This window comes from Cibotium barometz, chromosome 8 (genome assembly GCF_041138505.1).
Source record: "Cibotium barometz isolate CiBa-2024 chromosome 8, ASM4113850v1, whole genome shotgun sequence".
Lineage (NCBI taxonomy): Eukaryota > Viridiplantae > Streptophyta > Polypodiopsida > Cyatheales > Cibotiaceae > Cibotium > Cibotium barometz.
The window spans coordinates 53,008,757-53,080,845 of NC_141053.1; the positions used below are offsets into that span (position 1 = coordinate 53,008,757).

At 42.8% G+C, this 72,089-nt stretch overlaps 1 protein-coding gene across 1 annotated transcript; it reads left to right on the forward strand.

Annotated features, from left to right (window-relative positions):
- Nucleotides 1-11,290: 11,290 nt before the first annotated feature.
- Nucleotides 11,291-46,257, forward strand: LOC147636396 (SNARE-associated protein-like protein). The gene is made up of 4 exons (XM_086801831.1): nt 11,291-11,700; nt 44,785-44,940; nt 45,033-45,481; nt 45,581-46,257. The coding sequence occupies exons 1-3, from the start codon at nt 11,397-11,399 to the stop codon at nt 45,410-45,412; spliced, it is 840 nt and encodes a 279-aa protein (XP_086657957.1). The 5' UTR covers nt 11,291-11,396; the 3' UTR covers nt 45,413-45,481; nt 45,581-46,257.
- The last annotated feature ends 25,832 nt before the right edge of the window (nt 46,258-72,089 follow it).

Genomic DNA, 72,089 nt, shown 5'->3' on the forward strand with positions numbered 1-72,089 from the left:
ATTAAGATAATTAGGAACTCTCAACTTTTGCACAAATTCTTGATTTTTTGTGATTTAATGCTTGGTTGATGGCAATGTGCCATCAAGAAGAGCTTCAATCTCTGCAATAAGGGGTCTAGGAAAAACAATCTGGCCTAAAAAGGGGTTAGAAAGCAAAATTGTGCAGGGAAAAAAATAATTGAGATTGCTCACTCGAAAATCCAATCGTTGGACTGTGAAGTCAAATCACTAGGTCCAGAAGACTAATCGAGTGATTGGACTTTACTGGGTCTAAAAGTCCAATCAAGTGTATGAGCAACTACTATAGAAGTCCAATCGTCACTGAGATTGCTAAATCCTACAATTATACGTATAGGCCATCGTCAATATGACCAATAATGTACAACCAAATTGGACAGTCTAGTCATCTCAAGTCTGATCTTTGTCGTCTAATGAAGTTCAATCATTACTAGTTTGATCGTTAGGAAGTATAATCGTCAAGAGTTCAATATATATATATATATATACATACATACATACATACATACATACATACATATATATATATATATATGTATGTATGTATGTATGTATGTATGTATGTATATATATACACATACATACACATATATATATATATATATATATATATATATATATATATGTATGTATGTATGTATGTATGTATGTATGTATATATATACACATACATATATAAATATAAATATAAATATAAATATAGATATAGATATAGATATATATATGTATGTATGTATGTATGTACATACATACATACATACATACATACATATATATATACACATACATATATAAATATAAATATAAATATAAATATAGATATAGATATAGATATATGTATGTATGTATGTATGTATGTATGTATGTATATAGATATAGATATAGATATATGTATGTATATATGTACATACATACATACATACATACATATGTATGTATGTATGTATGTATGTATGTATATATAAGAAAATCATGAAAATTCCAGAAAAAGAAGCTTTGCAAGTGACTCTGGCATTGGACCAAGTGATGGGCTGAATCATTATAACTTTATATTTGAACTTAACTTTTGAACACGAAACATTATCATACGTGCCAATGCTCATGCATTTACGTTCAGGCCAAATCATTGCAACTTCATATTTGAACCTAACTTTTGAACACGAAACATTATCATACGTACCAATGCTAGGGACTCAAAAGTGGAATGTGACCAAGAATCAACTTAACCACCCTAGTAGCTCCTGATTCTAGTTCAAAAGTAGACTAGGAATCCTTCACCATAGATATCAGATAAGGATTGTGGAGCATTAGCCCAATTTGACATCCAAACTCGAATATGATCAAACAAGACTATGTAGGGGTGTCAAAAGGCCCCAAGCCAAAAGACTAATGGGTGAGAGAACAGCCATGAGTGAACAAGTTAGGGGCTAGGCCAGAAACATGGGGACTAGTGAAGCATACATCTTACAATGTTACAGCCTCCAGTAACATGGAAACTAGTGAAGCGTACATCTTACAATGATATAGCTTCCACATAGCTAACCAAGCACCAATCTTCATTGACATGAACAAGATACTCATGGAGAGATGGCCAATTCTGCAATCGCAAGTATGCAGGATTGAGCCATCTCTTGGACAACACATAAATGGTATTGTCAACTTAGTGGGGAAACTAGGAATTCTATTTGAACTCCAATGGAACGATGTATATCCCAACAAGGGATAGCGAGAAGATTAGACCATTAGCCATTTCAAATGAAATGGAAAGGCCTAAAAGATTTCATAGAGCTAAGCCGATAAGGAGCATCCTAATGTCATTGTGATTTAAAAAAAAAATAGGAGGCTTAGAGTCAATGATGAAGGAATGGTGATGTACGAGAATGCCTCATGCAATCTCTACACAATCATTGATATTCCTAGGGACTCTCAAGGATTATTTCGATTCCCTGTGCACCCCTACTGAGCAAGTGTTACATCGTGCCACTAATCAAACATGTTGATGAGAGGAAGGTAACACCTATACCCCAAGACTTGCCGAGGAGGCAAGGAATATAGAAAGCTCTACATAGAGGGGTGTTACACCACCCCCTAACCCACCAGAGCCCTGTAGGCTTTACTATACATACCTCTCCTTTTATAAACGATATAGGACCACACAGGTAGATGTGAGCATTCTGATGAAGTTCAATAAAGCTTTGAAGTGCCAAAACCCCTAGCAAGCAAAGGAGAATTTCACAGGGCTTACAAGCTAAAGAACCCCAAAGAGATGTATCTAGAGATTTCACCTCTACTTACCCGAATCATATATCAAGTTATGTAGACCATAAGGAGGCCGACGAGCTCAACTCCAAGGGAAGAACTGAAGCCCCAACCAACCCCCATAAGTGAACAAGGGTCTAGTGAAAAGAGAGATTACGAGGGCACACAAGAGATAGAAAGGCCAAAGAAAAGAGAGATTACGAGGGCACACAAGAGACAGAAAGGCCAAAGAAAAGAAGAAGAAAACCATTTATCACTATCAATGAGCAAGGCCAGATGGAGGGCTTTGAAATAAATACAAACACAGAGGGGGCAAAGATCGATATAATCAGGAGGAGGATACCAAGGAATATGCAATTCCATTTCTACCCACATATGTTATGCAAGAGGCCATGAAGCATGAAGGCATCAAAGGGGAAAACAAGGAAGACGTCAAAGGGGCAGACAAGATCCTAACACAATGGTCTAGCCAGTTCAAGTGACTTTCCAAATATGCCAGGTGGGTCTTAACAAAGGAGGCAGTCCCATCCACTTCAGAGCTAAAGGTGGCAGATGCCTATGCAGAGTTGATAATCTATTGCAAGCTCATAATTCTAAAACAAATAGTATGAAGCATAACTTCATGAAGCCCAAACAACCATAATAAAGTTGGAAATAGCAAATCAATACATCCAAGGCTCAACAGCATTGATGGAAGCCAAGTATGAGGAGCTTACGCATTCTTATACATAATAACAACAAGCCTTGCTTTCTGCTGAGACAAAAAAGGTAGACACCTTGCAAAGCCACTTGGAGAAAGGCCAATGCCTATCTGAAACAAAAGGAGGACACTAGCATAAAGCTTAACATAGAGTTGAACAAGGCCCAGGGTACAGAGGCAAGCCTATGCATTCAATTAGAAACCATGCAAAAAGCTCTCGAAAGCACACATGTTAGCATGTAGGCTCATCTAGAAGCCAAGGATTACAGAATCAAAAGGCTTAAGGTAGAGGTGGCAGCATTAAAGAAAAAGGAAGTCGCAAGCCCCTCAATTCTCTCCTCTCTATCCTCAGAACAACATGCAAACAAAGAAGCCATTTTTAGCCAGGTAGCTATTGAGCTCCTTGAGCTACTACACCAAAGACACCAAAATCGGTTTAGCATTCACTAAGCCTTATGGCCATATGTCAGAATATATTATTGGAAGTGCCTCTGCCTCTACCTCTGCCTCTGCTTGGTTTGGAAATCATCAACAAACAAGTACCTGTGTTGATGGACACATGCATTATAATGCTAATCTTTCAAGGGTCCATATCCCTACAAGAGCCCATGGATATCTACACCACAGACCAACACCCCATTGTAACTAATTTCATAGCTTGGTTTTGCTTATTTGACAATGCTACACTAAAGAAGCTAGAGCAAGGGCAAAAGATAATGCTGGAAGTAGAGGTGTACATGTATAGAGTGCCCTTCCAAGCTGAGCAATGCTCTAGGGACATTGAAGAAAAGGGCAAGAGGCTTATAGTTATAGGATATCAAAAGCTCAGTATGCTCAAGTACCCAACATACCCTCCTGAGATATTTTTGGTGTTGCATAAATAGATGGAGAAGCAAAGAGAAGAAAATGCATATTTTTTGATACATAACATGTGGCATACTCCGACCTCCTAGATTTGGATGAACATAACAACCTAGATAACTTTGCTGATTGAGATAAAAAATGGGCCACAAAGGAAGGACAAAGAATCAAACAAGGGTGATAAGAAGCAAAGCCCATAGGAACCAAGCAAGAACAACAAAGAAGATGACCCTAAGAAGGATGCAAGCAGTGGGCCAACATCACAACATCAAGGTGTCACCATGATAACAAAGAAGAAACCTAACTTGGGTTGCCCCACAGCAAAGAAAAGCCCAAAACAAAGGACTCCAACAAGGACAAGGGTAAAGAAAAGATAGAAGAAGAAGATGCTAACTTTCTAGAGTAGCCCACAAATACTTCTCTGTTGCTAAACCCACAAGAAAGGAAACCCAAAATTTAGACTGCGAACCCCAAGGAGGACCCATGGTTGGCATTGATACATTGGAACATTTCTCCCACTGAATGGGATCAATCAGAAGATGAACAACCATCAGAGAAGGATGAATATGATACGCCACGAGAACATGTCAGCTTACTATACAATGGGAAAACATCACTAGGTACAATAAGCTAATTCATGCCACCACACAGGCCACGCCACAATAGATATACAAGATAAGATGTATATGCCAATATTGAAGGCTTACCTGGAAGCTCGATTAAAAAAGTGGCAAGATGCCAATTCAGAGAGGTTAGATTCATAGGGTACCATTGAACATTAGCCCAAATGCTAATTTGTTAACCCCTGGTACAATTGAACATTAGCCCACATGGCGACTTCCCTAGCTAACCCATCGGCTTGTAAGTTCTATGTGGTTCCCACACGTAATATTAAAGAAGCAATCATCCTTGGAGGAAGAATGCTACAAGTACAATCAACTCATGATAACACAACTACCCTAAAGCTCCCCCAGGGCAAGGTAACAACAACGATCCTCTGGGATGGGGAGTGCCTCGACTCGGATCCTCTTTCCCCACCAACTGCTTCCATAAAGGGTATTCTCACACCCCCCACAATACCTAGTAAGTCTTCCCCCGCCCACTGAACTACCACTAGAACTCAACCCACCAAGAATATGGATTGGACTGTCAACCAAGAATGGTCTCCAATGGTGGCAAGCCCACATCTATCCTATGGTCCATACCAATCTCGTATTTTTTTGGAGGCGTGGAAAGCTCTTGGAAAACCCACACTAACAAAAGAAGACACTTACATTCAAATATCACATGAAATGTGTTTAATGAGTGTTGGGTATTTCATCCCTAAAATTTCTATTGGAAATAACCAATTGGAGTGTAGATTTCATGTTATAGATGCAAGTGCACTCCAAGGCCAAATTATCATTGGAAAAGAGTGGATTGATGCCATTCACTGCCAAATCGATTAGCGCGAAAAAATGGCCACCATGGAAATAAATGGCCAAAAAGCCACAATCCTCTTGTGTCCCCAGGAGGAAATCATACACACACCCTCGCCCTTGACTGCCCTTCCCCTCAAGCCCCATCCTCATCACCGACAGTCTCCCCTATGCCCACACCCCAAGTCGGTCGAAAGACCACTGTTGACACCATCCAACAATGCCCATCAAGCTTCCTCGTCGACAATCCCCCTAAACTCTACATCCTCGACCACCCACACAGCAGGCACCCCAACCTCCTACCTTTATCTCATGACAATCAATGGTGGGTGCCCAAGAATATGCTTGTCGCTTAGGGCTTCTACGATGGCTACACAAAACTATGGATCCCCAAACGACCATCTCTGCCACCCAAGCGCAAGAAGCCAACTAAGCCAACAAAAACCAACCCTCGGACAAAGCTTCAATGTTGGCTCATCCCCCCGACCGCCTGTTACAGCACACGGGTACTATGAAGGCAACACTCGCCTCTGGCTACCCAAGTATGCCACCTGTGCTCATTCCACACATAGCAACTCCCTAGGAAGTTGCAACAAAAGGCCCCACAAACACGGGTTAGGCAACCCCAAGCACAATGAAGCCAACAACGTTGGGTGCCTACTCATGTGCTCAAAGCTCAAGGCTTCCATGACGGCAACACACACATGTGGCTCCCAAAGCTACAATCAAAAGCCTTTACTCCACATCAACAACCAAATCATAGCTCAAAGCCTCGTCAACAAAAAGCCAAAAGCCTCACCAACCATATACCTTTATCACTCAGCAATGTTGGGTGCCCAAATATCTCTTAGAAGCCAAAGGCTTCCATGATGGCAATTCCATCATATGGCTCGCAAGGCATACACTCAGTAGTTCACCCAAACCACACGTGCCATGCCAATCTCTCTCCAATCGACGAAGATAGTTTGGCAACCAACGGGCATGCAAGTCCCCTCCTCCTCGATAAAATCCTACGGACTTGCCCTCACCCCATGGGCACTCAAAAGCTCAATTTGCCCCCCCTTTTCCCCAACGGAGCCTCCTTCATGAAGCACCATCCCGCCCCTTGACTTCGTCTCATCAAACCAAGGGGCAATGCTACAAATGGCTGAGCTTCTCCAACCACTCAAAGATAAACTCAAAGGTAAGCTCACAAATCTAGCCACATGGACCACTCAGTACAAAACCCTCTTTAGGGGTGCTGACCAATAAACACATGTTTAAAAAAAAGAGAGAGTCTCTAGGTGATTAGGACCACGGGCCCACCTTTCGCCCTTGCCCATGTACAACACCTGCAAATCTTATTGGGCTCTATCCTATGCGCACACACTGCACAAAGCTTGTCATCGGCAACCATCTAGGTACATCTTTGGATGGGGGGACCATGGTGGGCACAAGCCTGGTCAATGGTATAACCCATCGCCTGGATCTTCTTAATCGACCCCCGCTTCACCCCAATAAACTTGCTTCATGCCTAATCCATCCTACCCAAAACTTCTTCTTTGACTCAACACCTATGGACCCTCACCATAAACTACCACCTCTATCCACACAGGATCCACATATTGGTTAACACATTCCTACGACAACTACGTCCGCACACTTATGTAATGGGCACCTGTGCTATATTGTAAATCCCATCATTTGATGAGGGAAACGTCCTAAAGATGCTCCCAAGTATTGAGCTTCGATGGAAAGAAGAAAACAATGCACCAAAAGAAAAAGAGAGAACACCACAACCTAATGACTCAACATCCACCGGAGCCAAGATACCCATCACGGTGTCTTGACAAAGATGCTAGAGCTTCATGAACAATGCCATCGACATATAGCATCTCGGAGCACAAGCAGTCTCTATGCGTGTTACCTCCTTGTCCCTCCGGAATTCCCCCCTCACCACTTGCTTTCTAACCCCATTGTTTTACTAGCTCCTCTTTAATCATACCACCTACCACTGGGATACTGGTCATTAAGCATTCCATGCTAGTCTACTCATTCAAGTACTCTAACTACTCTAATGAGGATGTCCCACCACAAAGGCGATAAAAAAAACACAAAAAACAAAATAAAGAGTACTAATGGGCTCATCTAACAAAGCAAATTGATAAGAGCCCATCAGCCTAGCTGGATACTTCATCGCCAGTACTCCACTAACTTCTTTTCATCATACTAACTCCCCCATCCCCTCTCATTTCCAGAGAGACAGGAGAACCAACCAAGTACGACTCTTCCCCCGCGAGCCTCGACAACCCCTTACCGATCACGAGGACACCATCGACTTTAGGAAGGGGAGTATGTTAACTACATATTGGTTAACACATTCCTACGACAACTATGTGCGCACACTTATATAATGGGCGCCTGTGCTATATTGTAAATTCCATCATTTGATGAGAGGGAAACACCCTAAAGATGCTTCCAAGTATTGACCTTTGATGGATAGACAAGAGGATCTTGGTTAGTTGGCCAAACCATTGAGAAAAGCCTTGTAACTATGTTTTGGGCACCTCGGGTCACTTACTCCCGGGTGGCCTAGTGGGAAAAGGCTTGGAACTATAAAAGCCAATTTCTCCTATTTGTAACTCATTCTCCCATTTGTGCAATAGAAGTGGAGTGTTCTCCCTCTCCCTCTCCCTTGCAACTCTAATCTAGCATGTGTGGTGTGCTTAGGGTTAGGGTTTGGGAGTGATTAGTGTTAATCACTTGTTCCCTCTTACTTTCTCTCCCTCTCTTTCTTGAGTGATTAGGCTAACCAACGCGATCCTCTTCTCCAGAGATCCCACACGATCTTCTCGAGAGAGAGCTTGCATCACCTATAGGATTAGAGCAACCGTCTTGGTGTGACAATGAGTGCAGGAGGATGGTGGTGGATGAGCGGCTACGGTGGAGCTCTTGAGCCTGCTCGAGATTGGCGAATAAGCAACTTTTCACGTCACGTTAGGGTAGGGTTTACTTAACACACATCTACAGAGACACGGATAGGCATGCTTCAACAACCCAAAGAATCCATCGATAGTATATGCCAATACCAAGGATCTAGTGCTGCAAGAGCACACAAATAAGCTTGCATACAATGACATCTATTTTCACATACAAATGACTTACAAATTCTTTATGACGCTTTTGATTTTCTTAGAAAACTTTGAAGATATAAAAATAAATAAGGCCTAGTAGCTAATAGCTTGTCTTTGACTTCGCCACCAAAGGACCAACTCGTTACCAGATCTATGGATACTATGAGTGAGTCAGATATCTATCTGCCCATCACATGTGCACATTTGAGGAGTGCTTTTTAATGGAGTTTTTCCAAGCAGGCATGTCCAAGGTTTTCCAACCCTTCTCGATTAACCAACTCCTTCAATTTGAAGCACTCCACAATTTCTCTACCCTATGGTATATGTAGATAGATGCTTTTGAGGAATGAAGCCAATCTAGGTAGGGGGGTTATTACTACTTTTTCCATACCCTATGGTATTCAGGTAGATGCTTTCGAAGATTGAAGCTAGTTTAGGCAGGGGGTTATTACTCCTTTTTCCATTACACATTTTCCATACACATGATGTGGTCCCCACCTTAGGTATCTCACTCTACATATGGCCAAGGGCCCAACCTTGTAATGAAAGCTAGCTATATAAGGCTTGTAAATAGAAGAGAACTAGTAATGGGCACCCCATAAGTGTGGGCGGTTGGGCAAACCCCATTGTATGTAAGTGACTTATGGAGGTTTGTAAAGACATTTTGAGTAATACAATCTACTTTTGAGCTCAATCTTGGAGAGCTCCTCTACTTCCATTGTCTTATGATTTCATGTCTCTTGTTGTTTCCATTCTCTTGCATGTCGATGGCTATGAATCTTGCTTGATTACTCATGCTTGGGTGAGTGTGTGTGTGTGAGTGCATGTTGAGACTTGAAGCTTGCATGGTTCAATTCTTGTGATTTGGGAAGAGAGAGAGAGAGAGAGAGAGAGTAGGTGGAGAGAAAGCTTTCTAACTTCCCTCTCTGGACAATTGGATTGCAAAGAGTCCAAGCAATAGGATTGATAGACCTTAAGGGTTTGACACCTCCTAAGGCTTCCATTTCCCATTATCAATGCACTTTCATCCTTTAGACATGTTTATACTTCTGACTGACGATGCTTGTGATGATGCTTGTTGAGACAAACTACAACTTCCCCTAAACAAATATAATTGAAGTCACCCTCGCTAGATGATTCAGCCTGTGGCACATCTTCAAAAGATGAGGCACTCAATATGTAATTAATATCTCCTTTCCATTGGCATTCTTGAATTCAAATCCAACTTTGTGTTGAACTACATATACAAAGTAGCCAATAATTACATCCACAATTATCATAATATAATGGATCAAGGATTGGAGCTATTTCTTGGTCAAGGCCATCAACCTTGGCCCAAACTTTTTTAAGATCTACATATCATGCTTCATTTATGATCCCCTCTTTCTCATCAAAGATTTGATGTTCAAGATTTGGGATCTTGCTTTTGCACATTGGGTAGACACTTGTCTCTGTGGATTTCCTTGAATGTGACATCGTATTTCAATCTAGATGAATGAGGGTTTGAGAAACTGGGTGAGAAGAGCACTATGATTAGCCAAATTGAAGAGCACTATGATTAGCCAAATTGACTTTAGTCATCTGCTCATTCCTTTGGAGATAAATATTGTAGGTTCGTAGTCATGGCAACAACTACCTCATAAATGGTCTCCCCAGGGATAACATTGTACCTCAGTCCATTATAACAATTGTATGTTCAAAACATGTTTACATGTGCATTTGGCTAACCTTTACAAATGGCCTTTCTAGAGAACCCTTATCCATCTTTACTAAGACTCCTATGAGTTTAAGCCCAGGATTTCCCCACTTTTCCCAACGAGAGAACCATTAACCATCTTTACTAAGACTCGTGTGATTTTAAGCCCAGGATTTCCCCACTTTTCCCAACTAGATTTTGTTGTGATGTTACTTACTCTAGCTCCACCATCAAGGATGCCTAAGATTTTATATCCTTTATAGGAATTTCGAATGGTAGCATTCATGTCTTCTCCTTCATTATACTGGTATTCACCTAGATTGTTTATTGGAACATTAAGGATGCTCTCCTTCAACTGAGAATTTGAGTCGTCCCCTTTATCATTATCTGATTCATCATATTTAGCTATGAAACAACCTCCTAGCCAATTTTGTATATCATTCCACATGGTCGATTTGCCTTTTGACCCAAGGGAATGGTGACTAGAGTAGACAAGATAGTGTGCACATTCCTAGTTTGCTAATCTTTTTCTTGGGCGAGGTTGTCTTTAGGACATATAGTTGATCTCACCATAAAAGGTTCAAGTTTTGAAAACCTTTCAGTCTTTTCGCTCTCACTTCCAAGGTATTGTGGGAGACTTCCTAATGACCCTATTAAGGCATTAAGGTAAAACCTATTCTCCAAAGATTTTAGAAGGAACATTGCCATGTATGAAGTTGGCAAACTTAGGGACATTCATGATGCCAATGTCTTGGAGGTACCTTGGCTACATACAAAGCTACTTGTCTTGCCCTTGCTAATGCCTTAACCTTGAGTTAAGTGTATTTTTGCACCGATTTAGCACTAAGTTAGCAATTTCTCTAGCTTGATGGGCCCCAAGACTCAAAGTGGTGGAGGGTGGACTTCAAAGCATGGCCTAGTGCCTAAATCTAGATTTTATCTTTTGAAATCCATAATATTTCACACAAAAATTTGTGTTACATCCTACTAGCCCCCACAGTCCTGCTCATTTCAAATAGCAAGGATAGCCGCTGCTTGTTTAGCATACAAGGGCCAGCAAGGTCAGGTAGAAAAAAAGAGAGAAACCGCACATTCTTGCATAAATTAATTAATCCACACTAAAAAATGTTTTGGGGACGTATTGCAGAAGTCTTGAGAACTTAAAAGCAACTTAAAATCACTAGGAGGACACATCACACAACCCTCGAACCTCAACTGCAAAGAGGACTAAACCCATGGGCGGGTTTCGAGCGTGTGAACACCGATGGACATGATGAACCGTTGGGCGGCCTGAAAACAATAGCATCCAGAGCCCAAATTGTGGATTGGCGATGGCGGAGTCCTCTGCTGCGGAGACTGCAGACGAGAGACTGTCCTCATTTTCTTCTTTTGATGATCATGCAGCCGGAACAGCAGTTCAAACAGAAGCAGAACCCGCAAGCGCTTCTCCAGAGGCGTCGTGTGCCCCCACCGATGCAAACTTGGATGAAATCAAACGCAACCCTTCTGCGGAGGTTCTTGCCAAAGGCATATCTTCGATTATGGGTCCAGTAATGAATAACTTCGACGCAGGAGCTGAAGGTGCCCTCAAAAGCCAGAGCGTATTGGCCAGCAGCATCGATCGTCTCACGCGAAGTAATTACTTCTTACTTTATTTTTGCATTTTCTGCAAGCACCCACTGGTACTTCCATGGCAAGCCATTGCATTATATCTGCCATACATAGTAACACGTGTCGTACAGTCATTTCAGGAAATCTGTCCCACTGTCTTACATACATCTTACCATGTCTTTATAGCCATGGGATTCTATGTGTTGCACGTGCGTTGGTTACAGGCATGCTAAACACTGTAATATACATATCTGATTCGCGGGATCTGACATAGATAGTTGACCTTAAGTAATAGTGCTACTTTTTATGGTGAGCTTTGCCTTCATTCCCAGTTTTTTTTAACATTGAATAACTGCATGCATCAGGCCATTATGTTGACAATTTTTTTCCAAAGCAGCCATGTAAATTTGAGCCTCTTCAAGTCAGTGCGTTGTGAAGATCACATCATCTGGATCAAAAGGAGGATGACTGCAGTCTTTACACAGGGTCCTTGTACATCCTCTTGGCATGCGTAGTCTAGTACCGCAAAGCCCAAAAAGCGCGGGATAATTCTCCCATTCTTATTTCAAACTATTGCAAGTTGATCTGTAATGGTGGTGTAAACCTAGAACGCTCACAAAATGCAGGATCATTTTTAAAAACACAGCTTAAGCACAATAGAAGACAATAGATGGTTACTAAGTGGCTCTTAGAACTGCTAAGGGTGTGGCTATAAGGCAAGGGGGTAAACACACAGTGATGGTCGATGAATTGTGTTGATATGGATCTTCTAGTGCGTCTATATAGGTATGGAGATGTGGGCTAGATTGTGTAGGTCCACCGAGGTGTTACTTCAGCGTGCTGGTACTCTGCTGAGGAGGAGGTGATGGAACATATATCATCTCCAGATGGTCTACATGTACCTTAGCATGCTTGTACTGGTCATTTCTCTGAGGCCCTGCATTGCAGACATCATTAAGTATTATTCTACCATTTTATGAGTCTTTATTAGGCTTTTTATAGTATATTTATGCTTCAGGAGACTGCTGTTGGCCTGCTACAGCTGGCCGACTAGCTCATATGGAACATATATAAGGGATCACACCCTTCTCATCATTTCCCATCTCATTCTTGCATATTTGATGGAGGTCATTGGCTGTTGCAACATTCTCTTATGCTTGTAAACACCTACGGGCTTCCCTCGTGCTCATTTTCAGCAATAATCAGTTGTCTACAGCCTTCTACAGCTTGTGCTTTTGCCTACAGACTGTGTTTTCTCTTTCTTTCATAGTCTTCTATTAGTTATAGATGATCCCATTGCTTGGGACTCTATGCATGTGGGATGTAGGCGGCTAGGCCATGACCTTCCTATAGGAATCAGGGGTGTCAGCCCATTCCAACCCTAATGTGTAAAAATTTTTATGTCAATCTTTACGATGCTGTGAATGTTGTTGTCATTCCATTTTACTTAATTGTATAAATCGTGATTTGATTCCGAGATCCATGCTCTTGAATTTTGAGAGCGATATGAGAACCTTCAAATATTCAAACAGTAAGACTTTCCTCTCCTGTGGGCATTGTAGGGCAAGACGAGGCCCAAGATGAGCGCAAATGGCCCTGAGAGGTGGGGTAAATAGTAATTCTTTATGAGCCAAGTCCACACCACGGATAGTGGCACGGACTATGATCATTCCAAAGTAGCTCTCGGAAGTGGTTTGGTAAAGAGATCAACCACATTGTCCTTGGTAGAACAGTAGGCCAGCCGAAGAAGGCCGAGCTCGATTTAGTCGCGTACAAAATGATAATGCACCTCAATATGCTTGGATTGTCTCCGTATCACAGGATTCTGTGCTAGAGCAATAGTACTCTGAGAATCTAAGAAGATGGTAACTGGGGGAGTGTCGGCATAGCACAAATGCTCCAGAATCTTGATGAATCCAAAGTGCCTCAGTGGAGGAGAGAAGTAGGATTTGTACTCAGCCTTGGTGGAAGAAGCAGCAATAGTCCTCTGCTTTTGCGACTTCCAAGAGACCAATCATGTACCAAGCATGAAGCAACATCCAAATGTAGGTCTTCGAGTATCAATGTAGCCTGCCCAATCAGAATCTGTGAAACCAACCAAATTTGCACCACTGGAATAAGTGATGACATAATTTGAAGTACCTCGAAGATAACGAAGACTCTCAAAGCTGCCTGCCAACGAGACCTTCGAGCAGCTGATGAGAGAACTAATTGAAAACACTCATGGCATAGAAGATATTGGGACGGGTGTTGGCAAGGTAAAGCAATGAGCCAACAATCTGTCGGTACTCTATGGAATCTACTAAAGGTGTATCATCCTCCTTGGATAACTTGGCATTGGGATCCATGGGACAAGAGAGAGGTGTACAGTCTGACAACCCATCAAGTGAGAGCAGCTTCTTCACATACTTCTGCTGAGAAATGAAGATACAATCATCTTTCTTCCAAATTTCCAGCCCAAGAAAATAATGAAGAAGGCTAAGATCACTCATCTCAAATGTCTCTGAAAGCTTGGACTGAACTTGTGTGACCAACTTAGTATCTGAGTAAGAAAGGATGAGGTCATCAACATTCAAAAATGACACAAATATCTCCATCAGAAAGAAGCACGTAGAGATTGCTGTCTGCATATGTCCTCTCAAAGCCAGGAGATAACAAGAAGGCATCTATCTTATGATACCAAGCACGAGGTGCTTGTTTGAGACCATAAAGAGACTTCTTCAAAAGATACACATTGGTGTCTTGTCCCTGAATCACAAAACCAGGAGGCTGCTCAACATAAACTTCCTCCTCTAAATCTCCATTCAGAAAAGCGGATTTGAGTTCCATGTGGAACACGGGTCATTTGAAGTGTGCAACTAGAGCCAAAACAATCCTGACGGTGGTATACCCGGATGTAGGAGCAAATGTCTCATCAAAGTCTTCACCTGCCTTCTGAGCATATCCTCGAGCAACAAGGCGGCCTTTGTACTTGTCCAAAGTACCATTTGCATGAAACTTGACTTTGAAAATCCATTTCACACCAACCACACGATGATGTAAAGGCCGTGGCATTGAAGACCAAGTGTGATTCCTCTCAATAGAGGCTGAGTCCGGATGGCGGTCGTTGATGTTGCGAGAGTTTGACTGGTGGCACCTATGGACGGAGAAACTGAAGAGAGGGTGTGTTGAAATTGTAGATGCATGGCCTTCCTTTCCTGCTTGTGCTCGAGTATCATTCGCTCTTAATTGAGCTCTCGTTAGTGCTCCCATGCTGCCAGGTCAGCCTGACGATGGTCTTCTTCAAGCTTGCATTGAGCTTTCCATAGCCCCATTTGCCTGCTTTTTCTTGTTGCTTTCTTGCTCTTGCCTTAGCTTTTTCTTCTCGTCGTCTGGCCTTATCCTCTCGTCTTTGTTGTTTCATCTGAAAGAAGAGGGAGATGAAATCGGGGGCAGTTGGTGGAGTGGATTTTGTTGCGGTAGTCTCCAAGAGTTGGAGACGCTCCATGAGAAGTTGGTTTTGTGCTCGGAGTAGGGCTATGATATCTACTGCTGGTGGAAGAGGATGGTCTCCTTCGAGGGAGACGTCTATGTAACATGCGTTGCGGAAGCGTGTTCATGATTAACGCTAATCCTATGTTTAGGAAAGACACAAAAGAGAAGGAGAGAGAGACCTAATCTACTGTATATTGCCAAAACATGCTATATATACAATGATCTTGCTGATTCACAACTTCATGATGCATACCAAAGGTCCCTGTAACCCTCTACTTGCAATTGGACAAGAGAAGCTCAAGTTGATCCACCACTGTGTCCTTGCTGTCTTGCAGACTCTAACAAATGGATCCTCTTGATCTTTGAATGATGATTCTAATGAATGCCTAATGATCCTATTTATAGGAAAAAGGAACGAATTGTAATCAAGTCGGTTTTGCCTATTTTTCCCACAAAACATCGTCCAAAAAGTCATATTTTGCGTCCAAACTATGTCCAAAAGGTGTCCCAACCATTGGGCTATGTCTTGGGCACTTCCGGGAGCCTGTAGGGATGCACGAATGCACATGACATCCCCTCTTGCTAAGCTTGGAGCACTGGGGTAATCCATACACCTTTGCTCCGATTCCGTTCCGGTCCAATTGAAGATTGCACTTCATATCTATCGGCTCAATCTCCAAGCTCTCTGACTTTGGTCTTCAAGTTCTCTGGCTTGGTCTTTGGATCTTCTAAAAACTCCTTTGAAACTGTCGAGATGACCTCATCCTCCTCCACATAGGATTCAGAAAGATCTACCTGCCCTAGAATCTGCTCTTTGGGTTCAAGTTCGGGTTCGGATTCGGGTTTTTTTTCTGGTTCTAGTTCCTTTGTCAATGGTGGATGCTCTTCCAATACGAGAGAATCCTCTACTGTCTTGGAAATTCTTATGGGACTAGTCTCGGCGTCCTCTGTTGTATTGGATTCGCTGAGATCCTCAGGCACTGGCGCTTGTAACTCATCAATTAGTTTGTCCTCGGGCAATGACATCTCAAACAATGGCTGGTGAATCTTCCCATTTGCTTTGCAGCCATAGGCTGCCTTCTTGAAAAGGTAGAATACCTATTCTATGGTCCTAGTCTGTAACATGCGAAAGCTCTGGGGGTCTTCTTTCAGCCCTAAACACCACACTGAGAACATGCTGATGCAAAACGCAGACATGAAGAGAGTAGAGAGAGAGAGAGAGAGAGAGAGATGCTGGAAATTCAGTATATTAATATGGTACAAAAAGGTACTCAGTCCACAGTCCTAGGCTGCCGTGAAGAAAAGGTGATAAACACCCAAAAGTCTAGTCCCTACTTGGACCCTAATGATCCACCCCATAAAGGAATGAATGAATCAAACTATGAGCACACTTTGCTATTTATAGGGTTCTTGGACACTTGGTATACTGGCCCACTGCTGGTCGGCCAGTCTCTTCAGTGCTGCCCGACTAGATCTCTTCCCTTGTTATGATGCGTCTGCAGCCACCCTGTCCTCTGGTTCAGCCGACCACCTCTGTAAGCAGCCGACAGCCTTCGTCTCTTCTAACGCACTGACAGGACATCCTCTTCATGCCCTCCAGGCCTTGCTCCAAGTCCACATTGTCCACTTTTGTATCTTGTGCTCCAAATCCCTAGCTCTAATGGTCTTTTTCTGGTTACCTCTGCTGGAGAGTCTCTGAGAATGTCCATGGCATCTTCATGTAGATGACATCCCCCTCTGCTAAACTTGATGACGGGATTCCAACCTGTTCTTGGATGATTGTCATCATCCCAATGCTTTTCCCAAAGTCCCCTTGTCATCCATCCATCCCTGGCAACCTTTTTCTCTGAAAGCCCAGCCTGTTCTCCAAACCACTTTGTCTCATACGAAGATCTATGCATCTGTTCCATCTAGTCCACAATCCATTCCTGCCCTGACTCTGAACACTGTCTTGGTCTTCATTCCTGAGAAATGAGTCTGGCACTCTCACATCACCCTTGGAGGATAAACCTCCCTTGGGACCGTTGCCCAAGAACCTATCTGGCTCACAGGACTGCCATCCCCTTTGGCACTGTGGAACACCACCAACAAACCTCCTGGGAGCTCTTCCCGATTCTGTGCTCCTGGCCTTGGGCTTCACATCCGTGTACTTTCCTGTACCTTGGACCTGTACATCGTCATATGGGATTGAATCAGTGTTTAGCTTTGCTGAGCCTGATGCTGTCACCAATTGGCCGACCATTTGGTCCATCTCCAGTTTTTGCGTCTCGTTCACTTGAGGCCAGGCCGGTGTCTCGTGTGAAGAGGCAGTATTTTGCTGACATGGACGGGAGCCAGACTGGTGCCACCCGTGTGTTAGCAGGATGGTGTCGTATGGACGGGAGCCAGACTGGTGCCACCCGTGTATGACCTGGACTGTGCTCGACCCATGGGATTGTCACGCCATGGAAGAGCCAGTATTCGTGCCGTGTTTTGCCTATGGGACTGTCACACCATAGGGAGACTCGTGCCTGGAACTGTGTCTTACCTATGGGATTGTCACTCCATAGGAAGACCAGGTTTTTATGTTTTACGTCGTGCCAGTTTTGTGCCGACAGATATTTTGTACTTGCTCCATGAACGGGAGATATGTCCATGTTACTATTTGCACATGCACACATGATTTGCATGTTTGAAACTGTTTTCGCATGACATGTATTTTTGTGTTTGCCTGCTTGACGTGTTACTTACTGAGCGGGGACGCCTGCCAGTGAGTCGTGCAGTCTGCTCTGTATTCTAACGAGTTTTGGTGCATGTGAACAGGTGGTAAGTATATCGCACATGTTGTTTTAATATTTTATTTCTAACCTTTTGTTTTATAAGGTTAAGTGTTCACATTCATTTAAAAGTGGGCACCCACTTAGGGGCCAAGGTGGGGAGCCCCACTTAAGTGTGTGGGAGTGGGCATGGTCACCTACCACATCCCCATAGAACTGGCCGCCCACATGCAAGCGTGGGGGGGCCAGCCAAATCAAAATGTTAACTCCACTTTATTTTATTAAAAGAAAGGCCTTCTCCTCCAACGTAGATGATATAACCCGCTTCCACTTTCTTACGTAAGACAACCGGCGACCATCTCTTCAGGCGGCGCATGTACACGATTCTTGGCGGCTGTACGTTCTGCTCCTACAGGCGGCAGCATACTTGAAGGCTGCGCTGCCTTTCTCCTCTGCACTCAGTCGTGGGCCACCTCCAACAGGCTGTGCGCCTCATTTGCAGCAAGCTACGCCTAACCTTCAGCAGGCAGCCCACTACAGGCAGCTGCGCAGGTTGTAGCCAGGGGGCAGTACACAGCAGCCAGGCGCTTCCTAGTGGCTGTTTCTCTCATCCTCTCAGGCAGCTGAACCTTCATCAGGTGGTTGCGCCTACCCACAGCAGGCTACTACACATGTTTCTCTTTCCGCTGTTGTATTCTTCCCGTGGATGATTCAAACTATCCAAAGACCACTTCTCCAACGTTTCCTCCTCCACAAGAAGGCTGCACATCCTCTCAACCGGCTACAAGAGGATCTCACATCTCCTGGGTGGTTACATCTTCTACACAAATACCACGGGTATTGGTTCTCTATCTTCCATCCACAAGTAAGTGAATTTCAGATTTAAGTAAAAGTATTTTGTGTTAAATCTGATAAGGGATTCCCGACTCCCTATACGGCCAACACCCGTTCGGTGCCGGGTTGTCCAAGCTCTATTGGAGAACCTCGGTCCAAAGGTGCTGAGATCGGGAGAGCCAGGCGTTAGTTCGAGAGCGCCTGTTTGTGTGGGGTCTCGGAACGCTAGTGAGGCGCTCTCCGCGGAGTCCAGTGAAAGCACAGGACTGTAGAGATTGGACCACGCTAGTGGTCATTCTGCTTCGAGCATCTACATCGAATTTCAACTTCGAACCTATTTTGTTTGGTACTGTTTTCATATGTACATGGACATCATCTAGTTCTTGGAACCCATGGAGCATTGTATTTGTTAAATACTCCCAATAAATACATCATATATTGAGGGGGGGGGGTCAGCCCGTTCCGGCCCCAGTGCTGGTGTCCATCTTTCCATTTCATTTCATTTCATTTCAATTTCAAGTTGTATTAAGTTGTCCATTTCAAATTTGTGGTTTTAAAGTTGTGCTATTAAGCGTGTGGGTGTCCAACGGAGTCTTTCCCACTTGACGGGATCGGTTTCATTGGTATCAGAGCACGGTTGTTTCCCTCTTTCTAGTGGGGAAACGAACCTGTGTACTGGACATCCCGCTTTTAGCAAACTTAAAACACAATGGACAGCCAAGGTAACCCTTTGGAAGTGCCAACTTCGAGGGGTCCATCTAGTGCCTCTCGTGGGTCTGATGCCCTGCGAGGTAGACACAAGCCCCTTGAAAGGGTTAATGATAGTGAATCAAAGGGTCAACTGTCTCCAGGAAAGACAGTTATGCTTGAACAAGAGCCTGATGCTATGAGGGCTGAAATGGAACATATGAGAAAACTTTTGCAGGCTCAAGAGCAAGAGTTAAAGTTTTTGCATGAAGATCCCCATCTGCAAAGTGCTATTGAAGCCAGGAAGGCTGATGCAATGGTAGATGTAACTTTTGAATCAATGGCACGGGAAGTGGGCAAGAAACCAAGGGAGTTGGCACTTGCCTACCTCCTCCGCAAAGGTGATATCAAAGAGGGGGATGACGGAGAGCTGAAATTCAGAAATCCACCTCGTTTGAAGCATGGAGATCCCGCATCTCAAAGGTTGAAATCTTTTATGTAAAAGGAAGAGGTGACAGTCACCTCTCGACATGCATCTTCTCCATAAGGCACTAAGCCTGACAGATATATGTATGCCAGTGCACATGGAGGGCATGAAAGTCACATGCATGCAAGATATGTATCTCATGGTGACAGGTCTGCTTCTAGAAAAATTTTGCCTTCTGAGTTGTCTCATGGAGAGACATTGCCATATGCAGGTAAGTCACATGCATCTGAGTTTCGAGTTCGTGGAGCACATGCCACCGTGCCCCATGAAACTTCTATGACGGCCCATGAAGCCCATGCAGATAGGGCTGCCCCGTTGGATAAGAGGAAAAGAAAAAGAGAAGACCATGAGTGGCACAGTTCGACATTGCTTTTAGCGATGAGGACTTCACAGAAAAGTCAAAGGTGCGCCATGCTAGCATGTTTTTGAAAGGGACTGCTGCTCATTGGTGGATCACTGAAAAGATCACCAAGGATCCCATCTCCACTTGGAAGGAATTCAAAGACAGATTCTATGCTCAGTTTTTGCCACCAAATGCGGAGCAAACTCTCACTCAAAAGTGGGACAGGTTGGAGCAAAGAGATAATAAAAGCGTGCAACAGTATGTTAACAAGTTCTGGAAAGTGTTGCTGGAAGTGACTCCCTTTATGCAAATCACTGAGGATGAAAGAAAGAGGAAGTTTCGTTCTGGACTGCAACTAGCATATCGTTCGGGCATAGAATTGCACCCGAAACATACTTTGCAACAACTCACAGCTTCTGCTCTTGCTACGGAGCAATTGGTGCTCAAGATTAAACAGGATCAAGGAGGTTCAAAGGGGAAGGACAAGGCTGTTCCAAATCTGCAAAAGGGTGGACAGCCACCTAAAAAGAACTTCTGAGACACCTACAGAGGTGGTAAAGCTGAAAATAACACATCTAAAGATCAGGGCCCAAGGAAGAACAAATTCGGCTTGACTCCGGAGCAAAGAAAGCAATATGCCAAGGATGGAAAATGCTTTTCTTGTGGTAGCAAAGACCACATGTTCCGACAATGCTCAGATCGCAAACCAAAGCACGAGGACAAGCAAACCAAGGCTAATGTACATGCAGTTCCTGATGTGCAAGGCAATACAAGTCATGATGCAAAAGAGCGAATGGTTTGCAAGGCTTGGGGGCAAATCAAGGATCAGCCCGCCTTATTCATGTTTGATGACTGTGCAACTGACAACTTCATCTCTATGCAAACAGCAGCTGCATTGGGTATTGAGGTTGAGAACATGGGACCTCAAATTGAAACCGAAGCTGCATTTATTGGTAAAGAGATGCAGGTTACCCCATTGATAGGGAAGTTGCGTATCCATATCCAGGGCTACCTTGATAATGAGCATTTCCTAGTTGCTCCACTGAATGGATGTGATGTATTGTTGGGCAAGCCGTGGCACCATAGGCTTGAGCCCCGCAAAGACTACAAGTCCAATATGATTTCTTTTATGCATAAAGGCTGCATGCATTTTATTGATGCTGGCAAAGAAGGGGATTCCATCCCACTTGTATCACACATCCAAATTAATAAAGCAATGAAAAAGAGTCTTTCAGCGTACTTGGTTTTTGTGCGTGATAGTCTTGTGCCAAATCATCAAAATGTGGATGCTATGTCTAATGATAGGCTGAATTTTCTTAATGCATTCAACGACTGTTTTGCTGACTTGTTGCCAGGTGAATTATCTCCCCAAAGGCCCGAAGATCATCGCATAGATCTTGTGCCAGGTAGTTCTCCTCCTAACAAACCCGCATACCGAGTGAGTGCTGCACAAGAAGAAATCATGAAGCAGGTAAATGAGCTTTTAGAGAAAGGTTTGGTTCAGCCCAGTTCCTCACCTTACTGCTCTCCTGTGCTTCTTGTTCAAAAGAAGGACGGATCATTCCGTATGTGTGTGGACTATAGAGCTTTGAACAAGCTTACCATCAAGATCAGATTCCCAATTCCACGTATTGATGATATCTTGGATAAGCTTGATGGCTCAGCTTGCTTTAGCAGACTTGATTTGAAGAGTGGTTATCACCAGATACGCGTGGTGCCACAAGATGTCCATAAGACTGCATTCAGGACAGCCTTCGGATTATATGAATTTTTGGTAATGCCTTTTGGTCTTACCAATGCTCCTGCTACTTTTAATCCTATGATGGATAGGATATTCCGACCCCATCGCAAGTTCACAGGAGTCTTCTTTGATGATATCTTGGTTTTCTCCAAGAATGAGCAGGAACACAGAACTCATTTGGTCACAGTGTTCGAAGAGTTGCGAAAGCATAAACTTTTCGTAAATGCCAAGAAAAGTGAGTTTTTCCTTTCAGAGATTCATTATCTGGGTCATATTGTATCCAAAGATGGAGTTACAATGGAACCATTCGCAATTGGCCCGAATTGCAAAACGTACATCAAGTACGAAGTTTTCTGGGATTATGTTCATATTACAGGCGTTTCATAAGGCATTTTGCCATGATTGCCACTCCTCTACATGATCTCACAAAGAAGAAAACTGCTTTCAAATGGACTTCAAAGGAACAGGATGCTTTCTTGTAGCTCAAGCATGCGATCATATGTGGTCCAGTATTGATTATTCCTGACTTGCACAAGTCATTCGTGGTTGAATGTGATGCTTGTGGTGATTGCATAGGAGTTGTCCTAAATCAAGAAGGGCATGCAGTTGCATAGGAGAGCCGTCGTTTGCATGATGCTGAGCTTCATATGGATATCTATGAGAAAGAGCTCTTGGCTGTAATTCACGCCTTAAAGATATGGAAACATTATCTTCTTGGGGCTGAATTTGTAGTCAAGACAGATCATCAAAGCTTGAGATACTTTCTATCTCAAACAAAGCTTTCAGAGAAGCAAATGAGAATGGCAAACTGTCTTTCCATGTTTCATTTTCAGATTGTGCATACTCCAGGAAAGAAAAATGTGGTGGCCGATGTATTATCCCGGAGGCCTTATGTAGCTGCAGTCTCAGTAGTCTCTCATGGCGACCTATCTGCTATGCGTGATTTGTATCATTTGGATGCTGATTTTTGCCATATATGGACTGATTTGATGGCTGGTCATTCACATGCCTCTTATGTTATCAACGAGGGTTATCTTATGAAGGATAATTGCCTATGTGTGGTGAAGGATTTGTGTCCAAAGGTTATGGACGAATGTCACGCTCCACCTTATGCTGGTCATAGAGGTATCATGCCTACTACTCGCATGATTCGGAGATATTTCTTTTGGCCAAGCATGCGTAAAGACATTGAGGCTTATGTACGTGTCTGTATTACTTGCCAAAAGGTGAAATTTGATAGGCAAAAACCTCCAGGTTTGCTTCAGCCCTTGCCTATTCCCTCGCAACCTTGGGAAAGCATTACTATAGATTTTATTATGGATTTGCCTAGATCCCAGCATGGGAATGATGCTATTTAGACTATTGTGGACAGGTTTAGCAAGCAAGCTCACTTCTTGCCTGTCAAGAAAACCATCAAAGCTGATCATATGGTAAAGCTTTTTCTTGCTAATATTTTCAAGCATCATGGTATGCCTAAATCCATTGTTGGGGATAGAGATCCCAGGACTACAAGCCTATTTTGGAGGGCTTTATTTGATAATATGGGTACTAAGCTTGAGTTTTCATCAGCTTATCATCCCCAAATGGATGGCCAAAGTGAAGCTGCAAATTCAGCCGTCTTGGATTTACTGAAATGTTATGTGGCAGATCAAAAGAGTGCATGGGAGAAGTATCTTCCACTTGTTGAGTTTGCCTACAACAATACGATCCATGCTTCCACGGGAAAGGCTCCGTTTGAGATTATCTATGGCAGAGTGGTATTACCACCCATCCTTCGTACTAAGGATGAGATATTTGCAGCTGATGAATATGTTCGTGACTTGGATGTTGCCTTTGGTGAGGTGCGGACAGCCATTGCAAGATCTCAGGATAAGCATAAACTGGCTGCTGACAAGCACAGAAGGGACATGGAAGTCAAAGAAGGTGATTGGGTATTGCTGAAATTTGAAAAGGCTAGGCTTCGGAAGAGGGCAGGATGAGAAGGATCGTATCCTAAGCTTTCTCCTCGCTATTATGGACCCTTCAAGGTGATTCACAAGATCAATGAAGTGTCCTACAGGCTTGCTTTACCTAGTCATTGGAAGATTCACAATGCTTTTCATGTGAGTCTATTTCGGAAATATGTGGGGCCAGATCCTGATGAGCCTGTCACAGAAGATCCACCAGAAATTGAAGAGCTTGAGGAGATCCTCCAGCCAGAACAGATTGTTTTTCACAAGGAGAGAAAGCTACTTGCAGGAAAGCTTTCCAGGAGATACCTTGTCAAGTTTAAGAATTATTTGCCTATTGATGCCAAGTGGGTAAATGAGGATTATTTTGTTGATTATCCACAGTTGTTGCAGGCATATCTTGAGGCTTTTCAGTTGAGGTCAACTCTTTAGAAGCCCGGGGGGATGTCACCAATTGGCCGACCATTTGGTCCATCTCCAGTTTTTGCGTCTCGTTCACTTGAGGCCAGGCCGATGTCTCGTGTGAAGAGGCCAGTATTTTGCTGACATGGACGGGAGCTAGATTGGTGCCACCCGTGTATGACCTGGACTGTGCTCGACCCATGGGATTGTCACGCCATGGAAGAGCCAGTATTCGTGCCGTGTTTTGCCTATGGGACTGTCACACCATAGGGAGACTCGTGCCTGGAACTGTGTCTTACCTATGGGATTGTCACTCCATAGGAAGATCAGGTTTTTATGTTTTACGTCGTGCCAGTTTTGTGCTGACAGATATTTTGTACTTGCTCCATGAACGGGAGATATGTCCATGTTACTATTTGCACATGCACACATGATTTGCATGTTTGAAACTGTTTTCGCATGACATGTATTTTTGTGTTTGCCTGCTTGACGTGTTACTTACTGAGCGGGGACGCCTGCCAGTGAGTCGTGAAGTTTGCTCTGTATTCTGACGAGTTTTGGTGCATGTGAACAGGTGGTAAGTATATCGCACATGTTGTTTTAATATTTTATTTCTAACCTTTTGTTTTATAAGGTTAAGTGTTCACATTCATTTAAAAGTGGGCACCCCCTTTGGGCACCCACTTAGGGGCCAAGGTGGGGAGCCCCACTTAAGTGAGTGTGGGAGTGGGCATGGTCACCTACCACATCCCCATAGAACTGGCCGCCCACATGCATGTCAGAATATGCAGCGGAAATGATAACCAAACTTGGGTAGACAAGAGCAAGTAGACTGCAGAAAATAAACAGCACAAGAAACACAGAGAGATAGGTGTGTAAACTCTTCTCTATACACAAGATCCCGAGAAAACTGAATGAGGAAGTGGTGGGGGCAAGGGGCCTATATATACATCCCTGGGAGGGCAGTCGGCCAGCAGATAAAGTGCCCACGACTGCTGAAAAAGGTGCCACGACTGCATAAATGCAGTCGGCCAGCAGATGAATGCCCACGATTGAGGAAATCCAGTTAGCCAGCAGCCCAGTAGCCCACGACTGATAAACATGCAGTCGGCCAGCACTGGAGTGCTCCTGGCATCCTCTGGCAACCCTCCCACCACTAGAAAAAATGGAAAAAAATAGGAAAAAATACGGGGAGTGTGGAAAAATGATAAAACACCTTATACAGGGCGGGCACACCCACAACAGAGGCCCTGGTGTATGAATATAGACAGGAGATGACTTCTAACACCCCCTCTCAGCTCCTGGCTGTGAAACCAACCCAAGGGAGCTGGAGTGCCGCCTGAGCGTAGCCTGAGGTAGAGACTTCGTGAAGAGGTCCGCCGCATTGTCCTCCGTCGAACAATAAAGTAGCAAGATGTCACCAGCCAAGATCTTCTCACGTACAAAGTGATACTGTATCTCTATATGCTTGGTCCGGGCATGGAAAACCGGGTTCCGAGCAATAGCTATACAACTCTGGTTATCGCACTGGATGACTGTGGGCTCCCTCTGTGGATACCCAATCTCGCCTAGCAGCCTCCGCAGCCATACAACCTCACAAGCAGCACCACAAGCAGCCCGATACTCTGCCTCTGTCGAAGAAAGGGCAATAGTTGGCTGCCTCTTGCTGCTCCAAGAAACTGCTCCTGAGCCGAGGGTAAAACTGTATCCTGAAGTAGATCTTCTGGATCTCCTCCCCAATCTGAGTCACTCCAACCTTGGAGCTTGACTCCATTCCCTCCTGTGTAAAAGAGTCCCAGATCCTTCGTACTCTGCAGATACCGCAAGATCCGCAATCCTGCGTCCCAATGAGTCTTCAATGGCGTCTGCATAAAAGAGCTCAACAGCCCTACGGAGAAGCTCAAGTCCAATCTGGTGTTCAGCATGCAGATCAATGAACGAACCAACTTCCGGTACTGCGAGGCATCAACTGGCTCACAAGGATCTGTAACGGTTAACTTTGTGTTCGGGTCCATCGGCGAAGTAATAGGCTTGCAGTTCTCCATCCCAAAGGCCTCAAGCAACTCATGAACATACCGCTGCTAGAGACGAAAAACCCCTTCTGGGTCTGCCAGATCTCCAATCCCAAGAAGAGACCAAAAGAAGCTTTTCTTCACAGACATGTAGGTTTTAATGAAACCTAGATGTCCTGCAGTAAGGCTGTCATGGGCTTCATTCAGAATTTTACCCTTAGTTCCCTCATCATTGGGAATGCAAGAAGGAATCAATCTTCTGATTCCAAGCCCTGGGAGCCTGCTTAAGACCATACAAGGCCTTACATAACCTGTAAACCATCCCTTCCGATCCTGGAACAATAAAGCCTGGAGGCTGCTCAACGTACACCTCCTCCTGCAGGTCACCATTAAGGAACGCAGATTTTACATCCATCTGATACATGGGCCACCTCTGAGAAGAAGCAAGGGCAAGAACGGTCCGAATCGTGGTCATCCGCGCTGTCGGTGCGAAGGTATCCTCGTAGTCGATGCCTGGCCGCTGAGCATAACCTTTAGCCACAAGCCTGGCTTTGTGTTTGTCCACCGACCCATCAGACACGTATTTGGTCTTAAAGACCCATTTGACACCAATGACTGACCGCTTCGACGGCCTCGGTACCAACTCCCAAGTGTTGTTCTTCTCGATGGCATTAAGTTCCACCTGCATGGCTTTCCTCCAAGTATCCTGTGAAAGGGCTTCCTTTACGGAAGTGGGCTCTTTGTCCCGCATGATACGAGACATCAAAGCATAGTTCACCTGAAGAAACTCCGCCGTGTTGCTTTTATCTCGGACTCGATGTGATCTTCGAGGGCCGTCCTCTGTGGTCCACTCGGAGGGTAGCTCCGTGACACCCGACTCCCGAAGGGTGTCTAACAACCACCTAGGTACTCGAACAGATCGTGGAGCCTCCTGTGGTCGCGGGGGCTCAACTCCAGCTGCGGGCTCAACCTCCTGTGATGACTGAGGTGGATCAACTGGAATAAAAGACTGGGAATCATCATCAGACTCCTCTGGATCTCCAAGAAGTGGCGGCTCCTCGACAGTGGATGCTGGAACATGCTCGTCAAAGACCACATCGCGGCTGACAACAATCTCATTCCTCTCTGGATCATACAACCTGTATCCCTTGGAAAGAGAGTTATACCCCACAAATACCAGCTTGCGGGACTTGGAGTCAAGCTTCCCCCTCTGCGTCTTCGGAATATGTACATACGCGTCACTCCCAAAAAACACGGAAGTGCGAGACATCGGGTTTCCTGCCAAAATATGCCTCAAATGGAGTCATATGGGGTACAGAAGTCGTCAGAGAGCGGTTAATGGTATGGACAGCCGTTGCCACAGCCTCACCCCAAAGTGGACGAGGAAGATCACGATGCTCTAGCATGGTCCTCGCCATCTCCACCACAGTCCTGTTCTTTCGTTCAACAACTCCATTCTCCGAAGGCGAACCGGTATTGGCCAATTCCCTTTTGATGCCATGATCTACACAAAACCTGAAAAATACAATCGAGGAGAATTCACCTCCTTTATCAGCCCTGAGAGTCTTCACCTGATAGCCAGACTCTTTCTCCACCATCACGTGCCAATCCTTGAACCGAGCAAAAGCTTGGTCCTTCTGGGAAAGAAAGTAGACCCACGTGAATCTGGTACAATCATCAACAAGTAGCATAAAGTAGAGAGATCCTCCCAAAGATGGTATCTGCTGAGGTCCACACAAGTCAGTGTGAATCAACTCCAATGGTTTCGAAGCCCGCCTGGAAGCCTGCTTCGGAAAGGATTCCCTGTGCTGCTTACCACGTATGCAAGAACTGCAGCGTCCTTGCCTACTACCAACATCTGGCAAGCCAACCACCATCTGGTCCCGGAAGGCGCGCCGCAAAGCATCCACATTTAAGTGGCCAAAACGAAAGTGCCACAAATCTCCGACCTGAGAGCCTGTCAAAGAGGAGAGTGCAAAGAGCTTGTAGATGCCATTCTCCACACCGCCTTCCCAAACAACTTTGCCTGTCTCACGGTCCCTTAGAGCAACTGAATGCTCCTCAAATTCCACCCGAAAGCCAGTCTTGCAAACCTCATGCACTGACAGAAGATGAAAACCCAGAGCAAGGACATAAAGAACACGGGAAGCATGCTTGCCCCCCTTGCCGTCGGGAATAATCTCCATCCGGCCCTCACTATGTATCGGAATAGTGGAGTTATCGCCAATAAAGATACGACCTGACTGCCGTTTCAGATCCAGAAAGAAGTCACGGGATGGAGTCATGTGCCTGGAAGCACCACTGTCGAGAATCCATTCCCGGGTATCCTGCGCGGTGAAGCCAATTGCCTCCTCGCTCGAAGATGATGAAGCATCGGAGTCCACCATCTCTAAGTGCACAAATGCCGGAGTCTTCGCAGCTGAGGCTGAGGAATCAGCACTTTTCCCTGTCCGCTTAGGGCACTTCCTCCAGTAGTGGCCTTTCTCACCACAATCATTACAAGATCTTTTGGCCTTCAGCTTCTCTCGTTCTGGATCAGGCTTCTTCTCAGAAGACTTCTCCGGTGAAGCCTTCCCTTTGCCCTTGTTGGTATTCCGGCCTTTCGACCGTTGGCCAGTTAAGGCCTCCGAACCTCCGCCGTGAGGAGGGTTCGTGAAACGTTCCTCCTGGTCCAAGACCATTGGCACAAGCTCCTCCCAAGTAATGGTGCTGAGCCTGCCACTCGTGATCAACGAGGAATAGAAAGCAGAATACTGACCAAGCAAGTGGGAAAGCAAAGTGATGGCCATATCTTCAGATGATATCTCTTTCCCAGCTTGTAGGACTTCCTGCTGAAGGGCATGCAGCTTGTTAATGTGTTCCCGCATCGTCGAAGACTTTGCAGGGTTCATAACCCGCATCTACACTTTCAAGGAGATCCGTTTCATGGGTGACACCCTGTTATACAAAGAAGCCAAGTACTCCCATATGCCTCTCGCCAGCGTCATGTGCTTCACATGATTGATCACTTGTGGTGTGCAATTGAGGAAAATAAACGACCGGACCCTGGCGTTGACACGATCCCACGTGTGTGCCTGTGCCTCTCGGTCCTTCCTCGTCGATAATAACTCCCCTTTCTCAGCTTCCGGCCGTGGCACCCCGATGATAATAAAATCAGCAAGGTCATATGACTCCAGAACCGACTCCATCATGACCTTCCAGATGCTGTAATTGGACCCGTCCAACTGACGATCCACTGGGAACGTGGGGAGAGTCGGAATCTTCACGTGCTTCTCAGCCATCTCCAGTAAATCTGCCATCGCGGAGAGTAACCTGAAAGGGTGGGTGGGTGGGAAAAAAAAATCTGAAAACCTGCAAGTGGCTGTCCAGCACCTTCGCCCGCCTTCCTCTTGCACCTTCTCTTCCCGTTCAGCCCAAAACAGTCCACCAATCAGCAGCCTAACGCTCCCCCTCTTGCTCAGAAAAACGCCCAAGATCTGTCTAGAGCCTAGGGCTCTGATACCATGTCAGAATATGCAGCGGAAATGATAACCAAACTTGGGTAGACAAGAGCAAGTAGACTGCAGAAAATAAACAGCACAAGAAACACAGAGAGATAGGTGTGTAAACTCTTCTCTATACACAAGATCCCGAGAAAACTGAATGAGGAAGTGGTGGGGGCAAGGGGCCTATATATACATCCCTGGGAGGGCAGTCGGCCAGCAGATAAAGTGCCCACGACTGCTGAAAAAGGTCCCACGACTGCATAAATGTAGTCGGCCAGCAGATGAATGCCCACGACTGAGGAAATCCAGTCGGCCAGCAGCACAGTAGCCCACGACTGATAAACATGCAGTCGGCCAGCACTGGAGTGCTCCTGGCATCCTCTGGCAACCCTCCCACCACTAGAAAAAATGGGAAAAAAATAGGGAAAAATACGGGGAGTGTGGAAAAATGATAAAACACCTGATACAGGGCGGGCACACCCACAACAGAGGCCGTGGTGTATGAATATAGACAGGAGATGACTTCTAACAATGCAAGCGTGGGGGGGCCAGCCAAATCAAAATGTTAACTCCACTTTATTTTATTAAAAAGAAAGGCCTTCTCCCCCAACGTAGATGATATAACCCGCTTCCACTTTCTTACGTAAGACAACCGGCGACCATCTCTTCAGGCGGCGCATGTACACGATTCTTGGCGGTTGTACGTTCTGCTCCTACAGGCGGCAGCATACTTGAAGGCTGCGTTGCCTTTCTCCTCTGCACTCAGTCGTGGGCCACCTCCAACAGGCTGTGCGCCTCATTTGCAGCAAGCTACGCCTAACCTTCAGCAGGCAGCCCACTACAGGCAGCTGCGCAGGTTGTAGCCAGGGGGCAGTACACAACAGCCAGGCGCTTCCTAGTGGCTGTTTCTCTCATCCTCTCAGGTGGCTGAACCTTCATCAGGTGGTTGCGCCTACCCACAGCAGGCGACCACACATGCTTCTCTTTCCGCTGTTGTATTCTTCCCGTGGATGATTCAAACTATCCAAAGACCACTTCTCCAACGTTTCCTCCTCCACAAGAAGGCTGCACATCCTCTCAACCGGCTACAAGAGGATCTCACATCTCCTGGGTGGTTACATCTTCTACACAAATACCACGGGTATTGGTTCTCTATCTGCCATCCACAAGTAAGTGAATTTCAGATTTAAGTAAAAGTATTTTGTGTTAAATCTGATAAGGGATTCCCGACTCCCTATACGGCCAACACCCGTTCGGTGCCGGGTTGTCCAGGCTCTATTGGAGAACCTCGGTCCAAAGGTGCTGAGATCGGGAGAGCCAGGCGTTAGTACGAGAGCGCCTGTTTGTGTGTGGTCTCGGAACACCAGTGAGGCGCTCTCCGCGGAGTCCAGTGAAAGCACAGGACCATAGAGATTGGACCACGCTAGTGGTCATTCTGCTTCGAGCATTTACATCGAATTTCAACTTCGAACCTATTTTGTTTGGTACTGTTTTTATATGTACATGGACATCATCCGGTTCTTGGAACCCATGGAGCATTGTATTTGTTAAATACTTCCAATAAATATATCATATATTGAGGGGGGGTCGGCCCGTTCCGGCCCCAGTGCTGGTGTCCATCTTTCCATTTCATTTCATTTCAATTTCAAGTTGTATTAAGTTGTCCATTTCAAATTTGTGGTTTTAAAGTTGTGCTATTAAGCGTGTGGGTGTCCAACGGAGTCTTTCCCACTTGACGGGATCGGTTTCAGATGCTCTGATACCAATGTAACATGCAGAAGCTCTGGGGATCTTCTTTCAGCCCTAAACACCACACTGAGAACATGCTGATGCAAAACGCAGACACGAAGAGAGAGTAGAGAGAGAGAGAGATGCTGGAAATTCAGTATATTAATATGGTACAAAAAGGTACTCAGTCCACAGCCCTAGGCTGCCTTGAAGAAAAGGTGATAAACACCCAAAAGTCTAGTCCCTACTTGGACCCTAATGATCCACCCCATAAAGGAATGAATGAATCAAACTATGAGCACACTTTGCTATTTATAGGGTTCTTGGACACTTGGTATACTGGCCAACTGCTGGTCGGCCAGTCAAATATGCATTAAATGCTCTTCAGTGCTGCCCGACTGGATCTCTTCCCTTGTTATGATGCGCCTGCAGTCGCCCTATCCTCTGGTTCAGCCGACCACCTCTGTGAGCACCTGACAGCCTTTGTCTCTTCTAACGCACTGACAGGACACCCTCTTCATGCCCTCCAGGCCACTTTGTCCACTTCTGTATCTTGTGCTCCAAATCCCTAGCTCTAATGGTCTTTTTCTGGTTACCTCTGCGAGTGTCTCTGAGAATGTCCATGGCATCTTCATGCACATGACAGTCTATGACCCAACTCAAAAGGAGTTGAATGAGTAAAACGATGAGCAACATTGCCCTTTTATAGGCCTTGGGAGACAATGACATGGTCGACCAGCAGCAGTCAGTTAGCTCTTGGACAAGAAACCCAAGTCGGGTTGCAGCCGACTGCTGCCCAGCCAGCCGACAGGAGATTCTTGCAGCTGACAGGAGATTCCTCCTCCATCACCAATCCAGCACTTGTTAAATCTAGCAAATAATGCTCCAAATTTCTGGTTCTGATCCTTCTTTATTCGGTTGCACTCTAGGGTTAGTCCTCGGATTAGCATGTACACATGTATGCACATGACATCCCCCTCTGCTAAACTTGATGACGAGATTCCAAACTGCTTCTTGGATGACCGTCATCATCCCATTCTATTCCCGGAGTCCCCTTGTCATCCTTTCTACTCTGGAAACCTTTTCACACTGAATGCCCGGCTTGGTCTTCAAATCCACTCTAACTCTGAAGAAGATCTATGCATCTGTTCCTTCCAGTCTCCAATCCATTCTTGCCCTGTCTCTGAACACCGTCTTGGTCTTCATTCTTGAGAAATGAGTCTGGCACTCTCACTCCACCCCTTGGAGGATCCTCCTCTCTTGGAACTGTTGCCTGAAAGCCTTTCCTGACTCACAGGACTGCCATCCCCTTTGGGCTTTGTAACCAACCTCTTGGGTGTTCTTCTTAGTCTTGTGTTCCTTGCCTTGGGCCTCTTACCTGTGCACTTTCCTGTACCTTGGACCCGTACACCTTCATACGGGATTGAATGAGTGTTTAGCCTTGCTGAGCGTGATGCTCTGATACCAATGTTACATGCATTGCGGAAGCGTGTTCATGATTAACGCTAATCCTATGTTTAGTAAAGACACATAAGAGAAGGAGAGAGAGATCTAATCTACTGTATATTGTCAAAACATGCTATATATACAATGATCTTGCTGATTCACAGCTTAATGATGCATACCAAAGATCCCTGTAATCCTCTACTTGCAATCGGACAAGAGAGGGTCATGTTGATCCACCACTATGTCCTTGCTGCCTTACAGACTCTAACAAATGGATCCTCTTGATCTTTGAATGATGATTCTAATGAATGCCTAATGATCCTATTTATAGGAAAAAGGACTGAATTCGTAATCAAGTCGGTTTTGCCTATTTTTCCCACAACACATTGTCCAAAAAGTCATATTTTGCGTCCAAACTACGTCCAAAAGGTGTCCCAATGTCACATGCACTTTGACAGTATTAGTTCCATTCAGGATGATATTTGTCGTACGCCGTGACCCCATTGTAATCCTCAGTCCATGATAAGTCAGGCACGAGCTACGTAGGTCATTCTCAGCCATAGCAAGTGAGTGAGTCAGTCTAAGTCTCTTAACCCACTTAAAGAGACGCATTCATGCATATACAGTCAGTAGAAACCTTAGGGTTTGCATCAGAAAGCATCCTGCATATTGCACATCATTCATACATAGCATCTAGACCATTGCAGGAACACCAGATATCATCCAGTATTTATCAGGATATTTACTAGGATTTTTTGGTTATTTTTCCCAGCATTTTCAGCATTTTATACACATTTATGCATTATTCATTGGACATGAGCAGTCAGCCAGCTCAGTAGCCAGCCGACTGGCTTATTCAGCCCATATAAATAGAGCCCTTGCATAATCATTCTCTCATTCATTCATATTCAGCAAAGGGCATTCAGGCGCATCATATTCAGCCTTGCATCCACTTCAATTCCATGCGTTTTGGAGAAGTGTGTCATCCTACAGTAAGAGGAGCATTAACGCTTATGCATTCAGCCCTCCATCAGCAAACGCATGAGTTCTCAGCATTCAGCCATCAGTAAACCTTGCGTTTTCTGCATCCATTCAGTTTTCAGCATTCATCATGTCATCGTTTTGCTCCAGCCACTTGGTGAAGGTAAAACGCAACATTCATATTCATTTACAGCATTCATACTTGGTCTAGAACAGTCCCAAACAGCCCCTCTCTCCGTTCTAGCTTTGCATCCCTCCCTCATACCATTGGGAAGAGTGCATAGGCTCGAGATTGGACATCTTTGGTGCTTCTACAGCAGTGTACAGTTCAGCCCAACACTTGGTCTTCAGAGGTCTTGCGTTTTGCTTATCGTCAGTCACACCGTCAGTCTCTTTAAAGATAATAAAGCAAATACTATCTCGGTAATGGGATAGGGGGCCCTTCAATGGGTACTTCGGGACCCCATACGGTGTACAGTTCTCATCTCTCTCTCTCATATCTCTTTAAAGTTTGAAGTCTTAAAGTGGATTACTAAACTCGCGAAACTCAGGATACAAAAGACAGTGTGAGCATTTGTGTGACAGGATCCTCCAATACGAATACTTCTGCTGCATGTTACACCCAACCATTGGGCTATGTCTTGGGCACTTTCGGGAGCCTGTAGAGCTGCAAAATTTGCTCTAAATATGCCCTTGAATCTGCCCATATATTTACTAATGAGAATATACATGTCTATGTGTCAAATCCCCACGGATCTCCCCTTGTGATGATCTTGGTTCGAAACTCGAATCCTGCAAACAAACGAACAAACAAACAAGCAAGGGGGTGCAGGCCTGACTCACCTCCCAACCATGACAGCCGTGGGCGAGCCCACAGTCTTGGCTGTCCCCACCGAGCCACGAGCTGAGCTAACTAGGTTGATGTACCGACCAATCTCCTCCCCGCGACGTCCCATACCGCCACGAAGCTGCCCTCGCGAGCCTCGAGACTATTGCCGGCCTCGGCTGCGTAAAGCAGGTGCACGTCTGCACTAGATCTAGGCTCCAAGACCATAGAGCTCTCACAAACTCGCGAGACTCTCTATAATACAATAACTAACCTTGGCCACCCTTTTATAGGCTCTTGGCTGGTCATCGGGCGTCCACACTTGGGCGCCCGTCCGTCCATACTTGGGTGCCCGCCTGTTAGTATTTCCCTAACTCAGCTCGTCAATCAGCCTGCCTAGTTCCAAGCTTTCCCAAGCCTCGAAACTAGTCTTGCATGCGTATAGCACACGGTAGATACACACTGTGCACATATAGGCTCTTGGCCGGTCATCGGGCGTCCACACTTGGGCGCCCGCCCGTCCATACTTGGGTGCCCGCCTGTTAGTATTTCCCTAACTCAGCTCGTCAATCAGCCTGCCTAGTTCCAAGCTTTCCCAAGCCTCGAAACTAGTCTTGCATGCGTATAGCACACGGTAGATACACACTGTGCACATGACACTATGAGCATTGGGATGAAGAGATGCACATGACATCTTCTTGCTGATGTGTGCTCTTCTCTGTAGACATTGTTCTGAAGTAGGTGGTTGTACCAGAGAAAAGTATGACCATCCAAGGATTCTCTCACGCTAGGATGCGGTGTGTGTGGACAAGTTGAATCTGATACCGATGTAACATGCAATGGAATTATGTGTAGATGTAGAATCCTGCCACACAAAGTCTCGCACCGCATTCTGTATCCTGAGTTTTGTGAGTCTTTAGCAATCCACTTTCTCACTTCACACTTTAAGAGATGAGAGAGAGAGAGAGAGAGAGAGAGAGAGAGAGAGAGAGAGATTTCTACACCTTATGTGTAACGCGCGGAAGCTGCTCTGATACCAATGTAACGCGCGGAAGCTCTGGGTAGTCTTCTTTCAGCCCTAAACACTCTTGTAGACCTTCTGATGCAAAAACGCACCATGATGCAAAAACGCAGGTAGAGAGAGAGTAGAGAGAGAGAGTGAGAAGTGCTGGAATTTCAGTATATACTATGTACAAAAAAGGTACAAATCTGTACAGCCATGGGCTGCCTTCATTAAAAGGTTCCTAACCCTAAATTCTGTCCCTATGGGACCTCTAAGTGACCCACACCCCTAGTGGGTGGAATGAGTAATGCTATGAGCAAGGGGGCCCTTTTATAGGCCTTGGAATAAATGATGAACTGGCCGACTGCTGGTCGGCCAGTTACATGTCCATTAATACCCCTTAAATCCAGCCGACTGGATGTGCCTTTGGTCTTTGATGCGCCTGCTGCTGCCACGTCAGCCGACATGCTTTCTGGTACAGCCAGCAGCTCCTATACTCAGCCGATTGTACCCTGGTTCTTCTCCACATCCAAACTGGCCACTTGTGCTCCAATCCCTGGCTCGGTCTGGTTCTGCTCTTTATCTGGTTGCCTCTTCTGGATCTAGCCCTGAGCATGTCCATGGCATCTGTGATGCACATGACATCCCCCTCTGCTAAACTTGATGACGGGAATCCAACGTGCTCTTGGATGACTGTCATCATCCCAATCCTGTTCCGAAGTCCCTCTGTCATCATCCATCCCTGGCAAACCTTTTTCTCTGAAACTCCGTTCTGTTCTCCAAACCACTCTGTCTCTGATGAAGATCTATGCATCTGGTCTTCCTCTAGTCCACAATCCATTCCTGCCCTGACTCTGAACACCGTCTTGGTCTTCGTTCCTGGAACTGAGTCTGGCACTCTCACATCACCCTTGGAGGATCAACCTCCCTTGGGACCGTTCCCTTAGAACCCATTTGGCTCACGGAACTGCCATCCCCATCTGGCACTGTGGAACACCACCAACAAACCTCCTGGGAGTTCTTCCCGATCTGTGTTCTTGCCTTGGGCTTCTAATCCGTGTACTTTCCTGTACCTTGGACCTGTACACCATCATCTGGGACTGAATCAGTGTTTAGCTTTGCTGAGCCTGATGCTCTGATACCAATGTAACGCGCGGAAGCTCTGGGTAGTCTTCTTTCAGCCCTAAACACTCTTGTAGACCTTCTGATGCAAAAACGCACCATGATGCAAAAACGCAGGTAGAGAGAGAGTAGAGAGAGAGAGTGAGAAGTGCTGGAATTTCAGTATATACTATGTACAAAAAAGGTACAAATCTGTACAGCCATGGGCTGCCTTCATTAAAAGGTTCCTAACCCTAAATTCTGTCCCTATGGGACCTCTAAGTGACCCACACCCCTAGTGGGTGGAATGAGTAATGCTATGAGCAAGGGGGCCCTTTTATAGGCCTTGGAATAAATGATGAACTGGCCGACTGCTGGTCGGCCAGTTACATGTCCATTAATACCCCTTAAATCCAGCCGACTGGATGTGCCTTTGGTCTTTGATGCGCCTGCTGCTGCCACGTCAGCCGACATGCTTTCTGGTACAGCCAGCAGCTCCTATACTCAGCCGACTGTACCCTGGTTCTTCTCCACATCCAAACTGGCCACTTGTGCTCCAATCCCTGGCTCGGTCTGGTTCTGCTCTTTATCTGGTTGCCTCTTCTGGATCTAGCCCTGAGCATGTCCATGGCATCTGTGATGCACATGACATTATGTTGGGGTAAAGGCATAATGCCCACCCTTATAGTGTGTACAAGCCCATAAGTTATAGTACATAGTACACTTAGTACTTTTAATATACTAAGTGCACTATGTGTACTAGTGCAATATACATGTGTGATAGGGGAGTCACACACTCATGCCTCATGAGTTGACTTATCCCCACAACTCTCTCTCTCTCTCTCTCTCCCTTGTTGTTTCTCTGTGTATGTCTCTCACATGAACATAACTTAACCCTAATTCTCCCATCAACTGGTATCGGAGCCCTTAGTGATCCCTCCCTTCCTCTTCTCCTTGATGGTAGCAAGGAGTCAGGCGCAGCAAGGCAGCGCAACAGGCAGCAAGCAGGCACGTAGTTCTTCTCTTCACAACTTTGTGGGCGTGAACGAAGGCAGCATAAGCGGGCGTAGATGATGAAGCGGGTGCTGGTAGTACCTTGGTCGAGGGCGTCCATCGAATACTAGGCCAGCTCTACACGGCGCAGGCAAACACGAGCGAAGCGCACAGCAGCCAGGCGAAACTGAAGCGCCAGGCGTTGAGCGAAGGCTGCTGGGCATATGGAGTCAGCCGGCCACCTAGTCGTGTAGGCGCTAGGCGGAGGTCGAGCGTGAGCAGTCGAGCCTTAGCCACAAGGCATAAGGCTACTAGGCGAAGTGAGCGTTGAATCACACGCAGGCGAAGGCGCATCGTAGCGAACCCGGCGTCAACAAACGAAAACACCCATTTTCTTTTGATTCAATCGAGCGTTTCATCGAGCAATCTCCAGCCTTCATTTTGTTGCTCTGCTGAGAGCGCAATTCAGCGACAACCCACGCAGCCAGCCCACGTTGCTGCCCAGGCTGCCCAACCAACATACGTGGCTGCCCAAACTGCACAGCCAGCACACGTGGCTGCCCACAGCCAGGTGGGGCTGCCCAGCTGCTCCAGAAGTTGCCCAGCACCGAAGTCGCCGCCGAAGTCGCCGCCACCACCGCCTCCGTCTCAGCCTGCAAGTCAAGAAACTCAGAAAAATCAGAAATTTCAGAGGTATTTGCCTTCAATATTTTGGGAATTTCTTATCAATTCAAGCAATTGAGCAGGTACAGGTGCCCAATTGCTCAATTTTGAGCAAAATTGGCAAAATTGGGTGACATTGGTCACAATCAGGATCAATTTGCAGGAAATTGGTCACAATCAGGATCAATTTGCAAGAAATTGGATGTCGAAATTTGGGGCTTTTGATGTAATTGTGCAATTAAGCACTCATACATTCTCCTTGATGTGAAAAATCGCACATTTGGGCAAAATTGCAGCAAATTGCAGTGCAAATCAAGGGGCTTTTGTGCCGATTGAGTTGATTTGCATGCAGGCAATCGCATTTGATGCTGTGGATAATGGTTGATGCCTTACAAGCACTCAATGTGCCTGTAAATCAAGGGGCTTTCATGTATTTGATGTATATGTGGCCAGGGGGAAGCATCGTGAACACTCTGGATGCCTTCATGTGCGTCAATGTACCATGTATGATCAGAAATTGATCTCAAATCAAGGGGCTTTTCAAGTTTGTATGCTTGTTGAGCTTGGCAAAGCAGCAGGCAAGACATTTATGCCTTGAATCCTCAAAAATCAGCTTGCAGTCAAGGGGCTTTTGCCCAATTTCTGTTCGGGACTGTTGTATGCAGTGTACAGGACTGTAAAAGTCTGATTTTCACTCATTTGGACAGCCAGCAGAGCATTTATTGCTGTTGTACCTGCTGGTACAGATTTGGCACAGCATTGTGCATGTTTTGGCATGGCTGTACACTGTTTTGAGTGACCAAAAGGTTCAATTTTAGCTGCTGTACTTGCCGGTACAGGTTTGGTACATTACAGGTGAGCACTTAGTACTGTTGTACAGTACTTTTGAAGGGCAAAAGAGCACATTTAAGGTGCTGTCCAAAATCTGCAGCAACCAGATTTTGGTGTTTTCATCACATAAAGTGGGAGAAAAGTTGCATTTGTGCTCCCGCAGTGGGAGATAAACTTTGGGAGAAAAACTATGAGCACTTTGTGTGCTTTTGGTGCAGTGTTTGCACATTTTGCAGGGAGTCAGGCATTGACAGGTTGCATTTTGCTATGGCAACCACAGGTGAGAGCTCTTCATTGCTTCACATCAAGAAGCTTGAAGGCTCGCATAACTATGATATTTGGCAAACCCAGTGCTACAATGTGTTGCTCCAGAAAAAGCAGCACAAGCCTATCAAAGAAAGGGGTGTAATGCCCGCTTCTCTTACTGCTGAAGAGTGGGAAGATATGGATGAGCTGGCAAGATCTACTATCATGTTGTCTGTGTCAGACTCATTACTTTTCAGCATTCGTGAAGAGAAGACAGCTTGGGGAATGTGGCAGAGATTGCAGGGCTTGTATGCCCAACAAAGTGCCTCAAGCAAAGTGTATTGGTTGAAGAAACTCATAGGTCTTCAGATGAAGGAAGGGGCGTCTATGACAGCCCATCTAAATGAGTTTAATGGTATTGTCAGCCAGGTCATTAATCAAAAGTTGGCGATGGACGATGAGTTCAAAGCCACTTTTCTGTTATGCACTTTGCCAGAGAGTTGGGACACATTTAGGACAGCCACTAGCAATTTGAATGCTATGCTGTCATATGCAGATGTTGAGGGTGCTCTTCTTCAAGAAGAGATGAACAGGAAGAACAACTCTGTTGGAAAGTCCAATGCAATGAATGCACGTGGGAGATCCCAGCAAAGAGGGAAAAGCCAAGAAAGGGGAAGGAGCAAGTCTCGCTCCAAAAAGGATTTGGAATGCCATTATTGTGGCAAGAAGGGACACATTAAAAAGCAATGCTACAAATGGAAAAATGATCAAAAAGAAAAGGGAAAAGGCAAAGACAAAGACAAGGATGAAGCCAAAGATGTAAAGCCGAAGGGCAAAAGTGGAGTCAAGATTGAAGAAATCAATGTGTCACATGCAGGTGGCAGTGAGGATGAGGTCCTCTTTACGTCTTCACTTGATGCCCATTCACTTCTTACAGGTGGTCATGGTATGCACTCATGGATCATTGATTCAGGTGCCTCCTTTCATGTCACAGGTTGCAGAGACTTGTTTGTCAGGTATACTGCTGGCAATGAAGGAGTGGTTTATTTGGGTGATAACCATGCATGCAAAATTCTTGGCAGAGGTGATGTGAGGCTTGTATTTTCAGATGGCTCACAACTTATGCTCCATGATGTCAGGCATGTGCCTGAGATCAAAAAGAATCTGCTTTCTACTGGACAGCTTGATGATGCTGATTATGTTACCACATTTGGTAGTGGAAAGTGGAAAATTAGTAAGGGCTCACTGGTTGTTGCCAGAGGCTCTAAGGTGGACACTCTTTACTTTATGCATGCAGGTGTTTGTCACCATGCTAATGTAAATGCAACCGAGCTGCCGGAAATTTCTATGTGGCATAGCCGGTTGGGACACATGAGTGTCAAGGGAATGGAGCAATTGTCTCGTTTGGGTTACTTGCCTTCTCTAAAGTTTTCAAGTTTTCAGTTTTGTGAGCATTGTATATATGGTAGGCAACTACAGTGCCCCCACAAGAAAGCTCTTGGACAGAAAGATGCTCAGTTAGAGCTTGTGCATACAGATGTATGTGAGATGCCTCAGCTTTCTTTGGGAGGGGCAAAATATTTTGTGTCTTTTATTGATGATGCCACACGCAAGGTGTGGGTTTATCCTCTTCGTTTGAAGAGTGATACATTCTCAGTGTTTCAGAAGTTTGTTGCTCATGTTGAGAATCAAACTGGCAACTTTGCGTTCCGACAATGGTGGAGAGTATATGTCCAAACAGTTTCAGGACTTTTGTGATGCTAAAGGCATCAAGAGGGAGCTCTCTACTCCTTATGATCCTCCACAAAACGGGACAGCAGAGAGGATGAATAGGACCATACAGGAGAAGGTCCGTTCTATGTTGTCACATGCTGCATTACCTCATGGTTTTTGGGCTGAAGCTGTTATGACAGCCGTTCACCTTATAAACAGGTCACCTAACACGAGGCTTGGTGGGAAAGTGCCAGAAGAAGTATGGACAGGGAAGCCTCCGTCATACAAGCACTTCAGAGTGTTTGGTTGCGTTGCGTACGTGCACATACGCAGGGAAATGCGCACCAAACTTGATCCTAAGTCTCATAAATGCATATTCCTAGGATATGGTGATAGAGGTGGAATGGTATCATAAATTTGATACATTCATGAAATCTCAGAAATTCAGGAGAAGTGACATAGATCACTGCTTGTACACCAAGAAAGCTTTGGATGGCAGTCTATTGATTCTCATCTTGTATGTTGATGATATGTTGATTGCCGGGAAATCTCGTAAAGAGATGGATGCCTTGAAGCAGAGGCTGCATCAAACCTTTGATATGAAGGATTTGGGTGATGCAAATCACATCTTGGGTATGCGGATACTTCGGGACAGAAATCAGCATGTGTTGTATTTGTCTCAGAAGGAATACATTGGCAAAGTCTTGCAGAGGTTCAATATGGACGGGGGGAAGAAGACTAGTACTCCTTTGCCTCCATATGTGAAACTCAGTGCTATGGACAGCCCACAGTCGGATAGAGACAGGGCTGATATGGCCAAGATTCCGTATGCTTCAGCTTGTGGCAGTCTCATGTATGCCATGGTTGCTACTAGGCCAGACATTGCATTTGCAGTGGGAGTGGTTTCTAGATACATGGCCAACCCTGGCAAGAAGCATTGGGAAGCAGTGAAAGGTGTCATGAGATACCTGAAGGGCACACAGGATTTGTGCATTTGCTTTGGCAAACAGGATGCATTAGTGCATGGTTACACGGATTCGGATTATGCCGGTCATCCAGATAACCAGAAGTCTAGTACCGGTTATGTGTTTACATTCACAGGAGGTGCTGTGTCATGGATATCCAGGATGTAGAAGTGCACAGCCTTATCTACTACAGAGGCCGAGTATATTGCAGCCACAGAGGCTTGCAAGGAGGCATTATGGCTATCTCGGTTAGTGGTTGATTTGGGCTATACAGGGGATATTCCATTGTTGCATTGTGACAGTCAGAGTGCCATCCAGTTGGCAAAGAACCCTGTCTTTCATGCAAAGACGAAGCATGTGGATGTGAAGTATCACTTCATCAGAGAGGTGATAGAGAACAAGCAAATTCAGCTTGTTAAGATTCACACGGATGACAACCCGGCTGATCTGTTGACAAAGAGTTTGCCTCCGGAGCGGTTTGCTCATTGCAGACACTTGATGGGCATTGGATGAGGCCAGTTTCAGCCTTGATATGGCCTTGTATATTATCATGTACATGCTGATTTTTCTTTTCCTTTACTTAAGGGCACTTTGCCTTTAAGTGGGAGGTTGTTGGGGTAAAGGCATAATGCCCACCCTTATAGTGTGTACAAGTCCATAAGTTATAGTGCATAGTACACTTAGTACTTTTAATGTACTAAGTGCACTATGTGTACTAGTGCAATATACATGTGTGATAGGGGAGTCACACACTCATGCCTCATGAGTTGACTTATCCCCACAACTCTCTCTCTCTCTCTCTCTCCCTTGTTGTTTCTCTGTGTGTGTCTCTCACATGAACATAACTTAACCCTAATTCTCCCATCACCTTATTGGGTCCCAAATTACCCACTAAACGGCCCCCTCCTATTGCTAGGAGTATTTGCTTTATTACTCTGAAGAGAACGACTGACTTTGGACTCTAGATAAGTCAAACGCAAAACCTTCGGAAGACCAAGAGTCGAGCTGACTCTACACTACTGTAGAAGCGCCAATGATGTCCAATCTCGAAGCCAATGCACTCTTCCAAGGGGCTGTAGGAAGGTCGCAAATTGTGGCTAAGAAAGGGGCTGAATTGGGACTGTTCTAGGCTATGAATATGCTAGGGGAATGACTAAATATGCTACGTTTACCTTCACCCAGAAGGATGGAGAAAATGATGAAGTATATGAATGCTGAAATCTGCTGTAGGGCTGAGAAACGCTTATGGACTGAAACGCTACTTCCTTACGCTGATGATGATGTGTTTCGCTGAAGGCTGGATGCTTGTATGCTGCAAAACGATGATGCTTGATGTATTGAATACTGAATTGATGATGAATGAACGATGGAAACAAATGTTTGCTATTTATATGGAGTTAGGTAGCTGGTCGGCCAGCTATAGAGCTGGCCGACTATAGCTACACGACTTGTTCATGATAATAATGAGGATAATGCTGAATAAAATGCTAATAAGCTGGCCGACTTGGCATTAAATGTTGTCGATTGGATGATAAATATGGATAAGTGATGAAATAATATTCTAAGGCTTAAGCAATGGTTCACATGCACATGAGATGAATGCTATGCAAATGCAGACCATGAATTGATGCAAATCCTAAGGCTTCTATTGACTGTGCATACATGAATGATTCTCTTCAAGTGGGTTAAGGGACTTGACTTGACTGACTGATTGACACTCAGGTTGAGGAATGACCTATGTAGCTCATGCCTGACATATCCTGGACTCGGGCTTACAATGGGACCACGGCATACGACAATATCATATCCTAAAGGGTCTTACTGCTGTACAATGATGCACTTATGATGAGCCCTCTTGTCACCATGCACTACACTGCAGAGTGCATGTGATAATTTCAGCCTGTTGGCTGGTTTTTCATATAACTAATAGAAGGATCTATTTTTTGGGAAAAAAAGAATCGCTCCTATACCATAATTACTATCTTCTATTTCAACTGCAAACTTCTTGATTGGGTTTATACAGAGTTGTATTTATTACAGGCTTTAATTCTCCTTTGTGGGTCTTTTCAATGGAAGGTTTTACCTTTCCCTTGAGGCTGGTCCATAATAGGGACATCTATCTTTGCACAATCCTTATTGAACCTTTGATAGAATCATGACAAATCTCCATTCAAATGATCAGGTCAAGCTCGTCTACTAAGGTTGAGGTTGGAAAAGAAGAAAGAAGAAACTTGAATTAATGTCTACAAAAGACCAAAGGTTCTATGAGATCAAACATGTACATACTACAAAGAATTCGTATCCTTTATGACAAAAAGAAAAACAAACTAGCGACCGAGATAAAACCATCATAAGAGAAAGCATGTTATAAGGGACAGAGAGAGAGAGAGAGAGAGAGAGAGAGAGAGAGAGAGAGAGAGGTAATATGCCAAATTTTTGTAGAGCTCGACAAGCTATTGGAGGATGTCCCCCTTCCATTTGCTACACAGCATGCAACTAAGCTTTCTGGAATTCGTAAGCGGGTTCTTTCTCTCAACAAAAGTCTTCATATAATTCAGAAGCGCATCGACATCATAGAGAGATTGCTGGCTGGCTACGGTAATGTTCCCTTGTTTCTGCAGGATAAAGACTATAGTGTGAAGTTCTTGGTGTGATGTGCTTGATTTAATGCTTTATTTTGCTTTTGCCAGCATCACAAGCAGATGCAAAAGGTAAACAGGTGAAGGCTTCACCTTTTGACATGGAGGGACACCATTCGACCTCTCATGGTTCGTCTCTCATGGAGGTTCCACTTCTGGAAGCCCTATCTTTTTCTAGTGCAGACGATCATGGTGATGATCATGGTCTTGTCCGATTATTTTCGGAAAATCAGCATACTGAGAATATAAACGTTCCTGAAAGTACACAATCTGGAGACCTGCATTATGATCATGTGCAAGATGAGTCAGTTTTGGGGAACCAGCACGTTGAGACTGCAAATCAAGATGTCATTCATGTTCCAAAACCTGGTGGGTCGCAAAATGCCACTAGAGATTCACAATCAAGTGGCTTGCAAATAGAAGGGAATTGAGTGGAGTGAGCACGAAAGGCCTCACAAGTTCACCTTCTTGATAATTGAAAGACTTGAGCTTTAAAAATGGTGAGCAGTTCAGCCAGGTCTAGGCACTTGATGAGGATCCCTTCTCATATTTAAGTCGGGTACACGTTGATGCTCATCTTGTCTTACTCGTTGATGCAGGATGATTGTGACTGCACTCATATCTATCCTTACCAGCGTCCATTACTCGTTTATGATTGAGTTCTTCACTCTCAAACTTTTCAACATCAGATCTGTGGAGCATGATCCACCCTATATCATGATTCATTCCTTACTCGAGAGAGATTAATGACAGACACTTCAAATATTGTGGTTTTTCAGACCTTTGAAAAGGGATTCTATGGTGCAGGATCAAGTCTGACGGATCTGGGTGGTGAACCATTTTCTTTTGGCTACACAGCAGGTCTTCCGTTAAATGGCAGGGCTAATCACATGTGGTCAAGACTTGAGGATTCGGATACAACGACAAGAAGAGTTGCTTTTCATTTTCTTTCACAGCAGGGTTCTTTCAAGCCCTTTATACCCTGGAAATTCACAGTATGATCATGCAAGTAAGGTAATAAAGCAAACGAAAGGTGAACTTGTGTGGGGCTCGCCTCCAATAAAATTTCTTCTCACTTTTACAGGCAGTGGTGCCTTTTTCTTTGTTTTGCAAAGAAGATAATTGTACATCCCCTATTTTTGGCTCATCATACAACTGTAGATGTAGCCTCTAGTTGGGTATTTACACAGCAAGCATTTTCTTTATTGATTTGTGAGGCGGAAAGGAGAACATAATGTTAAAACGAAGCGATAAAAATGATTTAACTTTTTAACAACCCCCGCTGCCCCCCCCCGCCCCCCCCCCAAAGTCCCGTCCTCATGTTTGTTCTGAATTTTAGGGTTTCTGCCTACTTCCACATATGTATTGGGACTAATCTCTGCATTTTAGGGTTTTCATTTGCATCTTAGGGTTTTGTTTTGTGTTTGGGTTTTTGCTTGCGTTTTAGGGTTTTTGATTTTGTTGTAGGTTTTTTGCTTGTATTTTAGATTTGTTCTATACATTTTAAGGTTTTGGTCTGCATATTTGTGGAGGTCTCTTTCTCTCTTTATAGAAGAGATTTTGAGCCACGAAAACTTTTAAAAACATAGGTTTTGACAATGATGGAAATAACTGTCATTGGACAAGAAGAGACGGTCAAACTTGTAGATCATAGGCGTTGTTTACCTTGACTAACATAATGCTCAAGTTCGTGGTTTGAGAATTCCACAGAAAGCTCTCTCCCTAAAAAGGAGCTAAAGGAGCCCAATGTAGTTCAAGAATGTAGATATTTGTTTCCAGTTGGAGCTGAAACAGCTCAAAGAGGAAAATGTAAACCTCAGTGGCATAAAGGCAAATAAGGTCGAGATCGGAAGAACTTAGTGGACAAACACTTTGACCTCTTGCAAGATGTGGAATATTTGAGCGGCCACAGAAAGGGTAATGCGAATGTGTATAGGAATGTCATGGCTAGTTATGAATTTTGAATGGGTAGAAGTGGCCAAGAAGGATATTGGTGTCACCTTCCAATGGGTGGAAGTGATGGAACTGTCAAAATACGCAGCAGATATGAGACAAACTGCAGAGAGCATAACGTAGCAAGACACCATGAAGAGGAGCAGCAAATGCAAGAGAACCACCAGCTTGAAAAACGTAGAGCTGTGTGGAGAAAATCCAAGGCAAAAGAGAGAATGAAGCTTTAAGAACTCTGCACTATATACAAGATCCGGTAACAATACCCAATACATGAGGTGTGGGGGGCAGCTCCTCGAAATATATGGTCTAGGGTTGCTGGTCGGCCAGCCCAAAACAGGCCAACAATTGTCCTCATTGCTCATGACTAGAAAACAAGAGTCAGCCTGGTCATCACAGTTGGCCAGACCAGAAAATAGGTGGCCAGCATACTCTTGCCCCATAACCACATAAAACAAGGGAAAAAATACATGGAAAAAACAGGGGAAAAATGGAGAAACACCTAATAACACCCTCTCTTAGCTCTTGGATGTGGAACCAACCCCAGCGAGCTAGAGTGCCGCTGGAGCATAGCTTGAGGTAGAGACTTCAAGAAGAGGTTTGCCGCATTGTCCTCTGTCCAACAAAACTCTAGCAAGATGTCATTAGCAAAAAACTTCTCACGAACAAAGTGTCTCTGGATGATCGGGTGTTCTGCCATTGGAAACCCAATCTCGCCAAGTAACCTCTGCAACCACCACCTCGCAAGCAGCACCACAAACAACCCAGTACTCTGCCTCTGTAGACGACAAGGCAATAGTTGGCTTCCTCGTTGCTCCATGAAACATCTCGAGCTGAGGGTAAAACCATAGCTTGATGTAAATCCCTTCGTGTTTGGATCTCCTCCCCCATCTGAGTCACTTCAACTATGGAGGTTGACTCCATCCGTTGTTCCCCCTCTAGTATCATAGCAGAGTCCAAGATCCTTCGTACGCTGCAGAAACTGCAAGATCCGCAATCCTACGTCCCAATGAGTCTTCAAAGGCATTTGCAAAAATGATCTCAACAGTCCCATCGAGAAGTTCAAGTCCAATTTGGTGTTCAGCAACCAAATCCATGAACCAAACCGCTTCCGAAACAAAGAGGCATCAACCTACTCACAAGGATCATCAATTGTAACTTTGGTATGCCAAGTCTTGGAATCTGCTGAAGACCATACAAGGCCTTCTGGAACCTGCAAACCACCCCCTCTGAACCTGGAACCTCAAAGCCTGGAGGTTACTCAACATTCACCTCCACTTGCAAGTCACCATCTGCCACTTGCTTGGCTTTCCTACAAGTCCTCTAAGAAAGAGCTTCCTCAACTGCAAGAGGCTCTTTGTCCCGACTGATACGAGACATCAAAGCATAGTTCACCTGTAAAGGCTCCTCTGATTGACGAACGCAAGAACTGGAATGTTGCCTATTGCTGCGAACATTTGGCAAGCCATCCATCATCTGGTCTCGGAAAGCCTGTTGCGGCATATTCACATTCTAGTGGTCATGATGAAATTGCCACACAACACCAAACTGAGAACCTGTAAGAGAGAGCGCTAGAGTTTGTAAATCCCATTCTCCACTCCGCCTTCCCATACAACTTGGCCTGTCGCTTTGTCCCGGAGAGCAATAAAATGCTCCTCAATAGGCAGCCAACATACTCCTGTCCCATGACCACGGAAAACAAGGGAAAAAATACATGGAAAAAATAGGGGAAAAATGGAGAAACACCGAATGGGCGGGCACACCCACAACAAAGGCCCAATGTGTAATGTACAGACATGAGATGGCTGCTAACAGGAAGATCATCAGAATGCAGTCATGATGCAACTTTGGAAGATGACATTGGTCTCAAAGTTAGAGCTTTGCATGTATGAGTCTCATCGGCCTCCCCAAGGGGACATCTCTGAAGGAGAATGGAGAAGCACTATGGGCGTTACAAGGACCTTGTAACAATGCATGGCGAGTAGGAAAGACATCACTAGAGAGCCACCTTACCTCAAGTTTAAGAATATGGAGTCTTGGCTTAGGTGGCTTTACAAACCACCAAGGTACACATTGGTGGAGAGGGCCTCACATCCTTACATGTTGAGCATAGAAAACCTTGGCATGGTCCAGGTAAGGCGGTAGGGAAGATGAGAAAATGGACAATCTATAGAGAACTGTGTCATCATCACTTCACATCATCTCGTTTAGGGGTGCGAGGTTTATAGGGCCATACATGCACATGGCCACTAGAATTGTGATGGGAGATTGTGGAGGCTTTTACAAGACACATGTTGTGAGTGATCATATTGAGACACACCAGAGCCTTGAGATAGGAGTACCTAATGTCTCTGAATGCATGTGGGTGTTTGTATATTGAGGCCATATCTGAATGAGGTTTGTGAAATGTGGTGGGACTGGTCTAGCCCCACCTTCCTAAGATGCTCACACTGGTCAGGCGTGATGAGGAGGCCAAGTTTATGTGGTTTCACCAAGCCATGCGTGGTGCAAGTCTACTACTTCCTAGCAAACACAATATGTATTGCAAGAGGGGCAAACACCATACTCTCTATTTGTTATTGTTGTGGAGTTTGTTTGGCTAGGAGACATCCTCCTTTTGGGTGACTTCAATGCTGTGACAACCTTCGAACAGATTCACATGTATGACTTAAGGATGCTGAGGACTCAAAGGACTTTGGGATATCTTGGACGTTAGGGGATTGAATGCATCACCAGCTATGGCAAATCCCTTTTGTACTATTGCATGCATAAGCTACTATTGTATAACAAGGTGTTCCATTGGCCTGCTTCGGGTAGCTTGACTAGCTTCCCATATGAAGGAGGCCTATGGTGTGGTATCCTACTTTCATGCGATATATCCAAGACTTTACCATCCCACCACCACCCATTGGGGATGACCTAAGCCAATTTTCCTCAGGCCACTTGCTCTACTTACAAACCACCTTTGGTTACAATATTAGAATGGATGGTATAATGATGAATGCAAAGCCATTCAGCTTTCCCACTATAGGATAGGGCTTGCAAATTGATCTCTACATGTGAAATGCAGTGATCCTTTGTCGTTCTACCCATAGAAGAAACAAGCATTGTTTGCTAACTACGCGTTAACTATCGTCTCTTCTTGAGTGTTGTGACTGCCATTATAATGTCACTTGTCTATTATTGCTTTGTGGAATTTTGCAAGGCTTTTGGATCTAGTTTCTAGAACACTTCCCACCAAGTTGCATCTATACAATCTTTCATGTGTATAGCTGATGTAGTTGACCTTCTCCCTTTATATGTAAACCTTGGGGTTACTTTTAGTGTCCCTATTTTCTCCATGGAGCCTAATGCCCAAGCCCACTTGGCAAGATGCTACTCCACCACCTTGACTTGTAATTAGAGAGACAATGCTTCTAGACTCATTTCCAAGAGCCAAGCTCTAAGGGATGGTTATTTGACGTGACATGCTATGGTGTATGGTGCTTCAATTTGGGGGCCAACTTGGGAGAGGTGAATTGGAAGAGGATAGGAGATTGCAAGTCATGATGTTCTCATGCATGATCAGGAGTAAAGCATCAATACCACATGAGATTGAAATTGTTGATGCTATTCTTGAGTGTCTATTGGTCCTTTAATGCTCTTTACCACACCATTACCTACATTAACCATGTGTACACACTGAGATGAAGACCATCTACAAAAGCTTGTATGTGAGTCTTCCAAGTAGGTTCACACATATTGCTAACAAGAGGGCCATACTAAACATGTTTTGATAATCCCACACTAGTTCCCCTATTTGAGTACAACCTAGATTCACCCTTCTTCGATCTCTCTAGACAAGGGATGCACTCCATCATTTTTCTTGACGTGGCCTACTTTCACACAAGACAAACATGGTTGTCTCCACTTGAGCTTCCTAGAAAGCTACTGTTTTATAGAGAGCACCTCCCAAGGCTCAAGGTGGATGATTTCCCTGAGAAACTTGGATATCTATACAGACACATGTCCCATGCTATGTCCATTGAGAAACTTGGATATCTATACAGACACAGGCTCCCTGCTATTTCAATTGGTGTCCTCCCTTCTAACGAGTACCATGTCTATTAAGATGCTTGGTGTATTATAAGATATGGGGGAGGTTTTAGTCTCTTTAGGGAAACACACGTGCATGTACTACTAAGATTAGAGATGTTTGGGTCTCTACTTAATAGAGTTACACCATCATTGAGGGACCTTATTGAGGCTACAGAGAGAGAGACACGGGTCTATTTGCTTTGGCTCTTTTATGTTTCCATGATTATGTTTTTTATTCACTTTACACATGGAACATATGTAACAATTCTGGTCTTGTAGGACTAATAGGGTCTTATTAGATGTTAGTAACCTCTCTCTCTCTCTCTCTCTCTCTCTCTCTCTCTCTCTCTCTCTCTCTCTCTCTCTCTCTCTCTCTCTCTCTCTTCTATCAACCCTTGATTATCTAAATCATATAATTCCTTCCTAGAATTTCTCAATTAGCCCATGTGGCCCCTCAAATGTGCCTTTTCTTACATCACATGAAATTCTCGCCTTCATTAAATAACCTCAGAGTATATCAAACCTTACATCTAACACATGCACCTTAGAGTTGCCCTTTGCATCCCCTCATACATATACCCAAGAGCTCACACACTTAAAATGCATTCCTCCTCTCAAACTACAATTATTAAACACAACATATTGATGAACTCGTCACCAACCAAATATGTGGACTTGATCTTCCAACACCTACCATTTGGGAATGTGCTTCTCTCCATCACTCCCACACCCCAAGATGAGATTGACATGTTTTAGGGAAAATCCTTCTAATCCTAATCTATGTCAAAGTTTTTAGATAAGGTTGTCCCTCATGCCTCTTATAACAACCTTGTTTCTAAATGCTTGGGGTCTTCTACCATGTATCCTTACTTACTAGTTGGACCTCACTTCAAGACCTTGTTCAACCATCTATGCCATAGAAATAAAGTTCACACATAACACATCACCCAAGCTCTATAATATGTAACTTGGCACACAGTTTTTGCAAATGTGAAACCTTATGATAAATATCATGATCATTGATGATCACAAATGGACTTTTAGCCTCTTTCAAGCTTGAAAACCATTATCCATGTTTGACTGTGTGTGGTTGGAGCCTCTAAAATTGACATGCCATGGATCTTGCCATGTGTTTGACATCATGCTACTATCATGTGTCATGGAAAACAAGTGTTTGCATCATTCCCAATATGACTCTAAGATGTATAGTTGGATTGAAGAAACTCCAAGGTTTGATTTTTTATTTACTCTTTTTCACTCCTTTGCGATATTCCAAGTATGTTTCAATAATTATAGCTTCTAGTCCTTTGTTACTTCCTCTAAAATGTACCTCTACCTCTATTATAGCCTCCTCTACCTTTTGTGCACTATTGACTACGATTTTGACCAAGGTTTTGACTTTGATAACTAATCATAGAAGCCTTGAGCATTGTATTGCTCAAATTTGCCTCCAGCTCTACCACTTTGTCCTCTACCACCTCTGGCATTGCCTCTCCCCATGCTTTTTGAAAAGGCTTGTTTTGAGATTCTATTGTTTGAGGCATCATATCCCAACTGGATCTAGAGAGAGAGAGAGAGAGAGAGAGAGAGAGAGAGAGAGAGAGAGAGAGAGAGAGAGAGAGAGAGAAGAGGCAAAACTAGATTGGGTCCCAATTTACCAACTTAAGAGGGCCCCCTCCCACAAGTTCTTAGGAGTATTTACTTTTATTACTTTGGAGAACTCATGTCACAATGTAGAAAACTCATTGAGACTCATTGATAGAGATTTTCAACAAATGACCAGACATTGTAGATCGGACGTTTGCTCAACCGTTTTAAGCGGGTTGAAGACAACTTTGAATCACTTTGCAAAGCCTTATGTACACCCAGATTTGTTGAGGGAGATGCACTACTAGAGGATAAATGATGAAGCAAAGCTTTGGGGGCTGAAGTATTAAGAGTTTTGGCTGAGAATGATGCATGCAAAAGATGGAAAACCAAAGCGCACATATTTTGCACTGTGCTATGATTGAATTGAATGAAGAATGAGATAATTTTATGCCAAGGATGATGGTCTTCTTATATAGTGGCATATGCTACTAGCCAATGCATATATATATGTTGCTATGTCGGTGGCCAGTATAAAAAGCCCACAACCAATAAAAATAAGCATTTAATGCTTGTGCGTATTCACACGGATGGATATTTGTTGATGTGGGCAAGCCGCTAGTATATATTGCCAAAAATGACTACTTATAGCCCCTAAGGTTAGTGATTGACAAGAGATATGGGTTGCTTATGATGCATAGAATCAAATGTAAGGCATGTAACATGCCTTTGGCTGTCCCATGGGCTGGCCCATGTACCTATAATTCTACATCCTTTACTAACTTCTCTTTCCCTAATCTCAGGTGACCTAAATGCTTGTTCTCCAAGTGGGTTAAGGGACCGACCCTAACACCTAAGGTTGTAAGACTGACCTACATAGCTTGTGCCTAACATGTGCCAGACTTGGGCTCACAATGGGGGAGAGTGATCTACATAGCTCGTGCTTGACATGTACCAAACTAGGGCTCACACAATGGGGTCACAACATACAAAATGTTTTCCTAAAAGGTAATGATTTTTGTATAAGTAAAGCATTGATGATGAATAGTGCAACCTCAGTGCATGGGTGCATGTTACACGCATACTGTGCCTTCATGCTACCCAAATATTTTCCTTAAATTTCTAGCACATTTGATCCCTATAAAGTTTGAATGGTTGACTTTATGACTCCAGTGGGCACTAGGCATGGTTTGCAACCATTTAAGTGCTTGATTAATCTTCACTCTTTCGTAAAGGAAAGGTTTCAAAATGCTTGAGAGCTATGATCATCCCTAAAAGCTCTTTGTCATACATCAAATAATTCTTCTCGGTGTCATTGCCACTACTTTATCTTCTCAGTGTCATTGAACTTGCGGCTGTAATAAGCCACTGGTTTATCTTCTTACTGTAAAATAGTGTCGATGGCAAGGTTTATAGCATCAATGATAATCTTGAATGGGTCGTCCCTTAATGCTAACTTGAGGACTAGCACTCTTTTCTTGTTAATCTAGAGCTCATTGTCTTTCAAAAGTTGCAAGCCCTTCTCCAAATCCCACTCTTATTGCTCTACAGTGGCATAGAAGATTATTATATCATCCAGGAAGATGAATACAAACTTTCCAATTAGCTCAATAAATACCTCAGACATCATCTTATTGAACATCGTTGGTTCTCCCGGATTTTTGGAAACAAAGATGAACGAATTCTTAGAGTTAACCTAGGGGAGCATAACTATTAAAATATATCACCAGGCGTTCGCTCTCCTCCTCAAATACTCGCCACCGCTGGATGAAGAACAGCTGATGGCCAAGTTCATTCGGGGATTGAACGAACCTTTGAATATCCTAATGAAGAATGCCAAGCCAGTTTCCATGGCTGAAGCAGTGCGGATGGCGAAGGATTTCACCAAGGCCTTTGATGTCAAGGTCCTGTCGAAGCCAGCACCATCACCTTTCAAAAGGTTTTAAATCCCAGAAGGTGATTCCAACCTTCCACCGCCTAAAAGATATCAAAGTCAAACCCAGGATATGGGAAGTTCCAGAATGGAAGAAATGTCCTTTTTTCGAAACTCAATCCCCTAGAATTCAACTTCAAAAGTTCCACCCTTGAACAAGGGAGTGAAATGCTATAACTGTTAAGGATTTGGACATCACAGTAGGGATTGCCCAACTCCTTTTGGCTCAAGGTTTTAAGGACAGGGAAATCAAGGATCAAGATTCTAGACTCCAGCTCCTTCCTTCTAGAGTAATCAGGTTTCTTTCCGCCAAAATCAACGAAATTCCAGAGGTAGACCCTCTAACCAACCCGTAGTTTCAATCCAAAGTAATGTAAGACCTCTGCCTTAGAATAGGGAAAGTCAACGAGAGATGTTCCAAAATCGGGCGCCCACTTCCAAGGCAGTAACGCTGGAAGTGATTGAGAAGAAGAAGAAGAAGAAGAAGAAGAAGAAAGAGATCATACTCCACCTGCGAGATGAGGACATCTTGCATTTTTTAAGTGGGGTAGGATGTAAGATTCCTCCCTAGCCCCTCAAGATGTCCAGTTTCTCCCCCTGTAATCAATCCCCTTTCCAGAATAATAACAGATCTTGTTTCTATCTATTTTGGCATGTAGAGAGAAAATGTCTAGAGGGAGGTAATTCAAAATTGAGATATTTTTGGATATAAAAATCCTCGTAGTGCCTAAAATGATTTCCCCTGAAATAGAAATTCAAAAAGAGCTTTCCAATGTGCAATTGGAATTATTTGAAAATAGGTAAAACGGACCTTAGCCTAAAGATCCAGATTTTCAAAAAAATTTGAATTATGCTCCAATTAAGGTTTCTATGGACCAATAAAATTAATCCAAATGTAGGGAGGAGATAAATTGAAGAGATGTGATGTGATGTGATGTGATGTGGATGTGAAGTGATAGATATGAATGTATGAATAGATGTGGGTAGTCATACAAGAGAACGATTGGATGGATGTGTATGGATAGAAGTGATGTGATATAATGTCGATAGAATGTATGTGATGGGATGGTTATGAGAATGTATGTGGTGGATATGAATGAACGAATGTGATGGATATGAATGAATGCGATGTGATTGATATAAATGGATGTGATGTAAATGAATGTGATGGACGTGAATAGATGTGATGTGATGTAAATCGGGATGTGAATGAATGAGAGGTGATGTCATGTGAATCGCGATGTGAATGAATGAGATGTGATGTAAATTGGGATAGATGTGATATGTGATGTGAATGATTATGATGTGATGAGAATGGAAATACAGATGAAATAAATGAGGATTGATGTGGAACAATGTGGAAAGACATGAGTTCGCTATAGAAACTATATTTATGACCTATTTTTAAAATGACTGTTTTATGTCAAAAATGCTGGGGAAGCATTTTGACCGTCTTGTGAATGAGGTCGTGGAGACCTAATCTGATAAAGTTACAACAGCTGACAGAGAGTCAATGGAGGACGTCTCACATAGCAAGGTCAGCCAAGGTCTTGACCAGTCTCGGTTTGATTTAAATGGTGAGCTTCCGGTACGGTGGATGAGGGACCAAGGAAGCGGCCTATGAGTGAAGCGCTAGGTGACCTGCAAAAAGGATCCTAGAGGGTGCTGACCATACGGTGCTCGGGCTCTGGGTCACCGAAGATAGCCACACGTGCGTCATGGTAGATATTGGAACAAGGAGTAAGAGTTGTTTTCTGAATTCGGGCATGGATCTAGTTGATTGACCTAGCTGGTCCTCAACGGATGAGTCCATGGTTCTTTTATATGGATCCATTGGTTGATCTTGCTGATCTTCAATGGAGATTCCATTTTGATATGTGAATATATTGCCGAGTACTATGAGCTAGGAACCATCGAAAAGGCCCCTCAGTGGACAGGTGGTGAGCGTTTTGGTTACCAATGATGCCATAGGTACACCGATGAAGGAATGATTGGAAATAAGGATTGAACAGGAGATTTTGAGGATTATGATCAGTGACACTATGATTTCATTAAATGATTGTTTTAAAGACAGCTGAATCTGTGGAAAAAGGCAATTTCATATTGGGTGTGTAAGTGGTGTGGCTAGTTTTAAGTTTGCATGAATATTCGGCTAGGGGGCCTGGGAACTCTTCTCCGTGGTACCCAGGACAAAACCTAACCAAATTCCTACTTGGATCTCATCACTACAGTGGTTGGGCGGTTGGCTAACCCATGGGACTAGATGGGGTTAGGCTGGACTGATGGATCCCTAAAATGAGACTCAATTCTGTTATGGTACGATAGATGAAGTAAATCCCGGATAAAAATTGTTCTATGGAAAAGAATCAACGGTTGTGCCTCTTAATGAAGAAAAAAGCGTTGGTCTCTATGATCCAAGTGCAATCTTTTCCTTGATCTGACTATGGGACTTACGGATTCGGTCATATCAGTTCAACTAGTATCTTAGGTTTACTCGTATATACTGCCAGTAAAGAGCTGTAGTTATATCCTCGGTATATACGGGTAGTCACGGTTCTTGGAACTATAAGGTAAATACCATCACGTCTAGGCCTCAAGCAAGTCAGGGATTCCATATAATTACGATACTTACATCTGAAGACCCAATTACCAATTTATGAATTTCAGTCTGAATAACAATTTGTATGAATTTTATCACGCAATTACAACCTTTTACTGCTACATAAATTTTTGACATTTTTAGCTTCTCGGTTGATCCACATTAGCCAATTTGCTCTGATACCAGCTGAAAGAGCTCTGTCCCCTCCGTGCAACGAATTCAGGGGTACTAGCAGAGCGGAAGTAGCACTTCTTGCGCAGGGCAGGGTCCCTCACTCGGGATATGGGACTTACGAGTTTGGTCAGTTCAGTTCAGTTCAGTTAGTTAAGGCTTTTGACTACGTTAGAGTAAAAATATCTTGGAGGAATCGCCCGTGCTTTCCGGGCGAGGGAAGTTTTTTCGGGTTCAATTTTGGAAGAACCGAGGGATTAGTCTCTTGTCCGGATATCCATGGGCGATCAAGGAAAAGATTACACTTGGATCATAGAGACCAACGCTTTTTTCCTCATTAAGAGGCATAGCCATTGATTCTTTTTCATAGAACAATTTTTATCCCCTGGGATTTACTTCATCTATCGTACCATAACAGAATTGAGTCTCATTTTAGGGATCCATCAGTCCAGCCTAACCCCATCCAATCCTGTGGGTTAGCCATGTGGGTTAGCCAACCGCCCAACCACTGTAGTGATGGGATCCAATTAGGAATTTGGTTAGTTTTTGTCCTGGGTACCAGGGAAAAGAGTTTCCAAGCCCCCTAGCCGGATATTCATGCAAACTTAAAACTAGTCACACCACTTACACACCCAATATGAAATTGTCTTTTTTGAGATTCAGCTGTTTTTAAAACAATCATTTAATGAAATCATAGTGTCACTTATCATAATCCTCAAAATCTCCGTTTCAATCCTTATTTCCAATCATTCCTTCATCGGTGTACCTATGGCATCATTGGTAACCTGAACGCTCACCACCTGTCCACTCAGGGGCCTTTTCGATGGTTCCTAGTTCATAGTACTCGGCAATATATTCACATATGAAAATGGAATCTCCGTTGAAGATCAGTAAGATCAACCAATGGATCCATATAAAAGAACCATGGACTCATCCGTTGGGGACCAGCAAGGTCAATCAACCAGATCCATGCCCGAATTCAAAAAACAACTCTTACTCCTTGTTCCAATATCTTCCATGATGCACGTGTGGATATCTTTGGTGACCCAGAGCCCGAGCACCATATGGTTAGCACCCTCTAGGATCCTTCGCAAGTCACCTAGCGCTTCACTCATAGGCTGCTTCCTTGGTCCCTCATCCACTGTACCGGAAGCTTACCATTTAAATCGAACCGAGGCTGGTTAAGACCTCGACCGACCTTGCTATGCGAGACATCCTCCATTGACTCTCCTCCAGCTGTTGCAAATTTATCAGATTAGGTCTCCACGACCTCGTTCACAAGACAGTCAAAATGCTTCCCTAGCATTCTTGACATAAAACAGGTCATAAATACAGTTTCTATAGCGAACTCACGTCTTTCCACATTGTTCCACATCAATCCTCATTTATTTCATATGTATTCCCATTCTCATCACATCATAATCATTCACATCACATATGTATTCCCATTCTCATCACATCATAATCATTCTCATTCACATCACATATCACATCTATCCCAATTTACATCACATCTCATTCATTCACATCCCGATTCACATGACATCACATCTCATTCATTCACATCCCGATTCACATCACATCTATTCACGTCCATCACATTCATTTACATCACATCCATTTATATCCATCACATCACATTCATTCATATCCATCACATTCTTTCAATCATATCCACCACATACATTCTCATAACCACCCATCACATACATTCTATTATCCACATTATATCACATCACTTTTATCCACATCATATCTCATTCATACACATCCATCCAATCGTTCACTTGTACAACTACCCACATCTATTCATACATTCATATCTATCACTTCACATCCACATATATTCATGTCACATCACATCTCTTTTCATCACATCACATTCTTTCGCATACACATCCACATCACATTCTTTCACATACATTCACATCCATTCTTTCACATACATCCACTCACATTCCATATCATTCATTTACATCCTGATTCACATGACATCACATTTCATCCATTCATTCACATTTATCTGATTCACATCACATCTCATCACATCTATTCATTTCACATCTCATCACATTTCATCCATTCATTCACATTTATCTGATTCACATCACATCTCATCACATCTATTCATTTCACATCTCATCAATCACCTCTATTCACATCACATCCATCCATCCATTCATTCACATCTATTTCATAGAATTTAAGAGAATTTTAATTTTGATACAAAGATTCTTTACGCATCTATTTATGCATAAAAATCAACTTCGGGAATAACACTTTTATAAAAATCCTTTTATGCATCTATTTATGCATAAATTCAAATTTAAGTAAAATAACACTTTTGAAGTAAAAATAAATCCTTTATGTATCTTTCTATGCATAAAATCAATTTTGATGAGAATAACACTTTTGAAATAAAAATAAATCCTTTCTGCATCTTTCTATGCATAAAATCAATTTTGATGAGAATAACACTTTTGAAATAAAAATAAATCCTTTATGCATCGTTCTATGCATAAAATCAATTTTGATGAGAATAACACTTTTGAAATAAAAATAAATCCTTTATGCATCTTTCTATGCATAAGAAAATTTTGATGAGACTAACACTTTTGAAATAAAATAAATCCTTTATGCATCTTTCTATGCATAAGATCAATTTTGATGAGAATAATACTTTTGAAATAAAACAAATCCTTTATGCATCTTTCTATGCATAAAATCAATTTTCACGAGAATAACAATTTTGAAATAAAAATAAATCCTTTATGCATCTTTCTATGCATAAAATCAATTTTCATGAGAATAACAGTTTTGAAATAAAAAATAAATCCTTTATGCATCTTTCTATGCATAAAATCAATTTTAATGAGAATAACACTTTTGAAATAAAAAATAAATCCTTTATGCATCTTTCTATGCATAAAATTAGTTTTAATGAGAATAACACTTTTGAAATAAAAATAAATCCTTTATGCATCTTTCTACGCATAAAATCAATTTTAATGAAAATAACACTTTTGAAATAAAAATAAATCCTTTATGCATCTTTCTATACATAAAATCAAATTTAAGAAAAATAACACTTTTATAATAAAAACAATTTCCATTATGTATCTTTCTATGCATAGAAATTAAATTTAATGAAAATAACACTTTTATAATAAAAATTTTCATTATGCATCTTTCTATGCATAGAAATTAAATTTAATATAATTAATATCAGTGATATCCATGCATATTCATAGGTGAATATAGACATGGAGTAAATTAGAATATTTCTTTTAGAATGCACAAACGGTGGGAATTACTCTTTTGGAATAACATAAAAATAAACTTTCTTTTCCACAAAATTCTAGAAAATTTTGCCATAACCTCCTTTGTATGGCTGACCATTTCTCATTTTTATTATTCTATTTTCAACTTAAATTAACCCCAATTAGATGTAAAGGACTCTAATCTACATAATTTTTAATTTCCAAGAGAGTAAACAATAAGAAAAGTTTAATTAATCTTTTTGTTAATCATTCTAGGATAAAGAAGGGCTAAATTGTAAAGAAGAGAAGGGGGTGGCCTTTTCATCAAGGCATCGCATTAGAATTTACTTCAATCAAATATAAAACAAGAAAATCAAGAAAACCTTAGATTTAAAATTAAAAAGTAAGAAAAATTTAGCTTACATGGAGTTGTAAGCTTTCCTTTGGCTTGAGGGATTGAGGGTTCTACTCTTGTTTGAAGGAAGAGTGGCGGATTAAGCCAAAAACAATTGAATTATCAAGAAAATTCAATATAAATGGCTCTGGGTAGGAGTAGAGTAACAGTGCATAAACACCATTAAGCTTTTATAAGGGGGAGGCTTCTATTTATAGGAAAAAGTGAGCCTCTAACGAAGCAAACTGATTCTAGAATTTTCCAAATCAGTTTGGTCAATTTTTGACCATTTTTTGGTCAGTTTAGCTTACTTTTTGGATCTAGTTGAAACAGGAGAGAGGAGAGATGAAAATATCTCATTATTTTTTAGTTTAAAACTCCCCCACACATGTGAAATAGGTGCCTCCTTCATGAGGGGAGACCCCCACACTGAGGTGTCAAAAATGCATCATTTCCTCTAAATATCTCTTAATTTTTAACTAATAAACCTTGTACTCAGTCAACTCTTCATCTTATGTGAGCATTTACTCATTTTTGGGGGTTTTTCTTTTATTCTTCAATTTATCTCCTCCCTACATTTGGATTAATCTTATTGGTCCATAGGAACCTTAATTGGAGCATAATTCAAAAAATTTTGAAAATTTGGACCCTTAGGCTAAGGTCCTTTTTTAACCTATTTTCAATTAATTCCAATTGTACATTGGAAAGTTCTTTTTGAATTTCTGTTTCAAGGGAAATCATTTTAGACACTAGGAGGATTTTTATATCCAAAAATATCTCAATTTTGAATTACCTCCATCTAGACACTTTCTCTCTCCAGGCCAAAATAGATAGAAACAAGATCTGTTTATTATTCTGGAAAGGGGATTGATTATAGGGGGAGAAACTGGACATCTTGAGGGGATGGGGAGGAATCTTACACCTCTAATCCATCCAACCAAAAATCCCATAATCCCATATAGAGCATGGTTCCCTCCAAAAAGGCCCAATTGAGCCTCTTACGAGACTTCTCAAAATCTAAAAAAAGAACATCTATGTCCTCGCTTTGCAAAGTGTGGCTACAAGAGTCGCCTCCCAAAATGTGAAGATGTTTTCTCTCTTATACTCATCAAGGCACTCTATACTCATCAAGGCACTCTAATGTGAAGATGTTTTCTCTCTTATACTCATCAAGGCACTCTAATGGAATAAAGGTTTCCTGAGAACACTAAGTCTAGAATAGTCTGACCATCCCTATGAGCGTAAACTTGTATATTGATGTCACATGCACCCATGCACTAAGGTGCATGGCTGTAGTGTGACATGCATCCATGAGGCTATGAGCGTAAACTTGTATATTGATGTCACATGCACCCATGCATTGAGGTGCATGGGTGACACATGCACCCATGAAATTGAGGTTCAATGTGACACATTGGCTCATCATCAATGCCATACTTATACAGAAACTTGTATATGAATGTCACATGCACATCATCCTCTACAATGACCACACCACCATTGAAGCTACACCCACCCCATCCACCCTCAAATATGAATCTTTTATAGTTATTACCATCTTTGAATCTAGTACCCTCAGTGGTATTTGATGATAAGAAAAAGGTTGAGACTGAAGGGCAGGCAAAATCCCTCCTTCATGAGTGCTTATGACATATCAAAGGATAGCAAAGGGACATCGGTTCATTGTCCTATTTGACAAAGCCATCTCTAAGGATGCCATATCTCCACAGTTGGCTACGAAGATGAGTTGTACATAAGTGTCACACAATTTAGTTGTGGACTGGTCTCCACATACATCACTCATAAAGCTCAATAGTTTGAGTTTAGTGTTCAAAATGCCACATTCAAGTGAGACTTCATTGTTTCACCACTTCTGGGTGTGACATGATTCTTAACATCTAGTGGTTAGAGAGCATATGCCCATTCTTGATTGGCAGTAGGATACCTTCATAATTGTTTTGACGGTTTACCTGAGCCCGCCCCTCATAATTTATAGGGATAGGAGAATTCAAGGAATCCCTATCATTTCACTTGTCCAAGACCAAAGAGCTCTCAAAAAATGAACTGAGTGTGTGTTGATTTATGTCCATGCCTAATAGTTTGTCAACAATTTGTTGTTCAACCAGCAACACCTTTAGAAAAGAAGTTGGAAGGTATCCTTTCAAAGTTCCAAGACATCATGTTGAGGGACAACCACACCACCCACCCATTTGTCCTGAGGAGGATGATTGCATTGAGTTGGTCCTCGAGACAAGGCCACCCAGTGAGTTCCCCTATCACCTTTCTAAGGCATTGGAGGAAAAATTTGAACAACATTTATCTTAATTACTCCGAGTTGGATTTATTTGCTCATCATCCTCGTTTGCTACACCCATCTTATTTGTGTAAAAGAAAGATAAGACTGCATGTTTATGTGTGGACTATAGGGCTTTAAAAATAAGCTCACAATCAAGAATAAGTTCCCAATTCCTAGAATAGAGTACATTATGGGGCATCTTAATGGTGTAATTTTTTTCAAAAATAGAACTCAAAAGTGGTAGTCACTAGGTTCGCATTTTTATAGCAATAATTCAAAGATGGATTTTTGGACTAAGCATGGCAATTGAAGTTTATTGTTATGCCATTTGGCCTCACCAATGCACTAGAGTGATGTTCAATAAATGATGTCTCATGTATTTATTGAACTAATTAGAAAGTGTGTATAATTTTATCTTCTTGGATGATATACTAATCTTTCATACCACTATAAAGCAACATGAGTGGGATGTGGAGAGGGTCTTGCAATGTTTGTGAGACAATGAGGTCTACATTAATAAGAAAAGGAGGTCCATTATCTAGGATATGTGATTCGTAAGTTTGGTATTTGCTTGGACCCCGACAAGGTATAGGCTATACTCGATCGGGATGTACCCAAGACTACTCAAGAAATCATATCATTTGTGAGTATTTGCTAGGCCTACAACACCCACATAGATAATTTTTTTGACCTTGGGGAGAACCTCTTACAAATCTACTCAAGGACATGAAGATACATCACTAGAAAGTGTCTATTTAGGGAAAGCTCTTGAGGCCTCCTCCATGCATTACAAAAAGTGGCCTTAGAAGCACCACTCCTCAAGCTGACATCATGGGATGAGCCATTCAAAGTTATCATTGATGCTAGAAACCTTACCATTGATGTTGTTTTACAGTAAAAGAAGGCAAACTAGTGGCAGCATATTATATAGCTGTTGCCACAAGCTAAATGATGCCGAGCATAATTATTCGGTGTATGACAAAGAGATTTTAGGGGTGATCATCGCTCTCAAGGATTAAAAACCTTTCCTTTATGGAAGGGAATTCATAGTGAAGATTGATTTTTATCAAGCACTTAAATGGTTGTAAAAATAATGCCTAGTCCCCAATGGAGTGACAACAAGGCAAGTGGAGTCAAATCTTCCAATAGTTTGAAGGTATGGTTAAATTACGTCCTAGTAAGAACAATCATGTTGATAAAACTCTTCATAGATCGCAGCCTGGACCTTTCAAGGGTGAAGGGGAAAACTTGGGCGAGGCTATGGAGAAGTGGATCGAAACAAGGGAAGAGTACTTCGATGTCACTGGGTACAATGAGAAGAGCAAAATGGCTCTTACAAGCTGAAGATAGTAGAAACAACTAGAGTGGCATGGAGAAACCACTACGAGACAAACCGTCTGGATCGAAATGCCCAGACATGGAATGATCTCAAAATTTACCTAAGGACGATGTTCTGTCCTCTCGGCTTTTTGGAAACAAAGATGAACAAATTCTTAGAGTTAACCCAGGGGAGCAGAACTATTGAAATATATCACCAAGCGTTCGCTCTCCTCCTCAAATACTTGCCACCGTTGGATGAAGAACAGCTGGCCAGGTTCATTCGGGGACTAAACGAATCTTTGAATATCCTAGTCAAGAATGCATCCAAGTCGAGCTCTTCCTCATCGAGTTGGGGGTTATCATTTCTACCACAACGACCTCGATCCATGTTCCTATCAATACGAAAATTCTTGTTAAGTCCCTTTATTTATGATTCAAATCCGATTTTAGATTCAACTGATTCTGGGGTTCTTTAGATTGGTTAGCTCCTCACAGAATCATGGGATAAAGATTTTCATATAGAACTCGTTATCAGATAACAATTCATTCAGAACATATCATTCATATCTTTAACACAATAATGGTCCATTAGACTGAAATTTCCATCTGAATAGTCCTCCATGGGAATTTCAATTATACAGATTTTTAATTTGTCATCCCTTAACTTGATCCACTGGGTCAAGTGTTAATAGTAGTAATTTGGCAACACAATCCACTAATCTCATAATGATTTGCTGAAGTCATTATCATCACGAATATCATCACAGGGACTCATCCCATTCATCCTCATTGTGGTTTTGCTCAGCTTATCGCTTTTCAACCAAAATTTAAGAATCATCAATTTTCAATCAGAATCCAAATCAACTCATCAGTTCTCAACCAGAATTTCAAAATCATATCAACCACATTCAAATTCAAGATCTTAGATTTACTCGTATATACTGCCAGTAAAGAGCTGCAGTTATACCCTCAGTATATACAGGAAGTCACAGTCCTTAGAACTATAAGGTAAATACTATCAATACTAGGCCTCAAGCAAGTCAGGGATTCCATATAATTGCGGTACTTACAATCTGAAGACCCAATTACCAATTTATCAATTTCAGCCTGAAAAACAATTTGTATGAATTTTATCACTCAATTACAAACTTTTACTGCTAATTCATAAATTTTTGACATTTTTGGCTTCTCGGTTGATCCACATTAGCCAATTTGCTCTAATACCAAGTGAAAGATCCGTGTCCCCTCCACGCAATGAATTCAGGGGTACTCACAGCGGAAGTAGCACTTCTTATGTGAGGCGGGGTCCCTCACTCGGGGCCTTGCCCACCATGGATATCCAGACAAGAGTCTAATCCCTCGGTTCTTCCAAAATCGAACCAGGAAAAACTTCCCTTGCCCAAAAAGCATAGGTGATTCCTCCAGGATATTTTTACTCTAACGTAGTCAAAAGCCCTAACTAACTGAACTGATCTGACCAAACCCGTAAGTCCCATAGTCAGATCAAGGAAAAGATTGCACTTGGATCATAGAGACCAACGCTTTTTTCCTCATTGAGAGGCACAACCGTTGATTCTTTTCCATAGAACAATTTTTATCCGGGATTTACTTCATCTATCGTACCATAACAGAATTGAGTCTCATTTTAGGGATCCATCAGTCCAGCCTAACCCCATCCAGCCCCGTGGATTAGCCAACCGCCCAACCACTGTAGTGATAAGATCAAATTAGGAATTTGGTAGGTTTTGTCGTGAGTACTAGGGAAAAGAGTTCCCAGGCCCCCTAGCCGGATATTCATGCAAACTTAAAACTAGTCACACCACTTACACACCCAATATGAAATTGCCTTTTTTCACAAATTTAGCTGTCTTTAAAACAATCATTTAATGAAATCATAGTGTCACTGATCATAATCCTCAAAATCTCCAGTTGAATCCTTATTTCCAATCATTCCTTCATCTCATCGGTGTACCTATGGCATCATTGGTAACCAGAACGCTCACCACCTGTCCACTCAGGGGCCTTTTTTATGGTTCCTAGCTCATAGTACTTGGCAATATATTCACATATGAAAATGAAATCTCCGTTGACGATCAGCAAGATCAACCAACGGATCCATATAAAAGAACCATGGACTCATCCGTTGAGGACCAGCAAAATCAATCAACCAAATCCATGCCCGAATTCAGAAAACAACTCTTATTCCTTGTTCCAATATCTTCCATGAAGCACGTGTGGGTATCTTCGGCAACCCAGAGCCCGAGCACCGTATAGTCAGCACGTGTAGGTATCTTCCATGACGCACGTGTGGGTATCTTCCATGACGCATGTGTGGGTATCTTCCATGACGCACGTGTGGGTATCTTCGGCAACCCAAAGCCCGAGCACCGTATAGTCAGCACCCTCTAGGATCCTTCGCAAGTCACCTAGCACTTCACTCATAGGCCGGTTCCTTGGTCCCTCATCCACCGTACCGAAAGCTCACCATTTAAATCGAACCGAAGGCTGGTCAAGACCTCGGTCGACCTTGCTACGCAAGATGTCCTCCATTGACTCTCCGTCAGTTGTTGCAACTTTATCAGATTAGGTCTCCACCACGACCTCATTCACAAGACGGTCAAAATGCTTCCCCAGCATTCTTGACATAAAATAGTCATTTTAAAAACAGGTCATAAATACAATTTCTATAGCGAACTCACGTCTTTCCACATTGTTCCACATCAATCCTCATTTATTTCATCTGTATTCCCATTCTCATCACATCATAATCATTCACATCACATATTACATTTATCCCGATTCGCATGACATCACATCTCATTCATTCACATCCCGATTCACATCACATCACATCTATTCACAACCATCACATTCATTTATATCCATCACATCACATTCATTCATATCCATCACATTCGTTCATTCATATTCACCACATACCACCACATACATTCTCATAACCATCCCATCACATACATTCTATCCACATTATATCACGTCACTTCTATCCACATCATATCTCATTCATACACATCCATCCAATCCTTCACTTGTACGACTATCCACATCTATTCATACATTCATATCTATCACTTCACATCCACATATATTCATGTCACATCACATCTCTTTTCATCACATCACATTCTTCCGCATACACATCCACATCACATTCTTTCACATACACATCCACATCCATTCTTTCACATACATTCACATCCATTCTTTCACATACATCCACTCACATCCCATATCATTCATTTACATCCTGATTCACATGACATCACATCTCATCCATTCATTCACATTTATTAGATTCACATCACATCTATTCACCTCACATCTCATCACCTCTATTCACATCACATTCACATCTCTTTCATAGAATTTAAACATAGCATTTAAGAGAATTATAATTTTGATATAAAGATTCTTTACGCATCTATTTATGCATAAAAATCAACTTCATTAGGAATAACACTTTTAAAAAAATCCTTTTATGCATCTATTTATGCATAAATTTAAATTTAAGAAAAATAACAGATCAATTTTAGTGAGAATAACACTTTTGAAATAAAAAATAAATCCTTTATGCATCTTATCAAGATAACACTTCTATAAAAAAAATTATTTCTATGCATAAAATCAATTTTAATGAGAATAACACTTTTGAAATAAAAATAAATCCTTTATTCATCTTTCTATGCATAAAATCAAATTTAAAGAAAATAACACTTTTATAATAAAAACAATTTCCATTATGCTAAGAATGAGGTTCTGTCCTCCTGGCTTTTTGGAAACAAAGATGAACGAATTCTTAGAGTTAACCCAAGGGAGCAGAACTATTGAAATATATCACTAGGCATTCGTTGTCCTCCTCAAATACTCGCCACCGTTGGATGAAGAACAGCTGATGGCCAAGTTCATTCGGGGACTGAACGAACCTTTGAATATCCTAGTGAAGAATGCCAAGCCAGTTTCCATGGCTGAAGCAGTGTGGATGGCGAAGGATTTCACCAAGGCCTTTGATGTCAAAGTCCTGCCAAAGCCAGCACATCACCTTTCAAAAGGTTTTTAATTCCAGAAGGTGATTCCAACCTTCCACTACCTAAAAGATATCAGGGTCAAGCCCAGGATATGGAAAGTTCCAGAATGGAAGAAATGTCCTTTTTTCGAAACTCAATCCCCTAGAATTTAACTGCAGAAGTTCCACCCTTGAACAAGAGAGTGAAATGCTATAACTGTCAAGGATTTGGACTTCACAATAGGGATTTCCCAACTCCTTTTGGATCAAGGTTTTTGGGGCAGGGAAATGAGGGATCCAGATTCCAGACACTCCAGCTCCTTCCTTCCAGAGTAATCAAGTTTCTTTCCGCCAAAATCAAGGAAATCCTAGAGGCAGACCCTCTAACCAACCCGCAGTTTCAATCCAAAGTAATGCAAGACCTCTGCCTCTCAGAATAGGGGAAGTCAAAGAGAGATGTTCCCAAATTGGCCGTCCACTTCCAAGGCAGTAACACTGGAAGTGATTGAAGAAGAAGAAGAAGATGATGATGATGAAAGAGATCATACTCCACCTGCCAGATGAGAACATCTCACGTTTTTTAAGTGGGGTAGGATGTAAGAATTCCTCCCCAGCCCCTCAAGATGTCCAGTTTCTCCCCCTGTAATCAATCCCCTTTCCAGAATAATAACAGATCTTGTTTCTATCTATTTTGGCCTAGAGAGAGAAAATATCTAGAGAGAGGTAATTCAAAATTGAGATATTTTTAGATATAAAAATCCTCCTAGTGTCTAAAATGATTTCCCTTGAAACAGAAATTCAAAAAGAACTTTCCAATGTGCAATTGGAATTAATTGAAAATAGGTAAAAAGGACCTTAGCCTAAGGGTCCACATTTTTAAAAAAAAATTGAATTATGCTCCAATTAAGGCTCCTATGGACCAATAAGATTAATCCAAATGTAGGGAGGAGATAAATTGAAGAATACAAGAAAAACCCCCCAAAAATGAGTAAATGGTCACATAAGATGAAGAGTTGACTGAGTACAAGGTTTATTAGTTAAAAATTAAGAGATACTTAGAGGAAATGATGTATTTTTGACACCTCAGTGTGGGGATCTCCCCTCATGAAGGAGGCACCTATTTGACATGTGTGGGGGAGTTTTAAACTAAAAAATAATGAGATATTTTCATCTCTCCTATTTCAACTAGATCCAAAAAGTAAGCTAAACTGACCAAAAAATGGTAAAAATTGACCAAACTGATCTGAAAAATTTTAGAATCAGTTTGCTTGGTTAGAGGCTCACTTTTTCCTATAAATAGAAGCTTCCCCCTTTGTAAAAGCTTAATGTTGTTTATGCACTGTTACTCTACTCCTACCCAGAGCCATTTACATTGAATTTTCTTGATAATTCAATTGTTTTTGGCTTAATCCTCTCCAAAGTAATTGATGGCCACTCTTGCTTCAAACAAGAGTAGAACCCTCAATCCTTCAAGCCAAGGAAAGCTTACAACTCCGTGTAAGCTAAATTTTTCTTACTTTTTAATTTTAAATCTACGATTTTCTTGTTTTATATTTGATTGAAGTAAATTCTAATGCGATGCCTTGATGAAAAGGCCACCCCCTTCTCTTCTTTACAATTCAGCCCTTCTTTATCCTAGAATGATGAACAAAAAGATTAATTAAACTTTTCTTATTGTTTACTCTCTTAAAAATTAAAAATTATGTAGATTAGAGTCTTTTACATCTAATTGGGGTTAATTTAAGTTGAAAATCGAATGATAAAATTAAAAATGGTCAGCCATACAAAGGAGGTTACAAAAGAGTAATTCCCATCGTTTGTGCATTCTAAAAGAAATATTCTAATTTACTCCATGTATATATTCACCTATGAATATGCATGGATATCACTGATAAATGTGAATGAATGGATGAGATGTCATGTCATGTGAATCAGGATGTAAATGAATGATATGGGATGTGAGTGGATGTATGTGAAAGAATGGATGTGAATGTATGTGAAAGAATGGATGTGGATGTGTATGTGTATGTGAAAGAATGTGATGTGGATGCGTATGCGTATGCAAAAGAATGTGATGTGATGAAAAGAGATGTGATGTGACATGGATATATGTGGATGTGAAGTGATAGATATGAATGTATGAATAGATGTGGGTAGTCATAAAGGTGAACGATTGGATGGATGTGTATGAATGAGATATGAGATGGATAGAAGTGATGCGATATAATGTGATAGAATGTATGTGATGGGATGGTTATGAGAATGTTTGTGGTGAATATGAATGAACGAATGTGATGGATATGAATGAATGTGATGTGATGGATATAAATGGATGTGATGTAAATGAATGTGATGGACGTGAATAGATGTGATGTGATGTGAATCGGGATGTGAATGAATGAGATGTGATGTCATGTGAATCGCGATGTGAATGAATGAGATGTGATGTAAATTGGGATAGATGTGATATGTGAATGTGAATTGGGATAGATGTGATATGTGATGTGAATGATTATGATGTGATGAGAATGGGAACACAGATGAAATAAATGAGGATTGATGTGGAACAATGTGGAAAGACGTGAGTTCGCTATAGAAATTGTATTTATGACTTGTTTTTTAAATGATTGTTTTATGTCAAGAATGCTAGGGAAGCATTTTGATTATCTTGTGATTGAGGTCGTGGAGACCTAATCTGATAAAGTTGCAACAGCTGACGGAGAGTCAATGGAGGACATCTCACGTAGCAAGGTCAACCGAGGTCTTGACCAGCCTTGAATCAATTTAAATGGTGAGCTTTCGGTACGATGGATGAGGGACTAAGGAAGCGGCCTATGAGTGAAACGCTAGGTGACCTGCGAAGGATCCTAGAGGGTACTGACCATATGGTACTCGGGCTCTGGGGGTCGCCGCGAAGATACCCACACGTGCGTCATGGAAGATATTGGGACAAGGAGTAAGAGTTGTTTTCTGAATTCAGATATGGATCTGGTTGATTGACCTTGCTATTCCTCAACGGATGAGTCCATGGTTCTTTTATATGGATCCGTTGTTGGTTGATCTTACTGATCTTCAACGGAGATTCCATTTTGATATGTGAATATATTGCCAAGTACTATGAGCTAAGAACCATCGAAAAGGCCCCTGATGAGTGGACAGGTGGTGTGAGCGTTCTGGTTACCAATCAATAGGTACACCGATGAAGAAATGATTGGAAATAAGGATTGAGCCGGAGATTTTGAGGATTATGATCAGTGACACTATGATTTCACTCAATGATTGTTTTAAAGACAGATGAATCTGTGAAAAAAGGTAATTTCATATTGGGTGTGTAAGTGGTGTGACTAGTTTTAAGTTTGCATGAATATTCGGCTAGGGAGCCTGGGAACTATTTTCCCTGGTACCCAAGAAAAAACCTAACCAATTCCTAATTGGATCCCATCACTATAGCAGTTAGTGGGCGGTTGGCTAACCCACAAGACTAGATGGGGTTAGGC

Excerpts from the sequence above, each read along its gene's own strand:
- LOC147636396 (XM_086801831.1), top strand. The coding sequence starts at position 11,397 with ATGGCGGAGTCCTCTGCTGCGGAGACTGCAGACGAGAGACTGTCCTCA. Across the intron at positions 11,701-44,784 it reads CATCGATCGTCTCACGCGAA|AGCTCGACAAGCTATTGGAG; the intron begins GTAATTACTTCT and ends AAATTTTTGTAG. Across the intron at positions 44,941-45,032 it reads GAGATTGCTGGCTGGCTACG|CATCACAAGCAGATGCAAAA; the intron begins GTAATGTTCCCT and ends TGCTTTTGCCAG.